This window comes from Beta vulgaris, chromosome 4 (assembly GCF_026745355.1).
Source record: "Beta vulgaris subsp. vulgaris cultivar EL10 chromosome 4, EL10.2, whole genome shotgun sequence".
Classification (NCBI taxonomy): domain Eukaryota; kingdom Viridiplantae; phylum Streptophyta; class Magnoliopsida; order Caryophyllales; family Amaranthaceae; genus Beta; species Beta vulgaris.
The window spans coordinates 50,066,753-50,123,764 of NC_079205.1; the positions used below are offsets into that span (position 1 = coordinate 50,066,753).

General features: G+C 36.1%; 2 protein-coding genes across 2 annotated transcripts; both read right to left on the bottom strand.

Moving 5' to 3' along the window:
• Window positions 1-9,859: 9,859 nt before the first annotated feature.
• Window positions 9,860-10,807, bottom strand: LOC104891016 (ankyrin repeat-containing protein ITN1-like). The gene is made up of 2 exons (XM_048641859.2): window positions 10,107-10,807; window positions 9,860-9,943 (listed from the first exon to the last, which is right to left on the bottom strand). The coding sequence occupies exons 1-2, from the start codon at window positions 10,692-10,694 to the stop codon at window positions 9,884-9,886; spliced, it is 648 nt and encodes a 215-aa protein (XP_048497816.1). The 5' UTR covers window positions 10,695-10,807; the 3' UTR covers window positions 9,860-9,883.
• Window positions 10,808-18,546: 7,739 nt separating this feature from the next.
• LOC109134689 (uncharacterized) lies at window positions 18,547-39,929 on the bottom strand. The gene is made up of 7 exons (XM_019248741.2): window positions 39,857-39,929; window positions 37,665-37,763; window positions 37,306-37,385; window positions 36,959-37,189; window positions 36,802-36,841; window positions 25,224-25,505; window positions 18,547-18,881 (listed from the first exon to the last, which is right to left on the bottom strand). The coding sequence occupies exons 1-7, from the start codon at window positions 39,927-39,929 to the stop codon at window positions 18,547-18,549; spliced, it is 1,140 nt and encodes a 379-aa protein (XP_019104286.2).
• Between the last annotated feature and the right edge of the window lie 17,083 nt (window positions 39,930-57,012).

The window sequence follows — 57,012 nt, forward strand, 5'->3', positions numbered from 1 at the left end:
GCACTAATTCTCCGCTTCAACATATTGTTAGAGATTTGACAGATTCAGTAAATGAGTTGGATTCAGCTAGCAGATTAGTGAGTTCACATCAGCCTATTTGAATAAAAGGATCAAACATTTGAACATTTCAATCCAAACTTGAGCAATATAATTTCGTGTTAGATTAGTATCAACTCAAATAGGTCAACAATTCTTGACGAACATGCTTTTACTGTCTAGGGTTTAATTTTGTCGGTTTATGGTATTGTATTAGACTATCAGCTCATGCCTAGTAAGTAGCAGGAGTACTTCAATTTGCTCATCTCGATTCCTTTTTGAAGCATATGGTAATTCAAAGCCACTTTAGAATCCAAGTAAGCCGCGCACTCAAGTCAAGAAGACAATGGTCAGCAATGAGCGTTGCTCTATTCTCAAGGCTCAAATCTAAGACCTTAACTCCTAATTAAGGTGGAAGAATCCCTCACGGCAGACCCAACCCAAATCCTTATGACTCGAAAGCCAAAGTTATCTGAAATTGAAACTAATACACAAATTCTTATATGTGGTCCGCCACAACTATATGTATAGGTGTGGTCGGTCTATACATAAGGCTCATGTGAATTTCCACCCTATTTTCGTACTCCTCCTTCGCTCCATGTGACCTTGCTTCCATTTTCTCTCTTCTCTGCACCTTCCTTTTCTCTGATCTTGCAATTGCTTTGGCACTTTTTTTTTTCTCTCCTACCAAGTTCTCGCTCTCTGATCATCTCTTCACTCTCCTCTTTTGCCGGTTTTCCGGTTTTCTGGTTTTTTAGGATTTCAGAATCATTGTTTTCTTCCTAGTGATGTTTTATATTCCGTGCTTTTTTCGAGTTTAATAAAGAACAACTCGTCTTGCTTACTTTTATTTTCAAGTGATGTTGATAGTTATGATGATTATTCAAAGTTTTTTTCAATTAAGTTGAGTTATCTGAAATTTGAAGAACTTGAAATAGAGAGATGGATCAGAGTATCAGAGGGCGAGAACAACAGGAAGTTGGAGTATGAGTTGGTGAATGATATAGGGTCTGGTAAGTTTGGAGTTGCTAGATGGATGGCGAATGCACTTTGTAAAGGGAAGAAGGTGGTGGAAGCATCGAATATAATGGATCAAATGAAGAGAGTTGGTTGTTTCCCTAATGTAAAATCATACATAAAACTATCTTAGACAATTTATGGACAATTGATTAATTTCTAACGGAGAAGATTTTAGGATAAATGAGTAACCCCATTTATTTATACTAGTAATTGCATTTGTTTATAGCAGTAACCTCATTTTATTTATATAAGTATTTTCAATTTGTTTACAAAAGTAACCCCTTATACTATTACACGTAACCTAATATTATATGAGTGACTTCATTTATTTTTCGCAGTAACTTCATTTAGTTTTAGAGTAACCTTGTTTAATCATATGAGTAACCTATTTTAATCATATATAATACATGTAAACTCATTTATTTATACCAGTAACCCCAATTGTTTACACAAGTAACCCCCATTTATTAATACTAGTGGCCTTATTTGTTTGTAAGAGTAACATTTTAGTCATACGATGATCCTATTTAATCATACGAGTAACCTTATTTAATCATATGAGTAACCCCATTTTATTTAATAACTAACCCATTTTATTTATACGAGTAACCCCATTCTTTGTAGGAGTAAGCTCACTTAAGATATGATGACCCTGTTTAATTATACGAGTAACCCCATTTAATCATATAAGGTTAGCGGGATATACATTTTGAAAGTGAGGGGAAAAAAGTCAAGGCATTCACTCCCAAAGTGCTCTCAGTGGAGATTGAGCCCCCAAAATATAGTGGGAACACTCTCTCCTTCCCAATAGGACAAACTTAACTTAATATTCAAACCTCTTTATTTTTTTAAAGGTAAGAAGAAATCATCTTGACTGTCCTTATATAAGATCCACACCCAGAGGCCAATTACGAGCCAGTACTATAATTTATGCCAACTATTTAGAACCATAAAAATTATATTTAAAGCTCTAGTAGAATCTATTTTTTAAAATTCTTTAATATGCTAACTACTTCAATCTTTAATACTTATAAATATAACTAAATCCACTTTTCATATATGCGTTTTGTTTTTGAAGGAGATTTTTATACGGTTTTTTCATGAGGTAGCCCTGAGGTTTAATGAAATGCACTAGGTACCCTCGTTGTTTGAAAAATACACCAAATGCCCCTGAGGCTTGACTAAATTGCACCAAATGTCATTAATGATGAACGACGTTAGTGTGCCGTTAGTGCATATTTACAGAAATGCCATCAGTCAGAACTGACGCCATTAGAATGATCCCTAACCCACGACCTTTCGTATTAATTTCCTCTTCCCTTCACCCACACCCTCTGTTTTTCAAACTCTCTCATCCGAAAAAGCTCTAAAAATCGCACAAATTTTTTTAGGGGAATTCTGCATAATCTGAAGACTGAAAATTGGAGTGGGAAGTTCAAGTTGTATAATATGGGTTGCTCGCATCTGAATTGCGGGTTTTGAAGAGGAATTGGGTGCACTTGGAAATTGAAGAAAGTCTAGGTTAAATCTTCAAAATGAATAGGTATGTATCTCTCTCATTCAGTTTTCTTTTAGTGGAATTTAGTGAAGTTAATGGTTAAAATGCTTGAAATTAATAAGTTAATGGTTAAAATGCTTGAAATTAACTGTTTTTTTAGGGTTTAAGTCTATGATTGTTGATTGTTTAAAGTTTGAATTTTTTTACTTACTTCATGCATGTTATGATGTGGTTTTGATTCATTGCTTGTAATATGCTTAGGGTTAGAGATATTTGGTTACTTTGTGATTACAAGGGACGTAGGTTTGATGTTAGGGTATTAGATATGGATGAGGGTAGTTTTATGGATTTGATTGATGAGTTCATAGTGGAGGGACAAAAGCAAGTTGTTCTTGTGCTTGAGAAGTTTAGATTTTGGTATGATCATCCTAGGCTTGGTCAGAGGGTAGAAGTGAGTGATGATGACAATTTGATGAGTATGTTCCCTCTATTTAGAGGTAAAGAGGATAGTATTATATGGATAGAAGAAACACATGATGTAGGGTTGTCATTTAAGTTAGTCATACAAATGAGGAATGGCAAGTTGATGAGAGAAGCTGCTAAACAAGCAGAATTTGAAGAACAAGTAAGGAAAAGACGAGAGGAGGAATTAAGGAAACAAAAGGAGGAATTGAAGAAACAAGAAGAGGAAGCTAAGATTGAGAGATACTTAGGCAAGGAAGTTCATTGTCTCAGTGGAGGTCCCTTTTTATAATGTTGAGAATGACAGGGCAGTGGAGTATGAAAGAGTGTAGGAAACAGACCCTGGGCTGTCACAACCACCAATGTCACAAACACAAAGTACTCCTCCCCAAACCCCACCTCAGTCACCCTCACAACAAAATCCCCCCCCCCCACACCAAAGCCCCCCACATCATAACCAACAACCACCAACACCTCCTGCAACACCCCCAACTGCAATACCCCCACATGTTTCACCCTTACACCAACCACCTCCTACTCACAACCCCCAATCTCACCCACACATCCTTCCCCTCATACTCACAGTCCCCCAATCCCATCCACACATCCTTCCCCTCATACTCACAGTCTCCTAATCTCCCCCTCACACCCTTCAGCTCCTACTCACAGCCCTCATTGACCCCCTCAACTGAACCCTCACACCAACCCACTAGAAAACAACCCTTAAGAAAACCAACCACCCAAACAAAAAAGGGGACTGTTAAGAAGGGTTTTAGGGCTGCTAAGATTAGTGCAAGGAGGCTTGGTACTTATGTGCCTAAGACTAAGGACCCTAGGAGAAATGCAACTAGGTCTAGGCAACCTGTGCATGAAGAGGATGAATCTGGAGACTCTGATGCTTGGGATTCTGACAACAGTGAGGATGAGGATTATGAAGAGGAGGAAGAATGTTCTGAGGTGGAGCTAGAAAATTTGGACCTTGAAGAGGAAGTTCTTGAAGATGAGCCTGACTTTGATGGTGATACACAGAGGGCTAGGTTTGATGAGTGCTTGCTGAGACATCCACCATGGATTAGGTCTACTTGAATGGTAAGGTGGTTGATGATATGGCTTTTGGTGAGGTGAAGCTTCATTCTTGGATGATATTCTCCTCCAAAGAACATTTTCTTGATGTGTTTAAGGACTATTATTGCATACAAGAAGGGTTTGCAGTGAGGGTAGAGAAGGCTGATAACAGTAGGTTCACTGCATGTTGCATTGTTCAGGGTTATGACTGTAGGATCCATGCATCTAAGTTGTTAGACAACAACAGTTGGGAAATCAAGACCTTCAAAGGAGAACACAAGTTATGTGAGAGGTTGGAAAATAATCCTATGATTTCCACTGTTTGGTTGACAAGACATTTGAGGGGTGACATTGAAGCTACACCAGACATCCCTATTAAATCATTACAGAAGTTATGCCAAGAAAAGTTCAGGTTGAAGGTGAAGAAGACGATTTTGTATATGGTAAAGGAGATGATAAAGTAAGTATTATATGGTGGTTTTTTTGAATCCTATGGGTTGTTGCCTGCCTATGTTGAGATGATTAAGGCAATAAACCCTGGAAGCTACGCTTTGGTGACCTGATCAGGTAGCACTAACAGTGAATCTCCTCACTTCAAGGCATGCTTCATCTCCTTTGCAGCTCAAGTGAGGGGATTTCTAGGTGGTTGTAGACCTTTTATAGGGATTGATGACACTCATTTGAGTGGGTACTACAAGGGGGGTCTCCTCACAATTGTTGCAATTGATGGAAATAATGAAATATTTCCATTTGCATATGGGATAGTGAGCAAGGAAAGCATTGAGAGAGGGGGTTACTTCTTCAAGTTCTTGAAACTCCTATTCATTAGTGAAGGAGTCCATACATCATATTGGACCTTCATTAGTGACAGAATAAGGGTTAGTCATCTAATACTTTCTAAGTTTTTTTTTGTTTTTCTTGCACTACTCTTTTTGGTGTTTGCTAATGTGTGGTACGACATAAATGTAGGGAGTTGAAACTGCCTTGCATGAAGTCTTCCATGATGCTGCAAGGAGGATATGCTGCCAGCATCTTTATGCAAACTGCAAAAATGCTGGATTTAGTGGAAGTGCTTTCCTCAAACTGTTTTGGGTTGCTGTTGATGCCTACAACATGAATGTTTACAAAAAGGCCATAGAGAAGATAACCAAGCATGAACAAGGTAGAGGAGCAATGGTCCAGACATGCATTTAACCCTCAAGTTGTTTGTGATCACAACACAACCAACTTTGTGGATTCCTTTAATGCATGCACAAAACCATTTAGAGACCTCCCCGTCATGTCTTTATTGGAAGGTAATGTTCCCCATCCCATTGTGCCTAATTTATTTGCAATAATGTTTAGTTTCAGTCATTTAGTTTCTATGATATTTTATTGCAGCTATAAGGTATTGGTGCATGGAAAGAATCGAGTCTAGGTTTGACAAAGCAGTTGGCATGGACCCTAATGCCTTGACTGATTATGCCACAAGGATCTTGAATGAGAGATCTGATGAAGCTAAATTTTGTCACATAAGCAGGTGGGGATGAGTTTGAGGTTAGGGAAGACCATGTGCATTTCCCCATTAACCTAGAGCATAGGAAATGTGTCTGTGGGAAGTGGTAGGGGACTGGTATTCCATGTAAACATGGCCTTAGGGTTATTTTTTATCAAAGACTAGAGCCTAAGGACTTTGTTTCTACTTAGTACAAAGGGACTGCCTACAAAAGTACCTACTCAAACCATATGCACCCAATGCCTGATTCAACGAAGTGGCCCTTGTTTGAACTTCCTAAAATTTTACCCCCCCATTTCCAAAGAAATGCTGGGAGGCCAGCTAAGCAGAGAAAGAGATGGAGATGTGAGAAGAAAAGAGGAAAAGGGGGCAGCACTATCAAGTGTGGTCACTACAAGGAGGTTGGCCATAATTCTAGAACATGCAAAGGAGGAACCACTGTCAAACAAAAGAAAGAAGCTGCTGCTGCTGCTAGGGGTCCTTCAACAGCACAACAACACATTGATGTGCCTGACAGCAGCTCACAAAAGGGAAAGAAAAGAGTTGCAGCAACATCTAAGGGTGCATCCAATGTTAAGAAGACCAAGGTCTTGTACTCTCCTTTCAGTGAATTTTTTTATTTTAATTTCATATTTTGAAACTCTCTAAATGTAGTTGTTACGGGTAAATAGTAGTTGAAACAAAAGACCAACTTTTTGGGAATGTTGTGAAGATCAATTTTTTGGTGATGTGAAGCTACTATTTTTTGGACAATGTAAACCTACCGTTTTTGGTGAATCATACAAGTCACATTTTATTTAATGAAATTCAGATGCATTTGATTACATTGCTTCCCATTTCAGTTCTTCATTACAAACACTAGTAAAAGAAACATGATAATTCCTATTTTGATGGCCGCTTGCAAGCACTTGTGTTGTTGCTTGATTTTTTTCTTCAATTGCTTCATTTCCTCCACCAACTTTGCATTATTTTCCACTTCTTCTTCTTCAAGTATATCATCCCCATTATGTTGCTCAACATAACCACTACACCACCTAAAATTGTTATTACACGCATCACACTTGTAGTATAATTGTTGCGGATTCATTGATGATTCCGAGCTCCTAATCGCAAATATTCTCCTACATTTGCAAGTCTTGTTTGGCACTCTAATGTTGGAGGATTGAAAATTTGAAGAGCAAGTGTGGGATTATGAGTTCATTGTAAAGTAGGCATAACAGTTTGAATAGTGCATCAAAATGCATCTGATGTTCTTTTGAAAAACTAGCCGTTATCTCCCAACGGCTAGTTTTAAATTAATTTTGAAAAACTAGCCGTTATTACCATTTTCATACATTTATCTTATACTTCAAGGGTATATGGTGCATAAGAAACATGCACTAACGGCACACTAACATCGTTCATCATTAATGGCATTTGGTGCAAGTTAGTCAGATCTCAAGGGCATTTGGTGCATTTTTCAAACAACGAGGGTACCTGGTGCATTTCATTAAACCTCAGGGGTACCTCATGCAAAAACCGATTTTTATATATACTTAAACTATAACATTTACATGATTACATCTTCGATCCCCATTAGGAGCACTTTGAGAGAGTGTTTCCCCTTACCATCCTCCACTCTCAAAGTGTATGCCCGCAACCCAGCCCAGGTTAACTTGCGAGAGGTTACGATATAGTAGGCGGTTCATCTTATCATGGAGGCCCCAAAATAAATTTACATGATTACATCATATATAAATATGAAAATATATAGTTCTAACATAATTCTTAATATTTTTTTAAATATACGACGACTATCAGCAAGCCGCCTCACCAACGCGGCATTGGCACAACCAAACGACGGCAGTAGGAGACGCATTGAGGGACCCAGGCCGCATCTCGCCGATAGCAACCAAGAAAACAACGACTGGAGTGAAAAAAAATAAATAGATAAAAGAGCAGATTGAGCAGCATATGTACCATGAAAAGGACATCATATGTAATTATGTACTATGAAGAGATAGTCAAAACTTATTATATAATTTCTCCTTTCTAAAATAAGTGAAACATTTCTCTCAAAAACCTCTCACATAAAAGAGAGAAGTGTTTCACTTACTTCAAAACGAAAAAATATTAAGTTTAATCTTAGTAAAACCCTGATTAAGTAGGAATACCTAAGTCAAACAAGAACAATATTCTTCCATTTTCTTAATTCTATAAACCTTTTAGGAAATAATACAACTTTAATACTCAATCTTTTGTTGTATGATTTATGCTATAAATACAAATAGTTCTCATTCTAAACCTTCAAAATTTATAAAAATATAATTATTTCATGTTATAACACTCTTAAACTTCAATCTGACTTGTGTGGACCCGGATCACATTACTATTAGTATGCATCAGGCTAAAAGCACATATCATTTCTGAACAATCCATTATATTATTCAGAAACCCACTATATCATACAAAGACTCACGATATTATTCAAAAATATACTATATCGCGAATAACCTACATCATTTCTAAACAATCAACTATATCATTCAGAAACCCACTATATCATGAATAAACTCACTATATCATTCAAAAACATATTATATCTTGTAGAAACTAAATCATTTATAAACAATCCACTAATTTTTCAGACACTTACTATATCATGTAGAAACTCACTATATTATTGCACTCACTGTATCATGCAGAAACTATTTCTTTCTACATGTTAAAGCACATGTCACAATATATATACTACACAATCTACATCTTCCTGCAAGTTAAATCACTAAAATTAAATCTTCCACTATATTGCATATAATTTCACTATATGTTTTCCGTTAATAAAATCCACTATATTGTTACAAGTTCACTATATCTATAAAACTCACTATATGAAGTTAATATCAATTACCAACCTGGTGCACATTAAGTTGCACCGGGTCCATTTAAGTTTTTTTACTTAAACTTCGAATAGCAATTATTACAATAGTATAATATCAAAGACTTTATAATTTAGAACTCAATGATAAACTTTCTAAAATATATTGATCAAAAGACTAAATATAATTATAATACCTTATAAAATTGAGTTTAAATAGGTTCAAATAGGTGAATATGTAAAGATTTTCTAAAAATAGTATTAATGAGTTTAGATAAATCCAATTCAGGTGAGTTTAGAAATAAGGAGAATTATTTTAACTCCAAATTGAGAGTGGTAAATAATTAGTAACTAGGCCTAATAACAAATATTCTCTTGCCGCTCTTCAGCCTTCCCCCAAAAAAAACACGAATTCTAAAGACCCACCCTAATAGGCTCGTTGGTGGCCGGTCGCTTAACCGGTCGTCGACCAGCCTGCTTCCCTTCTTTTAACAGTAGTATTATGTGAGTAATAGAAATATTTTGGGGTGTACTAAGGTGAAATTTGGTAGTACTATGTGGGTAATAGAAATATTTTGGTTTCCTAAGACAAGGGACGATCTAAGAAATTCGATCTATAGTGGAGTTACTCTTGGAGTTTGGTATTGTTTGGCTCAACAAGCAGCTTTAGGAGTTCGAGTGTTGGGTAATGTGAGAGGTAGTTCTTATTCTAGGACAGGATGTATGTCTATTATGGCTCGATCTTCCTGATTCGGGATTGAAGGGTCGACTCTTTATATCCGACGAATGGGCGAATTTCATCAAGCTAATTCGCCCGAAGTTCATGTGATGACTTTAAAAGTCATCACCCATCAAAAATGCATCTTGTGGGAAGCCCTATAGTTTGATTTGGGTTACGTTTCAACCTCCACAAATTTTGAGTTTCAGCCTTACGAGTTAAAACTTTAGGTACCCTTGAAGCAGGGTCAGAAATCACGCACCAAAGGATGTGGCTTCTTTCATAGTTCAATCAGTAGAATCCCCGAAAGAAGTTTTTGCTCAAGCACCTTGGGATTTCTCATCTTGTGAACAAAGGATTCAACAAGATGAAGTGTATTAGTCTCTCTCTCTGAAGATCATATGGTTTCAGCATCTCAACAAATTCTCTCTCATCATGTTAGGTCTTTTTCGACAAAACAATTTACCCAAATCCACCAGAAGCCGCCCAAGATAAGGATCACTTGGACTAGATCAACAACAAGTTAGTTTTTGTTAGTAGGATATGTAAGAGCAAGTGCAGCTCATTTTAAAGTTTGTGTGTTTTATGTTTAGCTGTAGTAACATTAGATTGTACTTTCGCTTTTTTAATTAATGAAAATTTTAGCATGTAAAAAAATTAGAAGTGAATAATGAATCAATAAGAGCACAATTTTTACTTTTTACCAGTTCAAGCAATGGGACTTCAGCTGGATCATTGCATATTCCCCCCGACATTCTGAGTGTCATCATTTCCTGAAATAAGTTGTATTCCCTGGAAATTGGAAATGGAGTTCAATCATTTAAGGGGACAAGCATCACAAGCTAAGTTAAATCTGGTTATTCTTTTTTCTTCCTCATATATCTTACAGATTATTAAGACAATGTAACACAGACTAAGAGAACCTAAAAGTATAGGGCTCTATAGCGGTTTTTACCTCTTCAAGCGATCTGATTCCATCTTTCCGCTTTTGGTTTGTCGAAAGAATTAACTTTGTAAGTACCTTACGCAAAATGTTTTGCAAGATGATAGAAATCGTTGCAGTTATAAACAAAGAGCACATGACGACCAAAAATATGGCTGCCCACAACGAGCTACGGTCTATTACCGTATAGGTACCGGTTATAAATGCCACCATTGTGCCAATCAGGGATAGCATAAGTATCCACACACAGCGATCAACCAATAAATATGATCTCTCATGGTTAGAAACCATGGACCATATCAAGCAAAACAAGACGAGCATGGATGTGCACATGGCAAATGCATCTGATAGTAAGAACACTATAAATGATGGTTTCTTTGCCAGAATGGTATTGCCAGTTTCATTATCAAAACCACCCGGGAGCGTGAATCCAGCCGCAAATGTAATTGTTGCCAAAAGAGCCGCAACCACAGATAGTGTGTTTCGCATTTGATCCAGATTCGTCCCAGATTGGATGTAAGTTGTTCTAAAGTTTGGGTTCACTTTGATTTCCTTGCACATCTGTGCCTGCAGGTAATAGTGGTTTACATGCCTTATCATAGGTCCATAACTATGCTTTTAAGTATGAAAAAAATGTCAAAAGTATTTATGTAACAAGTAATATGCATGACATTTCCATTTTAAGGAAGTATAACAAGTACAACATACCCAGTCGTCGTCTTGTTTGCAAAGCTCCGCAAGCAATACCATGGAAGTTGCACCACGAGAATCCTTTATGTTTTTATAATAGTTTTGTTCAACCCCATTATTAACGAGTAGTGCCTTAGCCAGAAATATGTCCTTCCTCTCTAGTGCTCGGTGCAAAGGCGTTGCACCCTGAGAATCAGTTGTGTTCTTAAGTCCCGCAACAGATGGAATCATAAAAAAGTTCAAGTAATCATTGTAAGTTCGCAATTTGATGTGGTGCAAAGGAGTGTCATTTTCTTCACGGTAAATCATCTGAAAATCTGAACAATTATTCATGAAGGCGATTACAGCTAATGTGTCATCTGTCTGACATGCTGTAAGCCAATCAAAACGTTCTCTTTTTATCAAAGAAGGGTCTCTCAGCAATTCTATAAGCCATGGGTCAGGGTTTTGTTCAGCTATGGCAGTGTCAAGGGCCGTTTTTCCCTCTTTATCAGGTAAGCTGATCAACCACCAAAATTTCTCAAGCAACCGCCTGCCAAATATTTCTTTATTCACAAAGGTAAATCCTCGTCAAAAGAAAAAAAAGACAAAGGTATTACAACAATATTTACAGAAGTGCTACTATAGTGAGAGGTGGCAGATCGGTGTATGGTTTGGACTTAAGCTAAGTCCATATCAATTCAAATAAAATTGGATTTCACTTTTTCATTTTAAATCCAAGTCGATGATAGTTTAAATCTAAAACAAATTAATCAAAATTTTCAAACACTATATCTGATCCAATCCAAAATATCCAAATTTTTTAACTCTATACTTTTCATGAAGTAATTAGGCGCGAGCATAAAAATAAAGCGATTCGAGAAGTAACTCACATAATCCCATAAAAATTCAGTAATACGACTAATAAAACATGCAAACCCATAAATTTTAGGAATAATTGACAAGGACGGTGTTCCGATTACGAAACTGTGGCAGACTTAAGAGTTGTCCATTAGTGATTGAGGGCTATCCGGGAGTGGTGAACTGCACAAGAACAAACGTGAGCTACCCTCGGGGGGATGCGAGGAAACCCCCTCCGACACTCAAGTCAGCTAATGTCCGATAAGGATTAGAGAGAGATAAGCTATTTTTAGTATGAGAGAGAATGTACTTGCAGATATAGTACCATTGGGCTATTTATAGAAGTACTATTCATTTGACTGGATAGGTAATCCTTTGACACGTGTATGATTGTGACGAGTCTGTCAGGAGGGAAGATTCCCTTCTTTTGTCCTATTCTGTGGCCGCGAAGGTAGTCTCGGTCTATTATTAAGGAACACTTGTTTCCCTCTTATGAGTTTGCATCCTAAAACATTTCGTGTCGGACTTACTTCCGTGTCCGACTATAGACTTGGGTGGTACCCATACAACTAACCCCCCAACATCATGGGGGGTTGTGACCGTCATTGATGTTAAGTTTGATGACGCGAACGAATTTTGCATGCTACTTTGGTTAGGTTTATGATGTTGCCACGTGTTGACATGCGGTGAGTTGTAAATTCCAAAAATTGTAATCATTACGGATTCTAGAATCCCGCTCGTTTCTCCACCCTTTTATTTATTAGGGTGTGCTGTGTAGGTGACACTTGGCGTTGATCCAGGGCTACAATTGATGCGTTTTTCAATCGTCACCGCTCATTTTGGTATTTAAAAACAAAATTTTCTTTTCTTTATTTTTCATTCAATTTCTTCGTCTTTCTTCAACCTTTTTCTCTGGTTTTCTCGTTTCTCTGAGAACTTCAAAGCTTCTACTTTTCGACTAAGAGCATCTTTCTTCCCTAAATTTCTTCAAAAAGGCCATTTTTCTGCATTTCTCTCCTTGCTTTTGACGAATTTCCACAAATTTCGGTTCTTTTCCTGGATTTTGCTCGAGGGTGTTTTTCTTTGCTTCGGCCTCTTCTCTAGCGAGTTCCTGTTTCTCCTGCTGCATTTCGGGGAAGTTTGCTTCGCTTTCTCTGGTCATTTTTCCGGCGAAATTTCTCTCAGGTACCAATCTCGAAACTTTTTGGTTTTTCGCTGTATTTTTCCTTCCTTAAAACTATGTCGGACCATTCAGACAATCATAAAATTTTGAGTAGTGAATACATGTCCAAAAGTGAACCGTCTTCTCCTTCTTCCCTTGATAGCGGACAAAGTTTGTCTATTTCTAGCCCTAGGGAGGGGCGGACTCGCCTTCTAGCTGACCTGCCTCTTACAGTCGATATGGCGAAAGAACTAAGGTCTAAGTTCCTTAACGATCGCTCTACTCCCGAGCAATAAGATTTGACTAGTCAATACCTGTTCGCTAGGATGAGTGGAGATAAACAAACGCTTAGGGAGTTAAGACACCAAATTTTAGCCCGCGGGACCGTTAGGTTTCCCCCGCCTGATGTTGTTCCCGGTCTTAATGTCCAGCCTTTGAGGGAACATGCTTGGCTAGATAGTTTAGCTGATGCCAGGATGGTGGCAGACGCTAGCTTTTACGACCGACTTGCTCGTGATTTCGGCCCAGCTCATCCTCTTGTTGTTGATTTAGGTTCAAACAATGACTTCATTGCCATCATGGATGAGGTTGGCACTAGTCCTTCTACTTTTGGTCGAGAGCCGACCGTTCGCCATACCGAGATCGCCATTGGTGAGAGTTCTAGTATGGCCCCTTCTTCTTGTCCCGAGCCTAATCCTGAACGGGACAATGTTCTTCATTCAGGAATATGGCTTCCCCCATTGCAGTGGTCCCAAGAACACGGTCATTTGTAAAACTTGGCGAGCGTACGCCTTAGAGTTAGACTACTGCAAAGTTGCTGAGGAGCTGTATGCCTTTTCTGCCGACTATATATTGGTGATCCCGATCAAGGGATTGAAGGCGACTGATTGTCCGGCAGGGCATGTAGCTGTTTACGCCCATCATTTTGAGTTTGGGCTGCGTTTCCCTGTGGATCTTGTTCTGGTGAAGATCTTGAAGGCCTTCAACGTCTACCTTGCTTAATTGACTCATTTGGCCGTGAGGAACCTGATCGCGTATGTCTGGGTCTGCCGGTATTTGGATTTTCCCAAGACCCTTAATTTCTTCCGCCGGCTCCATTGGCTGCGAAGGAATGGTTATGTTGAGAAAGGTGGTAGTCGTTGATGACAGCCAAGAATGAGATGACCATTTATCCAAAACTGACTTGGTTGAAGGGATGACAGCAAGCCTTTTATTGGCTAAAGGTACCGGCCAATTTCCCTCTTTGTCGGCACTTCACGAAACCGATCACTAGGATGGAGGTTGTGCTCTCCTATGGTTTGTCCAAGGCTGAGCAAGAAGCCTTTGATTATTTCGAGTCCGAGCCAGAGGTTGAAGGTGGTGAAGAGTCTGAGACACGAATTCCTTGTACTTGGCTTCCACATGCTAAGTAAATTCTCGGCAATGTGCCCTTGTCTGCCCTGTTCCTGTGCCGGACTCGCCCAAAAGGTGTGTACCCTGAATTTTGGTCTGACATAGGACTTTGGCAATGTTAATTCTTTGTTTTTATTTTCTTATTGAAAACATTTATCCTTCTTATTACAGGTGCCGGTAGCTTGGATCTCGAGGAGTTAGGCTTAGACGAGAATTTAAAACCAATGTCTAAGACTTCTGAGGAGCCTCTATTCGATTATGACACCGTTCACGACCTTACTAGAGGTCCGTGAGGTGCTGATTGCAATGCTGGTCGCGGTGGTCGTACTGCTGGTCGGGCTGTTCATCGTGCTGGACGGACTCAGGGCCACACTCCTGGTTGGGGGGATCACACCCCTTCCCGGTCAACTGTTCAAGTCCCAGTGAACAGGGGCGGCAGTAGTGTCAGCCGTAGGCGACCTCGTGAAGCTGAGATGGAAGACTCTTAGAAGCGACAAACTGTGGAAGTTGCTTCTTTGTCTGAAACACCCATTACCGGTTCTGAAGTCCATGTTGATTCTCCTGTTCGGGATTCCACTCCTGTCATCCCCTGGACGCCCCTCTTGATACGGCTATAAGCAGCATTGGGATGGCACTGGGATTCGGCTCGTCCATGCGGCAGAGGATCTATGAGATCCCTAGTGCTCCGAGTTTTCTCTTGGATCTGGGTCCGGGAATCTTTTCTGGGGTCCGTGAATGGATCGAGACGAAGGAGGTACCCCTCTGTGCTGCTGTTAAGGCTGCCTTCTCTCGCCCCCTACTATTCCCGGTTAATTATAACGGCCGAGTTGGGATGTGAGGGAAGATGAGTCTCTTTATGCAGATATCCCTGCTAACGGTGGCACCTTGGGCTACCGTCTTCTGAAAGGACTCTAACTGCCGATAGATTGTTCGGCAGACAAATTGGTGGCACCCGCGGCTCAGCTTGCTCACCACTTGGCTGTGATAAGTGACACATTTTATTATCACTAGTAGAATAAATGCTTATTGATGCGGTCATTAAGTGCCCTATTGCGGCATTTTTGGCCGCGCAGCAATTAAGGTGACATCAATGGGTAATTAATATATTGTTGCGGTTTTAAACCGCAATAATATTTAAACATATTGCTGCAGTTTCTCGGAACAATCGCAGCAATAAGTATTTTTGTAATATTAAAAATATATGTATATTGCTGCGGTTTCTTCCCAAAACCATTTTTTCATTACTCAATGCTTAAATTTGTGGTAGTTATAATACACTTATAATATAAACATTTTTAAATCCAAGGAGACTATTGCAGTACAATAACAACACAATAGTAACTAATAACCCAAACTGCCATTTATTCAATAAAAATAATATTTTACAAGCCTTAATTATAAAATATATATATAAAAAAAATAAAAACAGACTAATAAGAAAATATATAAAAAAAGCGAAAAAGAAAAAGATAGAAATATACAAAGATCTAAATTGAAACAGAAGTGCAGAGAATTTATAAAAATTTAAAATTAAAAATTTTTAAAAAGGGAAAATACGACGGAGACGAACGGTACAGAGAATAAGAACAAATGTGAACCACCACCGCACCACCGGTACAGAGAATGGAGAGATGCGAACCAAGATCGGAAAAATCATCGAAGAAATGCAAACCATCAAACGGACTAACGGACTAACATTGGTGGAGAGATGCGAAAAATCAAACGGACTAACGTTGGTGGAGAGATGCGAACCATCGATCGGAAAAATCATCGTCTGTCATAAGACCGACCTTACAAGATGATGGAGAAATCACCGTCGATCTGGTGCGGACTAACGATGGATCGGAGAAATCAACGTTGATGGAGAAAAACGAATCAGAAATCATCGTCGGTCATAAGACCGCCCTTACACGCTGCTTCTCTCGCGACAGACATGTCGTCTATGAGGAGATGAGAGAGAGAGAGAGAAGAGAGCGTAATTACTGATGAGGAGGAAATGAGAGGGAGAGTGAGGAGAGAGGGTTTAAAAAAACGGCCGGGAGCTGTTAAAAGGAAGAAGGAATAAAACACTAATTGGGCCGTGCATTTTATTTTAAAACAGCCTATTGTTGCGTTTTTTGTAGGAACCGTAGCAATAGGTTTAAATATTAATAAAAAATTAATATTTTAATATATTGCTACGGTTCTGACTGAAAACTGCAGCAATAGAGCTGGTCCAAAAATCAACTTAAGTTTGAAAATTTTCACGTTGACATATATTGTTGCGGTTTAATTTCTAGCTGAAACGCAACAATATGTCTATTTGATATTTTTCTTTTCTTTTTACATGATATATTGCTGCCTATGGGTAAAACTGCAACAACATTACCGCAGCAATAAGCAATTATTCTACTAGTGTATTATTATTATTATTATTATTATTATTATTAAGCAACATTACAACAATAATATATATATATATATATATATATATATATATATAGTAATGACTTATGTTCTTCTCTCCCCACTTTTTTGTAGGCTAGCAACTCTGATGTGGAGCTGTTAGCGCGCAGTACGTCGAGTACCAGCGAGTGTTCGGAGAGTCTAAACATGTCACTAAGGACCTTCAAACTAAACTCGACGCTGCTGTTGCTCATGCCGACCAGCTGCAGATAGACTTGGACGATGAGAAGGCGACCAAGGCCGAAACTGATATAGAGTTGGTGGACCTGCGTCAGAAGGCTGACCAGCTACAGGAGGCGGAGAAGAAGAGAATTGAGTTAGAACTGGCTCTAAAGACTGCCTAGGAGGAGGCGACTGGTGCCATTGATAAGGCCAAGTCTGATGCCGGTCGCCTTGCTGTGGCAGACTTCAAGAAGTCAGAGGAGTTCGCTGGGCTCCTCGGAGAGAGATATGATGGGGGGTGGGTGGCCGCGAAGAGATGCGTCTGCCACACCCATCTAACTCTAGACTGGGAGCAGATGGAGATCGCCTTTGTTGAAGGCACTCATACTCGTCCTCTTAACAGCGAGCCCTTCATTTGCTCTGAGGATGTCATTGCCAACCTTCTGCCGGCTACTGAGGACGAAATTGACATCCTATATCATCAACTACCATATATATATACTAGTATATACTACATATTGTCATCCTACTTGCTCTAGACTAAAGAAGTAGCGCAATCAAAAACCTAAGTCCAAAGCCTTATCGAGTCAAAATATGTTCTAAAAGAAAACCCATTAAAAGCGCAATTAACTATTCATGATGATTAATTGAGTCATTGCCCATAAATGCCCTTTTTATTCTCCACGAGTTTGAATAACAAATTATAAAAAAATTTGATATCTAGTTTATATTGTTGCTTTCCAGGGGTGTTTAGATAGCTTTGTAGAGTTTTTCAGCTAGTTTAGTTACTTTCATTATCTAGTTAAGTTCTTGAACTGTGCAACATTACTGCTCCTTGTATTTGGAACTATTGGCTTAATATAGGTTTTAAGAACATGTTTGGAGTACACCGTATTTTTCACCATATATCCCGACAAATTTTATTATACACCATATATCCTTGATGTTCAAAATTCATCGTATGTCCTTCAATTTCTTGATAATTCACCATGTACCCTTAATGACTAACGATTATCAACTTTTTTTAATCACTATCTCCTAATTCTGTTACTAAATCTAACCCCTATTTGAGTCGTTAGCCGTAATTGAACACCATTAAAACACAACAAATGGCCCATTTTAGTTGTTTTCCTCCATAACTCTCTAGCTTCTTCTTTGGTCTTATGTGTTATTTCAATGCTAATTTATTAGGGTAAATGAGTGAAATAGCGATGAAATAAGGTTTAGTAATGGAGTCAAGGCTTAATGATTAAAAAAAATGATAATTGTTAATCATTAAAGGCACATGGTGAATTATCAAGAAATTGAGGTGTATATGGTGAATTTTGAAAACATCGAGGGTATATGATGAATAAAAAAAATTATCGGAGATATATGGTAAAAAATCCGAGAGTACATTTGCACAATAGCTGCACTAGAACGTGGAGACAAGCAAAGGTTAGACCTCAAAGGTCTTCATCCCCTCATCGAGCATGGAATGAAGCAATTCTCGCAAAATAAGATCTTTTATAAGGTTTCTACACAAGGGTGAACTCCAAATGGGCATAATTTTTAATACACAAAATATTTTTGGCTCAATATATTTCTAAATAATGGTCACAAGCCTAGCTTCTGAAAAATAAGCCAACAGAGTTAACCGATAATGTATATTATAATTCGAGATGATAAAAATAGTGAAATTGGTCAAATTTGAACATATTCAACTTTACAAGACATGTTAAAGACATGACCTAAGAAATGTTAATTCATGACTTGATTAAATCATTTTTTTACATAGCAATTCTGTGCTTTCCAAGGAGGGGAATCACCTGAACTTATTTGTTTGTCATAACCACTGATAAGAGCTCGCGCAATATCACCATTTTTGGTCTTTGCTGCAAAATGTAACGGATTCTCATTCCTTTTCTTGTCTCCCAAATTGATTAAATTCCCAAAGACTTTAGTCCTCGCTGCTGTAAAGCTGTCTTGATCTGAAAGAAAGTTCAATGGCCAAACTTTACCAATTTCTGTCCATTGGTGAAGGACGGAGAATCCCTTATCATCAACCGCGTCAATAAGGTCTGGATGCTTCTCCAGCAGCAACCTTAGAACATTTTCTGTCATCCACAAAGTTTCAATATTGTTAACTAGCCTTATATGCCAGGAATGCGTGCAAAAACATATAAAAAATCAAATTAAATACGAATTATATCTAATAAATTAGGTATTTTTAATCAGTTTATTTCACCAAATCAAGGACTTTTAAATTTTTTCAAAAATTTAGTTGAGTGGGATAAACTGATTTTAAAAAATTAGTAATGAGTTTGAGAAATATTGATGGTCAAAGTTGTGTATCGGCAAGTATGGAAGGCAAAATGGAGCATCAATTTAAAAAATAGTTTTAGTATTTATTAACAATGAAATAAAAGAACAATAATTATCTATACTAATATATTAAAAGGCGTGCGTAAACCAGAAACGGTGCCACGTGGCGCTCTCCCTAGGGAATTTTAGTTCATGTAATCCATATACAATAAAAAAAATTAGAAATTGCATAGTATACGTTTTGATCCCGTGACCTCAAGTTCATGAACTAAAGTTTTAACCACTAGACCAAGTTGTATTTAGTGCTATCATATCAAAGTACAATATTAATAAATGAAATTTTTTTTACCCGGGATATAGCCCGGGACTAATAACTAGTTATTACTTTAATAATGCGACAAAAAATATTGCTTTAGTTAATAGGCATGTAAATAGTTTAAGACTACAAGCCTGTTCTCCCAGCTTATTTTCAGTTCAGTTCAGTTCAATTCAGTTCAGTTCCAATCAGTTCAGTTCAGTTCAACTCCAATCAGTTCAGTTCAGTTCAGCTCCATTCTTTTATAACTATTTTGTTAGATATTATTATTATATTGATACAATTTATTTTACTAATTACTCTTATTATTATTATTATCATTATTATTATTATTATTATTATTATTATTTGTTATTTCCCTAGGAACACTACAAGAGGGGGGTGAATTGTAGGTGTAGAAATAAACGTAACTTTTTGCGGAAATTAAAACTTAAACGAATAAACAAGCTAGAGGAACACAAGGGATTTTTACGAGGAAAAACTTCTTGGGCCCAACAAGAAGAAACAACCTCGACCATAGGGATTTTAAACTCAACTCTTTCACTAATTAGGCCAAACAACTTTGTTACAACCTAATTCTAACTCGAGCTACACCTTGAGTTCCTAAACTCAAGTTCCTGAGCCACTGTTCCCTTAACAGCAGTTCCTCTCAACTTCACTCAAAGCCTTTCTCTTATAGAACTTCACTCAAAGTTCCCTTACCCCAAAAACCAAAATACAATTGATCGAAATAAGCTTAGTGGAATTAGAGTAAGAAAGCAAAGAACAAATGGCTATTATGAGAGAATGAAGGCACTGACACTTAATTAGTTAAACTCACTTAATTACTTAGTCAGACACAATTTGGAACTTATCTAGACTTCAATATTTATAGTAATATCATAAAGAACGTGGGATTAAAATTGATTACATGTTAAGTCCATTAACCCATGATGTTCCTTCCCCTAAGGAACACGTTTCACATCATGTCCCATGATCCCATGATCTAAAATGAACGTGGAATATTTTAGCCAACTCCTAAGTAATAGGAGTTCTTGAGCTTTATCCGAAAATCAATTTTATAAAAACAGTTTTTATCTTTAAAACTGAATTTTTAATCTTTAAGAAAATAATATCTTTTAAACAAATTCTTTCTAAAAACCGGATATTTATTTTCTTTATTTTTCCGAAAAACAAAATCTTTTTTTCAAACGGATTTTCTTTTTAAAACTGATTTTATCATTTTAAACTAGATAAAACTAATTTCCTATAATTTAGGCATGACTTACTCAATTGCACATTTAACCGTTATACGTTTGCACGCCTAAGTCTAGTTCCTTTTATTAACTAAGTTCCTTTAACATATTCGTTTAGTGCCACTTAGTTTGTTCCTTACAAAGGAACAAACTCTCATTCTCAAATAAAGCTGCCACTGTTCCTTACCATTCTTACTTTGTTCCTTTACATTGGAACTAGAAATAAAACGCCTAGCTTCTATTCTTCTTGATCCAATGCTTGCTCCAGTATCAATATAGAAACTTCTTTACTTAGCCTTTGAAATCCTCTCTTGACTTCTTCCTTGACTTTGTATTCTCCCAGTTCCTTTCATTGATACCTTAAACATCATACACTCATAGAAACTTATTAGTTCACTACTTAGTTTGCATCTTTGTTTCTTTGTCATCATCAAAACTAGGGTTCAACATTATTATTATTATTATTATTATTATTATTATTTAAATATATATCATTAGTCATTACTATTAAGTATTATTATTATTATTATAATTGTTGTTGTTGTTGTTTCTATATATTATTTTGTTTATTATAGTTTTACTCATTATTATTACTATTATTATTAGGAGGAACATGGTTTAGGTCAAAGCACAAATAAACCCACTTTTTTTAGCCCATAAACCAATCAAATCGCATCAAGACGGTTTTTATGATGTAATTTTTGCGGTCCAACCCAATCATTATTTTTATTAATAAATATTTTTATATTATTAAATCTAATTATTAAAATAGTAATATTAATTTACTTCTTAGATATTATTGTTATTATATATCATCATCGAGTATTAATATATTAATATAAATAATATAAAATAATTATTATTAATTATCATTATTATCGTTAATTATTATTATTATTATTAATTTATGATTATTAATATTAATTATTTATAACTATCATTTAAAAATATCTAAAATACTATTATTATTATTATTACTTATCATTATAATTATTATTTAATATTCATATTATTATTGTTTAAAATATTATTTATATATTTATTACATTCAATTTAATTCAATTCAGTTCAGTTTAGTTCAGTTCAGTTTAGCTCCAATAAGTTCAGTTCAGTTCAGTTGTTTCATACCGAAGAGAACAGACCCTACGTCTTGGATGTAACATATTACACCATAACTTATTGTGTAGCAAAATTTCATAGGTACATAATAACACATAATGACATAAGCTCTAACAAAATGGTACGGACTACGAAAAAAATTAATAAACTAAACTTGATGTTATTTTGTTATTTATTTCATATCATTTGAGTTTTTTTAATAAAAGAAGAGGTTGTTTTTGGATTGTTACTGATTTAGTAGGATAAACTGGCACTAAATCAGTTAAACTTAAGAATTTCTAATAGTTTAATTGCAACAATAGCTAGTCTAACGTTATTTGTCTTCGGTGACATATTTTAATCCTATCGTGAGTCACAACAGTAGCATCTAGGTTTTTTTTCTTTCTTTTCTCTGTTTCTTTGTACTTTAGTTCTAAGTAGTCTCTCGCTGAGGGCTGAGATAGAGATTACACCAGTTTAGGTTCCTAATGGCCTTTAATTTCCTGAGATAGGGATTCTACTGGTACTTCCATGTACCTTTGGAAAAAAAATAAGGATGCAATTGAACAGGATCCTAGTATACCACTTAGTTTATTTTTAATTAAAGATGCAATCGACCAAATCAGGATACGCACAAGAAATTGGTTTTTTCACTATTTATCTCTGATAATTTAAAAAATTCACCATATACACTCAATGTTTAAAATATTCACTATACTCCCGAGTTTCCAAAAACGTTTACCATATTCTCTTCTTCTAACGAATGTTAACTCACCGTTTGCCAATATTTACGACTTTGCCACTATTAACCTAATTACCCCTAATCCTTAAAAAAAAAATCCCCATCGCTCTCCTCCACTATCAACACTGACTAATTACTATTATATTGGTACTCGGTTTGATGGGCTTCTCGAAATTCGAGCCCTTTATGGGTCGTCGATAGTGTCCGTTTTTTCAAAAAAAAAAAAGTCATTTTGGAAGTGAAATCGTTTGTTTAAGATCTCCTCGGGAAGTGTGCCCAAAACACCTGTATTGGTATTCGTTTTCATCAGCTTCTCGAAATTCATGTTCTCGAAGGGTCATCGATGGTGTCTATTTTTTCAAAAAAAGGTTGTTTTAGCGGTGAAATCGGGCGTTTAAGATTGTCACGGGAAGCGTGCCCATGATACCATCGTATTAGTATTCGTTTTGATGGGCTTCTCGAAGTTGATGATCCTTAAGGATCGTCGATAGCGTCCGTTTTTTCAAAAGAGGTCATTTTGATGGTGATCTCGATCGTTTAAGATCGCCTCGGGAGGTGTGTCCAAAATAACGTTGTATTGGTACTCGTGTCCAAAATAACATCATGTTAGTACTCGTCGGTGGCGTCCTTTTCTTAAAAAACTCGTTTTCGAGATGAGATATAGAGTTTCATTTATTAATAATAATTAGTTAGCGTTAAGGGTATTAGGTAGGGGTTAGGTTAATTAGGGCATTAGAGTTAGGGGTTAAGTTATTTAGGGCATTAGGGTTAAGGGGTGATGGTTGATGGAGGGTTAATTAGGTTAATAATGGCAAAGTTGTAAATAATAATGAAAACAACGACTTAACGTGCGTTAGGAAAAGGGTAATTTGTGTACATTTTTTAAATCTCAAGGGTATATGGTGATTGATTAATATATGAAATACTGGGAGTATGGTGAATTTTTCAATTTATCAATGGCGTATACTATATATGGTGAAAAAATCATATTTTTGATTACTTGAAAAAGTTTTACTTAGCTTTTTTGATCCTAGACCTTAGTTTGACTATTTTAAAAGACTATCACTTAACTTCAAATTTTAACGTTGTTGGTATACATCCCAAGTACTACATCGGGGAGATAAGAATGAGTTAACTAGTTTATAAGAGTTAACTAACTAAAAACATGAGTATGAGCTCTTTTGGTAAGGAGCCCAAAAACAAATCAGTATGGACGGCCCAAAACGGACAATAGCATGATAATGGTGGAGTTGTAGGTGGGCTATGGGCCCTACAAATGGTATTAAAGTTGATGGTTCGGCTGGGAGAATGTGCATACAACCGTTGGACCCCATGGATGGCTTATTGGAGCACGTAGTTGCAGAGTGGTGTATCTCTAAGGTGTAGGTGCGAGTCTTTGGTGGTATCATGTAAGATTCTCGAAAATGGATGACTCAATTAGTGCATGAACATGTGATTGTAGAGTAGGAAGATGTTTAGACAGATTATCGTTGGAGGGGAGGCTTGTGGTCCTGTCGGAGTGGAGAATTGTTGGGTAAACATTAGAGGTGATCATGGGCCGGGTCGAGCCTTTAAAAAATTATCATTGGTCTGAGCGGAGGATTGTTGGGCATGAACATGTAATTGCTCTCAAAGCCTGTCATTTCGGGCCAAAAATAACGGCTTTTCAGGTCAAAATCGGGTCGGACAAAAAATTAAACTAAAAAGTCATTTTTGGCTTGCCCAAAGCAAAAAAAATTCGAGCCGCGCCGCAGGCAAAGAAATTTTTGTCCAAACCCGCTAAAAATTCAGGTTGAGCGGGGTCGGGCTCGCGATTGGGCTTTTTTTATCAGCTCTAATATACATCAAAAGTCTCACATCAGTGAGATAAGGAGTTACCTAGTTTATAATTATTCACCAACTACATCAGTATAAGAGCTTTTGGGAAGTATCCCTAAACAAATTTGTGCGGCTAGTCCCAAAGCGTACGATATCATATTAATGGCTTACTATGATATATGATCAATCGACAGACACAAGTCCCTAAATTATATAGTGTGAGGTTGTTTACTAAATGTCGCATGTATATCTTTTCCGTATTTTTTATTTTCCAATACTCCACTACCACCACAAACACCACCTCCCTAATACATCCCTTCTTCCTATCATTTTCTTCTTCCTCCTCCATCATCCCTCCTCTCTACCTTCTTCTTCCTCTTCTTCCACCAAAGTCGACCATAAATCCTAGAAAAAAGAGTTCATATCATATAGAACCATCCGAAAGTTTTGGTCCAGATATGATGGAAACGCCCTGTTTAATGGACATGTCCATCATTATAGCAACTTCCAAAATTTTCATTTTGACCATAGTAAAATCAAAAAACAGCTCACTCGATGTTTGAAAACAATTATTTTTGTTCTAATAAAATATATGTATAGTAAAGAATATAAAATTTCAAAATGAACATAAGAAAAAGGTGACTCCAAGTCTCCAATAGTACCAAACTAATCTTGGCTTAGTGGTTGAGATTGCGTCTTTCAACCTTGAGGTGTGGGAGTTCAATTCTCATTAGGGACACTTCGAAAATAGGGATTTCTCCTACCATCTCCTCCACTCTCAGATTGTCTAGCCCGCTAACTTAGTCAGGTTAACTAATACGAGTTTAGGTCCAGTAAGACAATTCATCTTAGCAACAAAAAATAAGAAAAGGTCTCCCCAAGAGCACGGGGTACCTAACAAGATGAATAAGACCTGATGACAAACCTGAACAATTTGGTGCAAAATGAAGAGGATTGGAACCATCTGGTCCACTAACACTATAACTGTATGAGGACATCAAGATGTTCTCAGCAACTCGGTTTAATCCCTTTTGAACCGCAACAAAAAGTGGGTTGTTCCCTTTATCGTCTTCAACGCTGCAAAGCCATTCTGCATCCACAGTTGACGATAATATAGCCATTGCAGATTCCTCGTCATTTTTTGCAAGGGCGGTGTTCAATGATGTCTTCTCTTTGGAAGCAAGATCACTTCCATTTCTTTCAGAGGCTAATTAATCCTAAAATTTTCAGAATTGCCATCATTGACGCTACTCTAGTTTAATCAAAACTTGAGCAAGAAGAAAAGTAATCAAACCAACACAAGAAGAAAAACAAGGGGAAATGCCGGCCGTGGAGGGTGGCAGCAGCGGCAGCCGGAAGTGGTCAACGGTGGTGGTTTTGTTGTGAAATTGTGGAGTTTCTTGTTAAAGAAGAAAGTGTTTCTTGAAAAAGAAGAAAGGAACAAGGAAAAACGTGAGAGGGAGAAGGAAAATTAGGGTGTACGATTTTCTTGAGTGGGAGGGAGGAGAGAGAAAATTTGTATGGGTAAAATATTTGGATATAGTGTATTTATAAGTAAGTTTTCCTTTTGGGCTTTGGAAAAGGCAATTGAGTTTTAAGTAGAGTTGAAGGATGATTATATGATTGATGAATAAAACTCCTAACATCACTAGAAGTTCCTTTTCCTAGTCCAATTAGTATTTGGTTTCCTCAAGCTCATTTAAAATCTTTTTTCCAATCCAAATAGAATTTTAAATATCTTTCAAAGCATGCTTTGAAAAAATATTTTAACTTCCTTAAATTCTTAAAATAATTTCTTTGACTTTCAATATAGTCAACCTTTTAAATAAATACATTATTTTAAACTAAATTATATTTAGATATAAATATATATATGCTAAAATATATTTATAAAATCCATAAATTTACGGGGGATTACAGCTTACTCTACGAGGAAGTAAAATTTGAGAGGAGAAAGATGTCAGGGTTTTTGCAACCATTGTCGATACCATAATGGAAATGAGACTCAATCTCAATAGATTTTTTATCAGGATTTCCCAAGTCAAGAAGGGGCAATGATTCTATATGGGCAGTTGTGGATTGGCTAACAAAAGCAGCTTGATTTATTCCCATGGATAACGTGGAGTAAGAGGCAATTGACTGATGCCTATATTAGAGAAACCGTGTGTTTACACGGAGTTCCACCGACTATTTTTTCTAATCGAGATACTCATCTTCTGTGGCATTTTTGTGAGAAGTTGCAATAAAAATTGGAGTCTACTCAGAATTTAGCCTTTTATTCAGCGACAAATAGGCAAATAGAGTTTGTCATTCAGATTTCAAAAGATATTACTAGGGGAGAAAAAAGGAAGGGCTGCGTTTTTCGACAAACGCAGCCCTCAATAGTGAAGGGTTGCGGTTGGCCCAAAAACCGCAGCCCTTCGTTTACGAAGGCTGCAGTCAATGTAAAAACCGCAGCCCTTTTAGTGAAGGGCTACAGTTAGCGAAAACTGCAGCCCTATAAGTAATAAAGGGTTGCGGTTTTGGGCCAACCCGCAACCCTTTATAATTAATTCTCGAGGCTTGATGGGATTAGGTTAAAACAATGCAACCCGCGCTTTATAATCAATGAAACTCCCTCTCTCATGTATTTTCATTGAGCGGCGTTCTTTTCTCTCATCTTTCTCTCTCCTCACTCTAACTGGGTCTCCCTCTCACAAATCTTCACCACAAATCTTCTCTCACAAATCTTCACCACAAACTCCTCTTCGCCGACCACAAACTCCTCTTCGCCGACTATAGCTGCCGAATTCTGACGACGCTTAACCGCCGAATTCCTATCCTCATTCTCGGTTCTCGAATCTCCTTTCCTCCTTCGTCTCTCGTCGGCATTTGCGCACACCACCACACCACCACACTTCGTCTCTCTCGAATCTCCTGTCCTCCTTCGTCTCTCCCCGGCATTTGCGCCGAATTTCGGTGACGCTCAACCGTTGAAGCGGTGATTGTAGTCGTTTTTTTTTCTTTGTCAATTTTTTGGGTTTAGTCGTTTTTTTTTTGTATTTGTTTGTTGATTGTAGTCGTTTTTTGTCATTTTTTGGGACGAATTACTTCGTCCTCTTGTTAATTGTATGATGTTGTTTGGAGTAATAATAAATAATGTTCGAAATTTTCTGGTTATTCTTTACAAAAAATTATATACATAACAAAAAATGCGTCTGCCATGGAGGTAATTGAATTAATTTTCTTGTTAAGTTGTCTCTTACTTTTTCCATAAATTATTTGCTTTCATTTTTTTTTCTTATAATGTGCTTCAAAATCAGTTTCCATTCATAAATATTCATGTGCAGTTGTTTTCATGGGTTGTTGATTTTTTGTTGTTTAAAGTAGCAAAGATTTCTTGGTACATTTCTTTTCTTTTTATTTATGATGTCAGCATTATGAGCCTACATAATTTTTAACTTGATGTTCAAGAGTTCAATTCCATTCTTATATATCTGGTTGGATATCTGCAAAACTTATACTATGAAGTAGCTTTTGTTATTATATTTAATGTCAGTTTGTGATTTTGTTATAATTTTATCAGTTTGGAATTGATTTTGTGTCAATTTGACATAAAAATGCAAAAAAAAAAAAAAATTATTTTTTTTGGGGTCCAAAAGGGTTGCGGTTTTGGGCTAAAACCACAGGCCTTCTATGTTAAAAGGGCTGTGGTTTAAGCTCAACACCGCTGCCCTTCCATATTGGAAGGGTTGCGGTTTTGAGCCTAAACCGCAACCCTTCTTTTCTATTGAAGGGCTGCTGGCCAAAAATGCAGCCCTTAGGGCTGTTTTGACCACATCCCTTCCTTATTTTTTCACTAGTGTATGTTGCTAACTTGTGTATTGAAATTTAAGGGTTAACTAGTTCTTGTCCTAGGCGATACTCCCCGTGTTATTTACCAATAATGTGTATTTGAAGTTTTCAAAAATAGAAATAATATCTCTTGTTTAAATGATTTTTCCACCACAAAGACCAACATGAGTATTGTAGTGTAGTTGGTTAGTGCATTAGCATATCAAAAGAGAGGTCATGGGTTCAAATCTTGAAACATACATTTTTATTGTTTAATGTCTCATTTGATTGTGTGGGGGAGGGGAGAGTACATGTGGCAGCATGATATTTGTTTGTCCTGGAATATATATATATAGATAACTTAGCATTAGTGGATTTTATCTTCTACAAAAAAATCTATGAATCGAGATTGGTATGGCCCCATATGAAACTTTGTATGGAAGTAAATGTCGAACACCTATTTATTAGAAATGATGTAAACCCTGGAATTCCATTAAGGCCTGAATTAGTTCATGAAACTATGGAGAAAGTTCTAATAATTCGAGAGGAGATGATATGCTGATTTGAGAAGAAGGAGCCTCGAATTCGAAGAAGAAGACAAAGTTATTTTTCGTGTTTTCACCTACGAAAGGGAGGTTTAGGTTACAAGAGAAGCTACATTTAAGACCATTTGAAATTTTGCGAAGAGTTAGAGATATAACTTATGAGTTAGCTCTACTAATTGAAAGCGCACAACGTTTTCCATGTATCTTATCGGTTAAGAAAGTATGTGCATGATCCTTCTCATGTGTTATCGCATGAACCATTGCAAGTGGATGAATCTATGAGTTATGAGGACGAAGAAACCCCTGAGAATTCTTGATAAGAAGGAGAAAGTATTACTGAATCAAATGACACAATTAAGGTGCTTTAGACCAATCATGGAACATAGGAAGCAACCAACTAGGAGAAAGAATCAGATATGTGAAACGTTATCCTCAGTTGTTTTAAGGTACGACTTAAATTTGGGGACGAATAAGATAAGTTATATGTGAATTACGTTAAGAACGTTACACATTGTTCTAGAGTTTTGAGATTTTGAGTTAATAAGGGTATTACGTTGACATATTTCTAACTATGAATTCGGGGATAATTAGGCCTAAATATTTTGATTAAAGTATGTTACATATTTTTAAGATTTAGTTTAAGTATAATTAAGGATCAGAGCTTAATTAAAAAAGAATTAAGGTCTTAGAAAGATAAGAAAATTCTGATGTGTTCATAGCTTATAAAATGATAATTTTACCCTTGTTATTAAACTCAAAATTATGAAAGTACCCCAACCCTTCTCTCTAAATATGGACCAAGGGTCCCTAGTTTTACCTCAGCTGATTTTCATCATTCAAACACTAAATTTTTTCTTCCACTTCCTCTCTCTAAACTCGATTGTACTATGTGTTTTGGGCGAGTTTTTACGAGCTCTTTCTCAGCCAATGTATGTCCATATTTGTGTTGTGTCCTTACATGTAACACTTGGTTTTTATTTTTCAAGTCTTCCTTGTTACTGGTCAAGTGTTAGTTTGAGCTTATTAGGAAGAATTCAATAAGAGAATCCAAACAAGATAAATTTTGTCAACCAGTTATTAAACCGTGTGTATTTGGGGTTTCTACTTGGATAATTTGGCACAATTTTTGACTTATAAGTACTTGCATGTATTTTTTTGTCCTCCTCTCTCTAATAAAACTAGATCTCTCTCCTCGGACTAGGAAAACTAGAGCCTCCCCTTATTTTCAACGGAAACTTCCTATAAACACTTATAAAAGGAAATCACCATCTCCTCTTACCCTTACCTTTTCTCCCTCTTCTCCCTCCTCAATGTATTTTATCTTAAGCTGCATACTTTCTTTCAAATATGAATTATCCTTACCCATACTACAAAGAAGATTTTAGCTGAGAGTTAACAAAAATGGGACCCAAAATTCAATCTAGGTCGGAGACATGCAGCCTTCCGATGTAATCCTCCCTATGGCGGTAGTGGGCAATTTTATAGACAAGCGCCAATTTTCGCAAGAGCAAATACAAGAATGGGTCTCTACATGTTGGAATTCGCATCAGGAAATAATACTTGGTACGGTGGGCAAAGTGTTCTTCTTCTACTGCTCAGACATTGATGACGGAGATAATCTTATATGAAAACGCAGTGCTTGCTACCAAGGCTCGTTAATCATTTTCAAAAGTTGGTTCCCAAACACCTCGATCCACAGCTTTGACTTCTCATCGGCTCCATTGTGGATCTGGATTGAAGGTATTCCCTTAACCTCAAATTATCCTCATGTTGCTTGTCGTGCTTTAAATAAAATTGGACGTGTTATTACGTTTGATAATGCCTCCCTAGCTGAAGGACCTAAGGAATTCCTTAGAGCAAAAGTGTATGTTGCACTTGATAAGCCGCTTATCCCAAGGTATTTCTTTGAATACCAAGTGAGGCACTATCAATGGATGGACTTCCGGTATGAGGGGGTGTTTATTTTTTGTAAAACATGTTGAAAATTTGGGTACAAAGTAGCTATTTGTTGATTATCCTTTGAAGAAGTGCAGCGGCTTTTCGATAGTAGAATGGCGGAGGTACGTTTAAGGAGAGAAAACCTAATGGTCCATCATCCATTAACCCCTTACTTTACTAATAAGATAATGGGACTCAGAAGAATAGAAATTATGCGTACGTACAAATCTTACGGTCCCCCCATCTGATGAAATCCCCTTCTTCTCAAATTCATCGGACTCCTCATCGAATTCGGATTCCCCGAAGCCACAAGTCCGAAATATCTTGTATAATTGTTCCTTAAAAAGGAAAAGAAACTTGGATTCATCATCCTCCGATGATGATGATTCGACGTCAACTCCAAAACCATTATGGGTAAGGAGGGGAATTCTCCAGCCCCCACCTATAACTACTACTTCGCAGATTCAGGGAATTAGGGACATCCAAGAAAAGGAAAAAGAGAGGAATTCTGTAATGGAAGAAACCATGGTAAGGGATATGAAATCAAAGAAGTGTTCTTCCTACTTCACTATTACTAATTTTAGTTACGGAGTACAATAAGTTTTTATATTAGCAAATAGGACAAATATTTAAAATTTAAGGAGTTGAAACCACAATAACATTGATTAGATAGCTCTAGCACGAAACTAGATTCAAATAAGTGAATCTGCTTTTATTTACTTAGTATAAAAAGTTTACATGCAATAGTCAAAACAGCCAATGTATATATAAAGCTTACACTTTCACATTGGAAGTATATAAAAGTCACCAACACAATTGGAATTTTTTGTGTAGTAAGTTCCACAATCTTCAAATGTATCCCCTGCAGGATTCAAACAATACATAATTTCGACAAGATAATTATCACCAGCCACAATCTTGCAAGATAGATATGGTTCGGGAAAATTTGTCTGTGTGTGATACGTCATTGTGTCATTCACACTAGGGGTGTAAGTGGATTGGAGTAGATTGGACTTTGCCAAATCCTAATCTAATCCAAAGTTTTTTGAACTCGAGAAATTGAGTCCAAGTCCGATCCAAATATCTTTTGGGTCCAGTCCAATCCAATCCGATAATTTTTTCTTGAGTCTCCAGTCCAATCCAGTCCGATTACTTTTTTTCGTTTTATATTCAACGATTCACAACGTGCTCTCATAATTAAATTTGAAAATTAAGCTCATTATATTCATTCCATAAAATAAGTCACATACATCTATATACATATATATATATATATACATATATATATATATATATATACATATATATATATATATACATATATATATATATATATTCAAGTTTGTAAGATGCAGGACCCTTCTAAGCTGACACCTCGTACAGGTATAATCAGTCAGATTTGTAGGTCAGACTCGTTGGAGGGATGGGGAATGGTAAGGAAAACCTCACTCCAAAGAGCCCCTAGTGGGATCTACATCTTTTATATGTAATATATTATATATTATATATTATATATTATATATTATATAAATATTAAATATATATTAAATATAAAATATTTTTGGACTGGACTGGACTGGATCGGACTCTGGACTTTTTGCAGTCCGTTTACACCCCTAATTCACACTGTAAGTTACAGTGGAGCTCGGAGGGAATCCTATGAATAACAATATACACATTAGATTTTAGTAGAGCCGTATTTGGGCTTGGGCGAGAGGGGCAGGTGCCCATGGCCCCAAAACACATAGCAGAAATAAGTAAAGGTAAGATAGAATAAAAGGAAAAATAGAAAAAAATTGGAAAAGAAAAGATCACCGCAAAACTGCAACTGCTGTCGACAATTAAGCTTATTGCGAATTAAGTTTCTTATTCAATTCTCCCACTTGTTTTTCAATTCAATGTCAAACGCTCAAAATTTTTGGATAATTTCTCTCTTTTCTTTGTAATTTTTGTTCTTTATTCGATTTTTTTAGTTTTTGCAAATTCTGAATTTTATTACTTCATTTTCGACTAAGAATTATTATAATTATTTGAGAATTTCAATGACACACTGTATTTTTTCATAATAACTAAGTATTATAAATTAAATATTTTATTTTTATGTCATGTTGTAAACCCTTAAAGGTTGTTAATGCATATAAATTTCAATATTTCTTTAGTTTTTAGTCTTATACTCCCACTTGTATGTTCAATTAATATAAAATTTTGATATTTATATATTGTAGAACTGCATAATGAATCGAATCAAAGTAATAAAATGATAACTTTAATTTTACCCCTATTTTTTTTGTTCTGAATATGTTTAGATTAGTTCATAATATTTTATTAAAAATAGTGCAAAGCAAATTAATTAAAAAGAACAGACCCTTAATCCATTTTTAATAAAATTTTGATATTATCTAATATAAATTTCAATTATTTTTTATCACTTTATTTTGGTCCAGCTTAAATTTTTCCGCCTTTGCTCCTTCTATAATGGATGGTTGCTGCATCTTTTCAATTTCTTTTTTTGGGTTTTCTAATTGACATATTAAATGATCAAGTACTTACATCCTTATTTTAACGTTTGTTTCAAAAATTTCAGACCAAAAAATTGTTTATTTTTCAGTCTAGACCGAAAATAAAACATTCACTAGGCTTGCCCTTGAGCCTCCAAAATCTCAGTAACGGGGCTACATTTTAGCCAAACATCAATAGTTTAGATAATCTATGAGTGTTGGTTGGGACGTTCAATAAACTAAGATGTGAAATGCTTACTTGTCAAGATCACGGCGGGATCAACCTCATAATAAAGATCGAGTGTGAGTCGGAAACAATCAAACTTGTTAAAATTACTGCAGGTTCCATGTTTTCTCCACTCATAATTCCAAAAACCTAACGGCTGACTCGCACTTGATAGTTCGTCATACTTGGCCGCTGGATTGTGAGTTCAGTTGTTATTGGTTGTGGGAGGTCACTTGCAATTAACTGAGAACTCAAGTCACAATATATCAGGGGTATATCCAGGTCAACAAGTTTGATAGAGGGTATGGATTAAAATTTGGCCAAAGATCATGGATAGTAAATGCCTCAAAATTAATTTTAGCACCAAAATATCGATTCACTTTACAGAAATTTACATCATATGTTAGTGTTAACACATGGTTGTAAATTGGAAAAGTTGGAATGGTAACAATAAGCATTGGAGAAGAAATGACAAATACTAATCTCAACAATAAATTTAGTGAATTCATTTTGAGTTGTCGAAGGATGAAATTTTGCAAGAAATGAACCTTTTATATAGGGAAGTTACTAAGAGTTGGGGAGGTTACTTTTATATAGGGAAAAGTCCGATTACTTTTTTCGTTTTATATTCAACGATTCACAACGTGCTCTCATAATTAAATTTGAAAATTAAGCTCATTATATTCATTCCATAAAATAATCAATACATTATATTATATATATATATATATTATATATATAATATATAATTATATATATATATAATATATATATTTTTATAGGTTAAGTTCATATGAGAACCACCCTTATGGTGAGAACCGTGAGAACCACTCATTTTTCCTCATTTTACGAAGATTTTGATCATTTCATAATATTTTTGCTCATTTTTTGTTTCACTTATTTTATGGTTTTGCTCATTGAACAATATTATGCTCATTTATCAACGTTTATGCTCATTTTACGTTTTGCTCATTTTACTTTTTTTCTCATTGAACTTTTTTATGCTCATTTTACGTTTTTCTTCTTTTACATTTTTGTTCATTTTACGTTTTTGATAACTTAATGGTTTCTACTCATTTTATGTTTATGCTCATTTGTTACTTTTTTTTTTTTTGATCATTTTAGGAAATTTTTGCTCAATTTAAGTGGTTCTTACGGTTCTCACCATAAGAGGGTTCTCATTGGAACCCAACCCTATATATATATTCAAGTTTGTAAGATGCAGGACCCTTCTAAGCTGACACCTCGTACAGGTATAATCAGTCAGATTTGTAGGTCAGATTAGTTGGAGGGAGGGGGAATGGTAAGGAAAACCTCACTCCAAAGAGCCCCTATTGGGATCTACATCTTTTATATATTATATATTATATATTATATATTATATATTATATATTATATATTATATTATATATATATATATATATTATATAAATATTAAATATATATTAAATATTAAATATTTTTGGACTGGACCGGACTTATTGGACTCCAAAGGGGTGAGTCCAAATCCAGTCCGAAAATATTTGGACTCGAAAATTTGAGTCCGAGCCCAGTCCAATCCAGTCCGACAAATTTGGAGTGGACTAGATCGGACTCTGGACTTTTTGCAGTCCGTTTACACCCCTAATTCACACTGTAAGTTACAGTGGAGCTCGGAGGGAATCCTGTGAATAACAATATACACATTACATTTTAGTAGAGCCGTATTTGGGCATGGGCGAGAGGGGCAGGTGCCCAAGTCCCCAAAACACATATCCCAAATAAGTAAAGGTAAGATAGAATAAAAGGAAAAATAGAAAAAAAAAATGGAAAAGAAAAGATCACCGCAAAACTGCAAATGCTGTCGACAATTAAGCTTATTGTGAATTAAGTTTCTTATTCAATTCTCCCACTTGTTTTTCAATTCAATGTCAAACGCTCAAAATTTTTGGGTAATTTCTCTCTTTTCTTTGTAATTTTTGTTCTTTATTCGATTTTTTTAGGTTTTGCAAATTCTGAATTTTATTACTCCATTTTCGATCAAGAATTATTATAATTATTTGAGAATTTGAATGACACACTAAGTATTATAAATTAAATATTTTATTTTTATGTCATGTTGTAAACCCTTAAAGGTTGTTAATGCATATAAATTTCAATATTTCTTTAGTTTTTAGTCTTATACTCCCACTTGTATGTTCATTTAATATAAAATTTTGATATTTATATATTGTAGAACTGCATAATGAATCGAATCAAAGTAATAAAATGATAACTTTAATTTTACCCCTATTTTTTTTGTTCTGAATATGTTTAGATTAGTTCATAATATTTTATTAAAAATAGTGCAAAGCAAATTAATTAAAAAGAACAGACCCTTAATCCATTTTTAATAAAATTTTGATATTATCTAATATAAATTTCAATTATTTTTTATCACTTTATTTTGGTCCAGCTTAAATTTTTCCGCCTTTGGTCCTTCTATAATGGATGGTTGTTGCATCTTTTCAATTTCATTTTTTAGGTTTTCTGATTGACATATTAAATGATCAAGTACTTACATCCTTATTTTAACGTCTCTTTCAAAAATTTCGGACCAAAAAATTATTTATTTTTCGGTCTAGACCGAAAATAAAACATTCAATAGGCTTGCCCTTGAGCCTCCAAAATCTCATAAACGGGGCTGCATTTTAGTCAAACATCAATAGTTTAGATAATCTATGAGTGTTGGTTGGGAGATTCAATAAACTAAGATGTGAAGTGCTTACGTGTCAAGATCACGGCGGGATCAACCTCATAATAAAGACCGAGTGTGAGTCGGAAACAATCAAACTTGTTAAAATTACTGCAGGTTCCATGTTTTCTCCACTCATAATTCCAAAAACCTAACGGCTGACCTCGCACTTGATAGTTCGTCATACTTGGCCACTGGATTGTGAGTTCAGTTGTTATTGGTTGTGGGAGGTTACTTGCAATTAACTGAGAACTCAAGTCACAATATATCAGGGGGTTATATCCAGGTTAACAAGTTTGATAAAGGGTAGTGGATTAAAATTTGGCCAAAGACCATGGATAGTAAATGCCTCAAAATTAATTTTAGCACCAAAACATCGATTCACTTTACAGAAATTTATACCATATGTTAGTGTTAACACATGGTTGTAAATTGGAAAAGTTGGAACGGTAGCAATAAGCATTGGAGAAGAAATGACAAATACTAATCTCAACAATAAATCTAGTGAATTCATTTTGAGTTGTAGAAAGATGAAATTTTGCAAGAAATGAACCTTTTATATAGGGAAGTTACTAAGAGTTGGGGAGGTTACTTTTAGTATTTAGTAATGGGTAAGCAACAAATCAAATGAAGATTATATAGTGGGGCATTACAAACCACCACAACTTCATTTATTCCTTTTATATCAGCAAACAAACTAGAGCATGAACTGCATTGCATATCTACAAGTTATCAATAAAATTATCATCATCATTGCATGGTCTACCTACCATCTTCTATTGAGGTAAATTGTACAACTGCATTGCATATCTACAAGTTATCAATAAAGTTTACATTATCATTTCATGGTCTACCTGTACAATGGTTAAAGATAACTACCATCTTCTACTGAGGTAAACTGTACAAAATACCAAAATAAAAACAAACCGCCACAACAGTTCCCAACATTTGCAAAGACAAAAACAAAGATGGTTTGATTCTCAATAAGGCATTGGTCCCTAACATCAATTTCTCAATTTCACACGCAGAAGAGTGATTCTCAGACTCATCGTATAGTGGAATCATTTTATAGTTGTATGATGATCTAGGCAATATTGTCTTAGACAACTCATCCATCCAACGCTTAATTTTATGAAACTCAAGTATATTGCCTGCTCCCTGTGTAATATTATATACTTACACTTCAGAGATTAGGGGCAAGCATATTTTAAATCAAGTGCACTTGAAATTGAACCAGAATGCACAAGTAAATGAGCAATAATTAATCTGCAGACCAGAGTAATAATTTGATATACTTGATTAATTAGATTATTGGGATAAAGACTCTGCATTGGAAATGGAACAACAGTGTCTTCTATAGCAAGTTAGCAACTAATAAGATACAAAACATTTAATGGTACCTGAGCCTAAATCATCACTGTAAAAATGGAATATATAACACAAGTCATACAAAGATGAGAACTACGAAGAACAACCAAAGCTACATGATCTCAAATAAGATGTGCGGCGTGGTAGACAGAGCAAAATGAGCATCGTTTTATAGTTAAAGTCATCATGCAAAAGGGCCGTCACAAAAGTGTCATAAAAGTGAAGGATATACAATATGAGATGCACCAAGGCCAAACTAACTGACCTAAAACAATAACTGGAAATTTCAGTGCAGATGCCAACATCAAAGCAATAAAGGCATATGCTAGCCTAATTGATACACCAATCCATATATCTAGAAGCCCTGCAAAACACCAAAAATAATATATGAAAGCTGCATAACAACAAGAATAATATAAGTTATAAAAAAATAAATATACCAGCCTAAGTGATACAATAATGTGTGGAAGCTGTAAAACAGCAAAATTAATACAAGTAAAAAAAATTTAATGAAAATAATAATGTCATACAACCATGGAAACTTCATAAGCAATAAACGTAAGTTCCTGAAATACACACCTAAGAGACCTCACATGAATTGCGCTTCTTGAAGTATCCTACACAAAAATACAAAGTTACTAATCTGTAGCAGTACCCCGCCTCTTGTAGAACTACAAGAAAGCAGCAAGAATTCTAACAAGTTCAAACTAGAATCTGATGCAATCATCAAGCAAAACATACCTGTCTGTAAACCGGTAATATGAAAACAATTCGTATCACATAAATTAAAAAAGCTACAGAAGCTGCTTGACAAACACTGCAAATCCATAACCTACGGCTTTTGGTATCAGAAAATACTGCAATCGGGCATGAAAAACTTATCATTGGATCGTCGTTCTCAAGAAGTCTTAAAGAAAAGATAATCTCAAAGTACTGTAAGCAATCAAGAAGAATTTTCTAGTTTTCTCAGCATACCATCTACAATAATCAAGCAAAACAACGTTTAGCAAATTTCTGCAATATTTGATCCATAATAATAAACAAAGGTATTCTTGGATTGTCAGCTAACCAATGCCAGACAACTTTTCTCACAAGCCCAGAGTTCATATGAGCTTAGACAACCTTGTCAAAATGCCACTAAGGTTCGATCACAAACCAGGCTAAGTCTAAGAAAGTCACTGCTTAAAATCATATTTCATCTGAATAAAAACATCCAAGTCACACCGTCCATCAACAAGGAAGTTTCTGAGATAGGCATTGTCCCGAGTGGATGCGCCTAAGAGGCTAAAATTATGTGCCCTCGATCGATATCTAAGAACAGAAGAAAGAAGTTCCTATCAAAGTTTGAAACAACCTAAGAACAAAAAAAGAGTATCATGCTGCTATTCTTTCAAGAGTTGATGTTACAATGAGCTCTCTACTGCTACACCTTCTCCCAAGTCGCAATTTGAAGCAAAAACCAAAAACGTACAAGCTATTAGCAAAACATTTCAACTCAAATCAGAGGAAGATGGAACCAATACGCTGGAAAAAAATTAATGTTGAGCTTCATTAATTTCTACATATTCCATGCATCTCCACCAATCAAACCAAACACATAACTATAAAATATATATCAACTAAAGCACCACTGGAAAACTGAAGAGAAAGTGTATTATTTTGTTCTCTTACAAGGATATCAAGATGTCTTTAGACATGGCTTGCAAAGTATCTACTATAAGATCTTCAAAAGAATCATTATTTTAGTGAAATTTCCATGGCTTCAAATGCATGACACCTAATATTGCAATCAGATCTAACAAGGAAATTAATTAGGTGTATTACAAGTTGAAGAAAGCAAGCGTACATCTAATTGACAGATTACACCGGTAAGGTGAATAAAGTTGAGAATTATCACTTCCTTGGAAGATTTACTTCCTACTACAACCGTACGGCCAATTTAGGGTACGCACAAAATTGCCACATTCGTAACCACTATTGCGCGAACACAGGCATGTTTCAAATGTCCAAATTTCTCATTAGCTCAAGCAGTAAATGCAGCACAAAAGGTTTTGAGTATATACAGAACTATCCTGAAGACAAACACCGACCTTTGAAAGGGTACATTAAATAGACAACAATGTTTGTGTGAAATATCTCATTCAAATTTGGATGGACCGACAGGGCTCCAAAATTTACGGAGTCCCATTTCTAAATTCTGAAGGAAAAATTAATGACTAACTCTAACTACAAGTGATTTATGAAGAGGAAAAATTATCCTTTACTTTGTACTCCCAACTTATACGAAAGGTAACAAAAAGGCATGTGATTGCGTCAACTCAAGTCATTTCCCTTGTAAACCAAAGATTTCAAGTCAGAAGTAACTAGAAGATCATTAATTCCAGTTTGCACTGAATAAACTAGATTTGGAATATGGGGTTGAGTCTACCTGGACCTAACTCAGGGTATACAGTATACAATGAGAAGAAGCTGGAACATTGTGTGCACCTTGTAATTGCATCAGAACATCAATCCTGAGGTCTAAGGCCATATTTCTTCGGAACCAACCCTTTCTCACTACCACTAGTGTCTCTTGACCAAAATTGAAGGTATGAAAGCATCTAAAGAGACAAAAGAGAGTTCAAACAAGTAAAAATACCATTCAAATATCTTGACAGTGTTTATTTGAAGCATAGCCTCTCAGCTCTCAAGTTAACAGAATGTTACAGCAGTAGATATGGTAATAATTTTATCCTGCAATCAGAAGTTCTGAAAATATTTGCTCAAGAGAAATCATACAATTACCTACATCAAAATTCATTACCAACCCTCTAAAACCTCTTCCTGAATTCGTCCCACCTTGACCCAAACATATAGCTCAACACATACATATGACAATACAAAAGGGGAAACATCTAACTCACAGGGGGGAAAAAAACAGAGGCGACCACATACAACCAACATACAACCAGTCCACAACCCAACATTCAACCAACATACAACCTCTCTCACTCGGGGCCACGACCCATCATCTTCCACATCTTCTTCTAGTAACAGTCACTACAACCAACAAATTCTCCACCCAAAAAAACAACCATAGCATTCTCTCATGCATTCTATAACACATCTGGTGTGCAATCTTTACATCAACATTTTCCACCACCAAAATAGCTAGGGATGGCAGGTGGGTATAATTTGGCGGGTTTCGCACCGCATCCGCCCCAGTTGGGGCGGGTATGGATATGACTTTGATGGGTAGTGGGTGGGTATGGATACGAAAAGTCAAATCCGCCATGGGTAGTGCGTAGGTGGTGGATATGAGGTCACATCCGCCCTGCCCCATATCCGCCCGCCCCGCCCCGCCCCATATCCATCCGCCCCGTATAATATTTACTAATTTACCTTTTATAAAATAAAAAATTATGTTCATAAATCTAAAAAGATGATGGAGATAGAAAATTTAGAGGATGAAAGTAAAGTTGAATTGACTGATGTTTCTTGAGATTTATTAGTAACAATGAAACTGTATTGTATAATTGTATTTGTTTGTTAGTGTTTTGTGAACTTTGTATTGTCATTTGGAACAATTTTCAACTGTTCTTGATCGAGGTTGAACTACTACACTTTATTTATGACAAATAATGTGTACCTTTTTTTTCTTTGAAATGGGTGTTTCTAATAATTAATTTATATAATAGGTTATAAATATAAAATAAATCAGATTGGCGGGTGGAAATCCACCTGGGTGATGGGCGGGTATAAGTGGGTAATGGATATCCACTTGGGTGGTGGAGCGGATGTGCGTATAGCCTTATACCCACGTGGGTGGAGGTGGATATGGAAACTTGTACCCGCCATGGTTGGCGGGCAGGTGACGGGTATGGAAAATTTAGGTGGAGGTGGGTGTGGATTTAGGGGTATCCGCCCCGCTCATTTTCCATCACTAAAAATAGCCAACATACATCGCCGTATTGCCAGATTTGCCACCATATCCACCACCATAAAGTACAACCAATTTAACTACCACCTTATGACCACCATTTACAAATTACAACACATAACAAGTTGACCAACAAGCAAACAATACACAATAAAATAGAGCAATGAAAAAATGACGTCTCAACTACCAAGCCTCTCTACTCTAAGATCTTCAATTTCATTCCACATGGTTTTAAATTCAGAATTTAGGTGGACGATTCTCAGAAGAAAAGCAAACAACATCACCAATCTAGATTTCCTGGTACCAACAAATTAAAGCCGATAGAGGATGGTCTTTTAATCATCTAACTCCAACCTCATCACTGCTGAAAAAAAGTCCCTCAGGTGAATTAAAGCCACCTCATCAAGGAGGTTATACCAGGAAAATCCTAGTTAAGATCATGTATGACCATGTGGAATTTGTCACAGTAATCAAAGAATAATGACTTACGAACTCTAAACTACAGAATCGTTATACGTTATCCACCAGGTTCCTAACAAAAATGACTAATGTCACAACATTGCTTCATTATTGTACTCAAAAACTACCAGAGAATGGTAGAAATAAGATAATATGATAAAAACACTACATTAGAAGCAAAATCAACTCAAACCGACAATACAAAACCAAACAATTGACGATATACTCCTCCCCCCTCATATGTACAGATGTGCATTTACCAAGGAAGAGACATATTGTTCGTAAAGAGCTTGATATCAGATTAAAAAAAACAAAAATTCGAGAAAGCTAGACCGGATCTTCGAAATAACATCTGCTGCCAGAGAAAGGGCTAAAGGTTAAGCCAGGTGGAAGGCCCTCTTAATGCTCGCCAGTCCATCAAAAAGGAGTTAAATCTCAAGAGGTATATAGTAAAGAGCCATAATGAATCCTATGAAGCTATTGTGCCTCTGAAGAAAATTAGGGTTCAAGACCAAAGTGGCTCAGGTAAGTATTTATGGCATCTAGGTAATTCTACAACTTCCAAGATTTCTTGCACTGAGCCTTTTAGTCTGAGGAAGGACTCTTAGACTACAAGCCCCAGTTTCTCCAACCCCTTCCACTTTGGAAGTGATGCAACATATGATGCATTAAAAAGGAGACGCCTTTCCCTTAATACCCTCTAACTAACTCTTATTCCTCCTACTTCTCACCTTTTCTTAAGAAAAAAGTGGCTTCTAGTCTAAGTTGTATTTATATACATTTGACTCCTCACCATGTTACATCACTCTCACAATTATCCTTTCATCCCTTATTCTCTCTTCAAAATTCTTTCCCCCAAAAACTGGCTCTCCCTCGTACTAAAGTTGAAAGCTTAGACTTTGAAAATGAAACCTTGTGGGTTACTATTCTGAATTCGGATAGGATTACCTTCCCAACCAACCCACTGAATGACCCATTTATCTCTCCCTAAAACCTTTTCTCCAACCAAGCCCTTGGCCTGTCGCTTCAACAAGAGGTTATCTCAAACCCACCAAACTCCCCTGTTTCAAACCCGAAAAAATCTTCTTCTGACTCGAGCGATGAAACCTATGACTCTTTTACCTTTCAAATCCCATTGGCAACAACCCAAGGGTCCCTTACAAAAAGCTTACTCACAAAAGGCATGACCTCATTAGTTGATCACCCCCACGAAGTTAAAGAACCAAGTTGTTCATCAAGGCCCAATTATTCGGTTTTGCCCTAAACATCTAGCACCACAAAATACCTACCCTTCCATAATCAAAGAGAGTGCAACCTAGCCCACAAATGGAGGAAACATGGGGTTGTCAAATGATCCTTTCTTCTCTGCAGACTCAGACCTCGACATGCTAGACATGGATAAGATGGACTTAGACAAGAAAATCCCATTGGGCTTTTCCTCACCATCTTCAACTCCAAAATCCCCAAGTAGCATAGGTCTAAAGTCTATAAAGCTGAAGAAGCCAATGGAAAAAATAACAAAGGAAAGACAAAAGAGGAGAAACAAATTGGGCCGATAAACTTTCAATACATGTTGGCTAGGAAATTTTTGGGGCCTAGTGAACTTGGGTAAGGCCAAAAATGGTAAGAAAAGGCTAGGATTCTCTCAAGTCAATAACATATGCACAATTGAGGAAGAAAGTGAATCCTGGCTTCCTTTTAATAAAAGGAACCAAGAAACAGAAGAAATATGCAAGAAAAGAAAAAATGAAGTATGATCTTAGTGATGGTGATGCTTCTCTGGTAAGCTCGGATGAATTGGCTGGAACTTCGGAAGTGGTGGTTGGCCTTGTGCAGCCCCCAACTCAGATATGATAGCCTGTGCGTGGAATTATAGGGGCATTAAATCTGCTGACAACCCCGCAAATCCTTACCTATCATGGCTTGTCAACAGTTCAGCTTTAGCTAGATTTACTATTTCTTTCAGAAACTAAGTGCTTAGTTAGTGAAGTCGAACCTATTGTTTGTAAACTTATGTTCTCTAGGTGGGTAGGTAGTGATTCAAAAGTCCTTTCAGGGGGGTCTAATTTTGTGTTAGATAACAAAGATTGTAGTAGAAGTCTTATTTGTTGCATCGAACTATGTATGCTGTTCTTTACACGATGAATGTAGTGAACTTTTTTATGTGTCTTGTGTTTATGGAGCCCCCGCTCTAGGAGATAGACTAGAAGTATGGGCAACTCTTAGAGCTTTTTTTTGGGCCAATCTTGGGAAACATGTACTCCTTGGTGACTTCAACCAAGTTGAAAATGCAAAACAAAAGATGGGAGGTCGGTAAGTTATACACAAAATACATACTTTCAGCAAGTGGAAAATTGATTGTCAACTAAGTGAAATCCCTTTTCATGGTGTACAATTTACTTGGACTAATAATAGACAAGAGGAGGATGCCATATTTGAAAGGCTGGATAGAGCCTATTATGATGATGAATGGAGGACCACATTCCCAAATGCAAAACTGACCAATTACCCAATCTTTATGTCGGACCATGGCCCAATTATTTTGGAATGTAACCTAGAGAAAGTGAAAAGCAAGAGACATTATAAAATTGAAGCATGGTGCCTTGACTTTGAAGAAGTTTTAATAATACTGGTAAAAAATGCATGGAAGCAGCAAATCCTGGACTCTTCCCTCTTTACTATCCAAAGGAAATTGGAAAAAGTAAAAAGACAAGGAAAAGAATGGTGCATCAAATACAAGCAGGACCAGAAGTTGGAATGAGATGATATTCACCATGACATTACTTTGCTTCAGCAAAATATTGAATCTGCCCAAGAAATTGCACATGAAGCCCAAAAACATAAGGAAGTGTGTTTCTTTACGTATATTAGGTTGGAGTATTAGAAACAAAGAGCCCACGCGAATTGGGATGACTTTGGAGACCAACCCACTACTTACTTCTATAAGAGTGCTAAGTCAAGGCAAGGTAAAAACGAAATATGTTCTATCAAGAAGGAGAGTGGGGAATGGTTTTCTTCCTCAGATGAAATAAAAAATGAGTTCATCAAATATTTTGATAACCTCTTCCAAGGAGAGCAGCTTCCCAATGCTCAGAGTGAAGAGATGTCGAAATGGTTTGAACACATGCCCACCTTGTCTGGGGGCCAGATTCAACAACTAACTACAAAAGTCGTTCAATAGTGATGAAGTCTTGGAAGTGCTAAAGAGTATGAAGCCGCTTAAATCACCGGGGTCTGATGGCATCCCTCTAGTGTTTATGTAAAAGCATTGGGATACTTGTGGGGAAAAGATGACCCAATCAGTTCTTAACTTCTTGCAGGGTGGTCATATGCTCAAGGAAATAAATGACACTCACATAGCCCTCATCCCAAAAGTGGACCGTCCCGACTCAGTAAACCAATTTAGGCTTATCAGCCTTTGTAACTCATCATACAAGATCACTGCAAAGTGTATGGTTCGAAGACTGCAACCTATCATGCCAAAAGTCATTAGAAACTTCCAAAGTGCTTTTGTTTTGGGAAGGTTAATTAATGACAATTGTATAATTGCACATGAGATGCTAAGTTTTGTCAAGAGCAAGAAAAAAGGGAACAACTTCTCTCTAATCCTTAATCTTGACTTAAATAAAGCTTATGATCGGGACGATGAGATTTTGTGGAAGCTTTGCTAAAGCATCTTGGTATGCCTGATAATTGGTGTTGGATCATAATGTAGTGCATCTCGACAGTCACATACTTAGTTTTGATTAATGGGTAACCGATAGGGAATATCCATCCAAAATCGGGATTAAGACAGGGTGACGTCTTGTCCCCTTACATATTTATTCTAGTTATGGAATCTCTCTCTCGGCTGCTAGTTATAACATGCAGCACATTGGTAGCCTCCGAGGGCTGAAGATTGCAAGAAGAGCTCTGATAGGCGTGTCGCGCACCTAACAAAAATAAATAACCTAACTAATCCTGCTAACTATGTAGTAGGGTAAGTCAGGGTCGATCCCACAGAGAGAAAGTTTTTCTATGATTAGCCCTTAAATAATTGTAAGACTAAAGGAGATTAATAACAATGATCGTCGAATCAACTATACTAATCAATATATAGATAAAAGACTCTACAGTTAAGTATCCCCACTAGCACGAAGTAATACAAAATAATTACTACCCGAAACTAATCAATTAAATGTTCACAAGGAAAAGTCCACCCTTATAAAGTACCATAGACCTCTCCCGAGTATCTATGGCTTCTCTAATATGCATTCAAGCCTACTCCCGTGGAATCATGCAAATTAAAGACATTGAACGCGACACTTTAACTTCCTAACAATCCATTCTACCTACTCCCGCGGAGAACTTCATGTCCTTAATTGACATACTCAAATCCGTCAAAATCCAACTCCCGTTGTGATCAAGACAATGGAATTAGAACAATACTAGTTATCCCTAATCTAATATTGGAATATGCACAATCAATTAAGCAAGAACAATTAACAATTAATATGAGAATTTAAAGAAACAATCATGAATTAAATCATACTAGGGTTCAACTTAACCATAGATAAAACTAAAACCACTCTATCATGAAATAAATAATGAAATCTAAATCTACCAAGAAAAGCATAATCAAAGAAATCAAGGAAAGAAACTAATGAAACTCATGAATTAATGAAAAAGAATAAAAACTAGGGTTTACACTAAAAACTAGAGAGAAAGAGAGGAAGAGAAAACTAAACTAAGGGCCTGTTCTCCCCAGCTTATTTTCAGTTCAGTTCAGTTCAGTTCAGCTCCAATAAGTTCAGTTCAGTTCAGCTCCAATCAGTTCAGTTCAGTTCAGTTCAGATCAGTTCAGTTCAGTTCAGTTCAGCTCCATTCTTTTATAATCATTTTGTTAAATATTATTATTATGTTGGTATAATTTAGTTTACTAATTACTCTTATTATTATTATTATTATTAATATCATTATTATTATCATTATTATTATTATTACTATTAATATCATTATTATTATTATTATTATTATTATTATTTAAATATATATCATTACTATTAAGTAATATTATTATTGTTGTTGTTTCTATATATTATTTTGTTTATTATAGCTTTACTCATTATTATTACTATTATTATTAGGAGGAACATGGTTTAGGTCAAAGCACAAATAAACCCACTTTTTTTAGCCCATAAACCAATCAAATCTCATCAAGACAGTTTATGATGTAATTTTCGCGGTCCGACCCAATCATTATTTTTATTACAATATATATTATTAAATCTAAATAATAGTAATATTAATTTACTTCTTAGATATTATTGTTTTATATATCATCACAAGTATTAATATATTAATACAAATAATAGAAAATAATTATTATTAATTATCATTATTATCATTAATTATTATTATTAATAATTTATGATTATTAAAATTATTTATTTATAACTATCATTTAAAAATATCCAAAATACTATTATTACTATTATTATTATTATTATTATTATTATTATTATTATTATTGTTTAAAATATTATTTGTATATTTATAACATTCAGTTTAATTCAATTTAATTTAATTCAATTCAATTCAATTCAATTCAATTCAATTCAATTCAATTCAATTCAGTTCTCAGTTCAGTTCAGTTCAGTTCAGTTCAGTTCAGCTCCAATAAGTTCAGTTCAGTTCAGTTCAGCTTCAATAAGTTCAGTTCAGTTCAGCTGTTTTATGCCGAAGAGAACAGGCCCTAAACCTAAAAAATAACGTTAGAGGGAGTAGAGAGAAAAAGAATGAAAACCTATCTAAATTATATTCACCTAATATGACTTGGAAAGTAATTTACAAGATAAGGAAAGTCTTAACTAAATCATTAATGGGCGGATTAGTGATCCGCGCGTACGCGTGGCAGATTCCAGCAGAAACAGTGCAATCTTCCGAAAGGCATAACTCCTTGACTAGAAGTCTCCTCGGGGCGTGCCACCTATCGTTGGAAAGATATTCAAGTCTAGTTTCCAAATCTGGTGAAATTACTCGATTCTAAGGATCACATAAAAAGTTATGATCAGAAGAGTAGACGTGACTCTTTTTCACATTTCTTCTGATGATTTTCCGCTTCCTTTTTGCTCAAACTCGTACTATGACATATCCATACGATCCTTATACATTGTAGCTTCTTTCCAAGTGCTCTTAATCCTTAAGCTTAGCTAATCATACTCCAAATAAGTCTTCAATGCCTGAAATTCATCAAAAACAAGAAAACATACCGAATAGAAATAGAAAAACATAACTTAAGAATATAATGCAACAATGAACCTAAATATGAAATTCAATGCTCTAAAATGCAACCTAAATGCACCTAAAAACTATATATAAAAATGGCTTATCAAGCTCCTACCCTTTCACACCTTTACGAAATGCTCTTTTTCCTCAAATGTACGCTTGATAATGTTCGGAATACTAGAAATGTGCTAGATAAATTCTGTATGTTATTTGGAGAAATGATTAGCTACCATAAATTATACTCAGTGTTTAGTAAGAACATTCCCAGGAAATTTGTTAGGCTCTTGAGCAAAGGCTTGAAAGTTCAGGCAAAGGAGAAGTTGGGAACCTATCTAGGCTGCCCAAGGGATGTAGATGGTAGAAATCTTAATGTTTTCCAAGGCATACATCAAAAAGTCAATACAACAATAACATCTTGGAAGTTTAATAACCTAAATCAAGCAGGGAAACTAATCCTTATCAATAGCATCCTGGGTGTGTATACTTTCCATATGATGGCAACTTTTCTATTCCCTAGAAAAGTGCTTAAGTCAGTAACTTCCTCCCTACTCTGATTTTGGCGGGTATCGAGCAAAGATAGGAAACCAATCTATTGGGAAAAAATATCATTCTTAGAAGAGCACAAGAATTGTGGGGGTTGAGTTTGAGAAACTTGGAAAACTTGAATAAGGCAACCTTATTCAAACAATATTGGCGCATTCATTGTAATAGAGACCTTCTGGTTAGTCTTGTCTTTAGAGAAAAGTACTCAGAGCAGTGGTTCCAAAAGAGTATGGAAGGAAAGATTCCACAAAGAAGTTCTTGGGGTGGGAGAAGCATCATGAAAAGTGTGCAATAAATGGCGAAAGGTGTAGGCCATGTTGTTGGGAATGAAGTGTCTATCCAAGTCATTGGCAAGACCTGGGCTAGACCAAGGCCAATAAACTTTAGACCAGACATGGTCAATGAAGAGAGAAGCCAATTTGGGTAGCAGATTTGATAACCCAAGACTCTAAATGGAACTCAAGAGAGATAGATAAGTTTTTTGATGACCCGGTAGCACAGGCAATCAAAGTTATCCACATTCTTATTCAGGATAAGGTGGATAAACACAATTGGCTACATACTCACAATGGTGAGTATTGGATCAACTCGGGTTACTGGTTCCTCCAAAAAGCCAGTAATCAAGAACTTGGTCCCTCTTTGTTATGGAAATTAAACATTTGGCCAAAATGAAAGATCTTCTATTGGAAGCTATTTAATAGTGCGTTAGCCATCAGAGTAAACCTTAAGAGATGCAAAGTCTTAAGTGAGATTCTTTGCCCACTCTGTGGGAACCATGAAGAATCTAATACTCATCTGCTCAAAGACTGTGAAATCTCAATGTGAATTTGGAAATCCTCAAACCTTGGGATCATTGCAAACATGCCTAATCAATGCCATATTTCCTTTTGGTCCCAAGGTTGGTTGTGGTACCTTATGCATAGTAATCAAGAAGATGATAAGAGTGTTGCTGAATTCATGGCAATACTATGGAACATCCGGTTACTAAGAAACAGGATGATCTTTAATAATGGGAAGCAATCTGGGGCAATGGTAGTTTTGAAGAATGTCTCCAATTCGGTAAAACGATGGATGGAAGGGGAGAGTCAGAGAGATTCCAACAAGGATATTAAAAGTACAAAGGAAAAAAAAGATTATGACATCCCAAAGAATTTACATATAGCGTGGGCTAAAAACTGGCTTGAAAACGGGGAAGACATCACGTTTCAAGTGGACGGCGCCTGGAAAGAAGTTCAAGATGGGGAAGTGAAGATAGCGCAGGCGGCGATAGGTTGGGTAATAAGCAATGAGGAGGGGGATATAGAGTATGGAAGCAGCAAAATCCATGCATCATCCCTTTTGCAAGCAGGGGGTATGCTATACTAGAAGGCATAAAACAAATTACCCATAAGGATATAAAGAATCCACTAATCTGGACGAACTAAAGAATGATTGTCAACAGTATCCAAGACCTGAAGAAATGCCCAAGTGAGATCCGGACTATAGTTGAAGATATTCTACATTTATGTGAACCTTTTCAGTCGACCAAAATCCTTTATGTAACAAGGTGTAAAATAGGAAAGGTCCATGACCTTGCTACTATGGTAAGGAGGGAAGGTAGACTTTAGTTATTAGAGTTTCCTATTTTCGGTTTTTATTACATTATCTATCCTTGTCAAAAAAAAAAAAAAGTACTTGCATGTTGTGTTTAAGGTCATTGAAGTTCATTAAGATAAAATTGTGATTTGGGCGAAGAAGTTGAGTTGTTTAAACATCGGTTTAAGGTACACAAAATTTACCACCTAAACTTTGTTATTAAGGTATGTATATTAAGAATTTGATTATGGAAATTTATGTATCTTGAGAATTATGCTCTACCTGTTATCAACTGAACTTCTAATCCTCGCCCCACAATTACTTAAAATCGCCCAAAAAACAATTAAAATTACATTGGTAACCTTTTCACCTCAAATTTCAGATCCAGCACCACCACCCTCACCTCCTGTCATCCCCCACCAGCAGCCTTTCTCTTTGTCTACAACGATTCTAATATTAGACGGTCCTGTGCTGATATGTAACTCCATCTGGACGCAACAGAACTATAAGCTACATTACTCTGCCATGTCGTCATACTTCTGTTTACCTTAAATCTCGAGGAAAAAGATTGTTGCTGTGGCATACATATTTTGCTCCTCGTTGTTTGAAATATTTGGTTGGTGATTTTGTTGTTACTTCCAGGCTTTTGTGTTTCAGTTGATTGTTGATGACATGTGTGCGTATGAAACAATTTGGTGTTGACAAATCACTTTTGTTGATAATCTCATCTTTGCCTTTCTCTTTCCTTCGCCGGCCTCCTCTCACCTTCATCGGCCTTTCTCTCTCCTTCACCGGCCTTCTCTCACCTTCGTCGACCATTCTTTCTCCTTCACGGCCCTCTCTCTCACCTCCTGCCGGCACCTTTCTCTCACCACCATCGCCAACCATGGCCAGGTAAATCTCGAATTTTTTTTAACCATGGGGGCAAACATCTCGCCTGGACGTTCGCCCCATGGCCCGAACGTCGGGCCTGGACGTTCGGGCCATGGGCGGAACGTCCAGGCGAGACGTTCTCCCCATGGACTGAACGTCTAGGCCCGACGTTCGGGCCATGGGGCTAACGTCCCGGCGAGACGTTCGCCCCCATGGTTCAAAAGAAATTTCGACACTAGGTTGGTGTTGATGGAGGTGGCGGGTGGCAGAAGGACGGAGGTGATGGCGGGTAGTGGGAGGTGGTGGTGGAGGTGGTGGTGGGTGGTTAAAAAAAGAAAAAGGGTAAAATAGTCCAATAAAATAGCGATTTTAAGTAATTGTGGGGCGATGTTTAACAATCCCCTTTTTGATTTGCGTGCAACTGCTAATGGATGAGCTTGAGTTAAAACTCTTTGCATGTCAAGTTTCCCTTAGTGGACTAATTCTCTTAATAATCGAGAATTACCAAGTTCATGTTATCACTTTTCTAAGCCTAATCTCTTGATGAAATTATGGAATCATTGTGAAATGAACCTCAAGCTAAAACCTTATTCTTTTCACCTATTAAAGCCACTGCTTGGCCTTAAAACTTGGACTATATCTCCTCCTAAATATTGATTGTGTTAAACCACTGTTCAGTAACAATAACGTAAACTTTACATGATAATAAGTCAAAACCTTTCATATAAGGATTTTTCGCCAAATGCAGCCTTTTGTATATGCGAGTTTGTTAATTGCAGCCTTTTTATTTCAAACTCTCCAATTGCAGCCTTTCAAATTGAATGTACATTTAAGTTGCAGCTCAATTTGGATTTGGGGCCAAAAATGACGTCATGGTTAACCATGGTTAACCTCCAACGGGAAATTTTGTCCCAACCTTTTGAAAAACCCCAATTTTTCTCTCTCTCTCCTCTGACCTTCAGTTGCTTTAAGTTTATTTCCCTCGTTTTTTCTCTTTGTTTCTTCTCTCAACCATTAACACATTTGAGATTGTTTTTCTCTCTCCTCTCCTTCAATTCAGTGCATTTACATTTGATTTGGAGTGTTGCGCATCATAAGACAAGGTTTGTACAACTAAATTCTTGGTTTTTTCCCCCATTTTTTTGGTTCGGGATTTTTAGGAATTTTTATTTCAAAATTTTTGGGTGAAACATAGGGTTTGTTGATCTCAAAAATTAGGGCTTTTGATTTTAAAACCTAAATAAGTGCAATTGTAATCATGATTTGATACTTATGTAGCAGGAATTAAGTTTAAGAAGGGTAGAGGTTGGAGTCAAGATGGTAAGAGGTGTAATTGTGGGCTGTACATTTCAAAAATGAGAGCTTGGACTAAGGACAATCCGGGGAGAAGGTTTTATGCATGCCCAAACTTTGATGCTGACACCAACACAAGGGGATGCAAGTACTTTAAGTGGATGCTTGTGTGGAGAGAGGAGAGAGAAGAGAGGAGAGAAGAGAGAGAAAATGGTGGTCATGGAGCTTCCCGCAAAATTTTCAGTCATTGCCACATATTTTTGAAAATGTCAGCACGGAGAGGAGAGAGGAGAGAGGAGAGTGAAAAGAGGAGAGAAGAGAGAGAAAATGGTGGTCCTGGAGAGAGAGGAGAGACAAAATGGAGGTTAGAGGAGAAAGAGGAGGGAGAGCAACTGAAGGTCAGAGGAGAGAGAGAGAAAAATCGAGGGTTTTTCAAAAGGTTGGGACAAATTTCCCGTTGGAGGTTAACCATGGTTAACCATGACGTCATTTTTGGCCCTAAATCCAAATTGGGCTGCAACTTAAATGTACATTCAATTTAAAAGGTTGCAATAGGAGAGTTTGAAATGAAAAGGCTGCAATTAACAAACTCGCATATACAAAAGGCTGCATTTGGCGAAAAATCCTTTATATAACTTAATATTGATTGGTTTTGCTATGCTTCTTCAGCATTGTTGGCGAACTGTCTAGCCTGCCTAAAAGCCATCACCTGGGCACGTAACACATGCCTTATGCACATTACACTCCTAACGGAATCTTACAACCCAGTCCAACTTCTACGCCCGGGAAAGTATAAGGATATCACTGTTAGATGGACCATTGAGCAAATTCGGAATATAGCGTCATCGTTAACCACATGCCAGGTTATACAGGATCCCAGTGCTCAGGTAATGCAGGCGCAACTTCTAGCACAATGGTACCGGAAACATCAGATGGGGTTTGGATAAGGGGCAAAAGGGTTCTATAGTTCTTGTTTTTAAGTTCTCTATTTTTTCTTGATGTAACTTTCTTCGTTGTCAAAAAAAAAAACTTATGGCCCGTTGGTAGTTGGTTATAAATGGTGGTAATGGGAATGAATTTGTATGTAAATTTGTGAAGAAAATCATTGCCCATTCCCATGGTCATGTTAATCTATCCTTAACGGCCCGTTTGGTAGTCGTTAATAAATTGCGGTAACGGGAATGAATTTTAAGTGTAATTTTATTAGGGAAGCATTCTTAAAATCTCCATGAGGAGGCATTTTTTCTCTATGGGCAAGCAATCTTACCCCTAAACTTGTGTTTTTGTCTCCAAGGGGAAGCAATTTTCATTACCACTCATTACCACCTACAAGGTGGTATTGGATGGGAAAGAAAATTCAAGAAGGAAAGTGGACACTTTAGGATAAATTAGCATTACCATGGGAATGAACAATGATATTTTTCACAAATTTACACACAAATTCATTCCTATTACTACCATTTATGACCAACTACCAAATGGGTCGTAAGTGTATATTTTTCTTCATGAATTTTCATTCCCATCCAATACCACCTTGTTAGATGGTAATGAGTGGTAATGAAATTAGGGGTGAAATTGCTTCCCCTTAGAGAAAAAATACAAACTTGGGGGTTGAAATTTCCTCCCTTATGGAGATTTTAAGGTTGCTTCCCTTGTAACCTATACTTAAAATTCATTCTTATTACCACAATTCATTAACGACTACCAAACGGGCCGTTAAAGCCTTATTAAACCATGGCATTGGTATATATCCATGTAAACCTTGTTATATTTCATTGTTGGCTCGCCTAAATACTCGTCCAAACCGTGACTATATTGAGCCGTTGATTGGTTTTGTTCTCCTAAATTTAACCCAATCATGTTATGCATTTAAAAATCTAGTTGAATAATGTCTGCATGTCGTTTCTCACCTTTGTTGAGTACCTCTTTTGAGATCATCATCTAAACCGATTATATAACCTTTGAAAACCGTTGATAAGTTTTGATCGAACCTCAATGAGAATCATTCCATTTTGTAGTTAGGAGGAACTGACATGACAAAACCTATTTCAAATGTATGAATTGATATTTGAAGTTAAGTATAAGTATTTTGAGTTAATTGAGTTCTAAGAATTAAGTATAAATATTTGAATAATATGAATTAAGTATAATTATAAGTATTTGAACAATATGAATCAAGTATAATTATAAGTTTTGTTTTATGGGGAAAGTACCAGTGTAAGCAGTGATCAACAACATTTGTGGAGTGAGATTGTTCATTATATATTATGGAGTATTGCTCATTTGTGTAGGGTTATGACTTAAAAGTTTTGCAAGCAAAGTATAAGAAAAGTGGGGAGACCTCTGTCAAAAATTTATAAACATGACATAGCCTCTCTATTCGTGTTTCTTCCCTGAATTATGTTATGATTTGTGATAAATATTAAAAATGCTATTTGTGTTATGTATTGAGAATAATATTTAAAATATTGAGATAAATCTTTGGAATATGACTCTGGTATCTATAATGTATTACTATGGAAGTTTAAAGGAAAGTATTAACATGATTCTGGGTTATAAATGCATTCTCTAAAAGTATAAGTATTATATTTCGAGTACAACTTAGTAATAATTAAGTAATTTCAGGTACCCTATTATTTTGGAATCGGTGGAACTTGTATACCAACATAAGCTGACTTGTTTGTTCCATGAACCTATTTTGGTAGGGGCAGATTCATCTATTTTGCAGGACTAGAAAGAATGTAGACAATAGAACTTGTGTGCGAATGTGAAATTGTAAACAATGTGTTCAGTTCTGCTGCTATTAAGATTATCTATTGTATACCGTAATCTTAACAAGTTAATAATCATGTATTTTTGATTTATAATTAGATACTCAAAATATGTTGTAATAATTATCTCACATCAACTTATATTTTCGTATTATGCTTAAATACTATTAGATTTCCTATCTTTCTCTAAGCATGGAAGGTGTTGATGTTTTCCCTATCAACCTCAATTAGTGGCTTAATTATGTAAGTGGTATTAGGTCCTAATTAAGCGGCTATTTGGAGCGGATTGTTACATCTTGATTCTCTCTCTTCTTTATTCCTCTTCTTCTTTATTGTTTTTCTTACCTCCAAATTTTATCTTCCCTTCATTGTTTCTCTTTTCTCCAAGTTTCTCTTTCCTCCTTTGCTCCTCACCTTCAAATTCTCTCTGTTCAATCGTTTCTCACCTCCAAAATTTCTCAGACATTGTTTATTTCTCTTCTCAAAATTTGCTACCTTCATTAAAACTAATGAATGAAAAAAAATATTGGAGCTTCGAATATAATTAATGGCGAAATTAACATTAGATTTGAAAATAAAACTAGAGTTTCCAAAAATTTCCAGGGCGGAAAATACTAGATTTAGGTTTCTCTTACTCCATTGTTTCTTTTAACTCAAAATTTCTCTCTCCTCCATTGTTTCTCACTTTCAAAATTCTCTCTCATTCGTGGTTTCTCTCTCATTGTGGCCAAATAAATTGATGGACTATAAAATATGATTTCAGAAAGGTAGGTTTCATTAGTGGCAAAAACATATATTGAAGATATGGAGTTGATCAATGATGGACTTAGTTTCACGTTTGAAATCAAGATGGCAATTTCAATATGAGCAAACACTTTGCTCATAGAAAATGAGTGAAAATGTTTGCTCATTTAATTTGTATAATGGTATTCCTCATTTTTTCAAATGACTAGAAGTGCTTTCTCATTTGAGAAAATCTGTTCATTTGGGTGAATGCGCATAAGTGATTAGAAATTAGTATAAATTTACATTTAGAGAGTATCAAATGAGAAATGAGCAAAAATTAGTGTCGGGTGTATCGTGCTAGTGTCGGGTGTACCATGCTGGTACACCCAAGTTTACTATGATTTTTCCAAAATATAGTCATGTACTCATGTGTGATCTTGTTAGATTTGTCTTAATATGTATATTATGAATATCTATTTTTTTAATAATTTTTTACAAATACAAAACTAAAGTAGTACTGCTAAAAGTTTTGCGTTGGCATGTGTGAAAAGTGAGGGTGAATTGACAATCTTTTGGAAACATGTATTAAAATAATTTTTAGGAAATATATCAAATTTCAAGAAATTCTACCTAGAGGAAATGACCCAAGAAAAATTAGGTTATGTCCAAGATGAGTTCACTCATGGTACTCCCGGGTGTACCATGAGCATGGTACACCCAGGGGTATTTTTGTAATAAAATTAGAACTTCATGTGCTCATTTGAGACCAAATTTGCTCGTATGGGCATTTTGCTCATTTACTCATTTGCTCATTTTGCTCATTTACTCATTTGCTCATTTTGCTCATTTTGTAATAAAATTGTTTGCTCATTTTCCTAAATGAATAGAAATGTTTGCTCATTTGTTCATTTTGCTCATTTGCTCATTCGCTCATTCGCTCATTTTACTCATTTGGAGAAAATAATGGTATACCCAGGTGTACTATAAATACTCTCGTCCAAGATATCATTTTGATGAGAACAACAAGACCATATTACAAGAAATTGGGTTGACTTAAGTGATAGAGTTCAATTCTTATCTCAAATATTTACTTGAAATTTAAGAGAGATGGGTGATTGCTTGGAATTTAAGAGGGGTGGGTGATTGGGGATGTATGGTTGTAATGGGTCTATAGGGTGGGGGGAAAA

What these genes read in the sequence shown, in the direction of transcription:
- LOC109134689 (XM_019248741.2), bottom strand. Translation starts at nt 39,929, where the DNA reads ATGGCCTTAGACCTCAGGATTGATGTTCTGATGCAATTACAAGGTGCA. An exon ending in TGTTGGGAACTGTTGTGGCG is followed by an intron (nt 36,842 to 36,958) that starts GTTTGTTTTTAT and finishes GATAACTTGTAG; the next exon opens with ATATGCAATGCAGTTGTACA. An exon ending in TTTTGCACCAAATTGTTCAG is followed by an intron (nt 18,882 to 25,223) that starts GTTTGTCATCAG and finishes TGTGGATGACAG; the next exon opens with AAAATGTTCTAAGGTTGCTG.
- LOC104891016 (XM_048641859.2), bottom strand. Translation starts at nt 10,694, where the DNA reads ATGATAAGGCATGTAAACCACTATTACCTGCAGGCACAGATGTGCAAG. An exon ending in GAATCAGATCGCTTGAAGAG is followed by an intron (nt 9,944 to 10,106) that starts GTAAAAACCGCT and finishes TCCAATTTCCAG; the next exon opens with GGAATACAACTTATTTCAGG.